The sequence below is a fragment of the Pinus tabuliformis genome, chromosome 8, assembly GCF_031772625.1.
Source record: "Pinus tabuliformis cultivar Carrire ecotype Pingquan chromosome 8, CPIR1, whole genome shotgun sequence".
Lineage (NCBI taxonomy): Eukaryota > Viridiplantae > Streptophyta > Pinopsida > Pinales > Pinaceae > Pinus > Pinus tabuliformis.
The window spans coordinates 139,913,599-139,985,687 of record NC_142294.1 but is presented as its reverse complement, the minus strand read 5'-3'; positions in this window follow the sequence as shown (position 1 = coordinate 139,985,687).

The window sequence follows — 72,089 nt, the reverse complement described above, 5'->3', positions numbered from 1 at the left end:
ACAAGGGGATGCCTTTGTTGCTGAGGGGTTTCACTCGAGCCTATGGTAGACCCTGTTCAGTGGGAGATCTATGAGATCGATTTTGGTGGCGAAAGAAGATGGCGAGCAGTGGAAAGATAGAGATCGAGAAATTTAATGGTCAGAGTTGTTGACATAGATTGTCATTGATGTCAATGTGGCAATATTCTAGGAGCCAGAGGAAGCCAAGCAGACCTATTGAAGCTACAGGAGAAGCAATATATATATTTCATACATATATGCCTAAGAAGAACCTATCAGGGGAGCAAAACAGAGCTATCGGAGCTCAGGAGGAGCCATATCTAGAGCAAGGTATGCCAAAGAATACACTATCAGGAGCAATATATTCCACAAAAGAGTTAAAGGAGGTGAAAGAGTTAAAAGAGGTTGAAAACACACACGCACGCACACACACACACACACACACACACACATATATGCAATATTACTATCAGAGTTTGGATAGGGTGTATATTTTGGAATACACTATCAGAGGTGGCAAATACATATATATCGGTGATGCCACGAGACAAGGGAAAGACCCCCGGGGCTATTCGACATGTGATTGCGATGATCAGCGATCACAATATCACATCTCTGCGATGCAAAGGAGTAGGGCCAATAACACATGATACTACCGATTGCGATTACACAGGCGGACCCGATGGGTTTTTAAATCCACCTTTATAAATTTTGAGATTCGCACATAAAGGTTTTTTCTATGTATTAGTGGGTTTTAGTGTAAAAACTAAAATAAAGGAAAAGCCCCAAAGCAATAAAGACCAGACCAGAAAGGATTTTTAGAAGCGGCCCTATAGTACTTAAGTTCCGTAAGCAGGATTTCAGGCAGGCCTTAGGTGGTAAATGGTATTGGGCTGGCTCCGCCCGATCCCATACAATGGGCGATGTGTGGCTGGCGGAGGAAAGAGAGAAACTGCTTTCTTCGGGCAGGTAACCTCCGTACTTTTGGGCCACCTGAAAATGAATATCGACCGCTGGATTGAGGATCCCGCAGATTGATGGTGGGCTCGCGATAGCGACCAAAGGCGGACCCGAAGAAGTTATAGATGTGGGTGTAAAGTTCTTTGAAGTCCACCCTTAAGTGTTTTGGTTGGGATTTTCATATATTTCCTGTGTATTTCAGTATTTGTGTTGCCCAGGGTTTCTTAGGCCAAAAAGGTTATAATTGGGGTTTTGATAGTTTAGTGGACCTGAACAAAGATGATTGTGATTGCGATGGTGATGTTGCAGGTGGGACCACCTCATTGGTACTATTCCTCTAATAAAATCTCTCCGTAAAGAATAAAGTCCACTGGATACACATTATTATTAAAAAGGGCCTTTGTTACAGTTTTTTAATGTGCAACAGTCTTCTCCGAGTATTTTTAGTCCTCGCTAATTGAATCAACGTGTCCCTGAAGTGTTGGTGAACATGAAGAGATAGAGGAAGCCGAAAAGCTGGGAAGCCGAAGGACAAGCCAGCACAGAGGAAACTGAAAATCTGAGAAGCCGAAGGACTAGCCAGCACAGAGGAAGCCAAAGTGATGAACAAGAGGGAAGCCAAAGGAGAAGCCAACACAGGGGAAGCTGAAGCGAGCATTGAGGAAGCCGAAGAGCTAGCAGAACACAGAAACCAACATTCAGAGGCATCAAGAACATATAAAATAGGATAAACAAGGAAAGGGTTTGTGTGTGCATATAATCAGAGCAAGAGAAAGCCGAAGTTTAGGCAAAGATAGGAGAAGCAAGAGAACAAGAGTGAAGCATAAGCTCAGTAGGCTTGGGAGTAGAGAACTATAGCAAAACAGTTTATAATAGTTAATCATAAAGGGTTGGAGCCTGCAGGGTTGGAGCCTCAAAACTGAAAGGATTGGAATCCTTGGGAGTTGGTGCTCCTAAGTCTAGGACTATTGCCTTAGCAAAACAAAGTTGGTGCTCTAGAGGTTGGAGCCTAACAAAAGTCCAAATTGGTGCTTGGCAACTAATTGCAACCATTTATATATTGTATCTATTTCATTTCATTGTTTGTGTTAATAAAATAATTTATTCTAGCTATCTATTTTTGTGTTCCATATATAAATGTTTTGGCGATAAAAAGAAAAATTAAAAAAGAAATACTAATTCACCCCCCCTCTCAGTGTTTCCAACAAGAGTTTTGAGTTATGGAAACTCAATATTGAGAATCTGTTGCTGGATAAATATCAGTGGATCATGGTAGATCCAGGTACTAAACCAACGAGAGTGTTCGATAAAAGAATCGAAGAAGTTGGATCGGAAGACAAGGAGAACAATATGATTGTGTGTCTCAGATTCAGTATTGTTGAATGTATCAGGGGAAGCTACAGCTAAGGCTTTGTGGGACAAGTTAGGGACATTGTACCAATCTAAGTCTCTGGAGAATAAATTGTTCCTATAGAAAATTCTATATAACCTGAGGATGAAAGATGGAGACTCGGTGACAGAGCATCTGAACGCATTTAATACTATTGTAAGTCAATTATTATCTGCTGAAATTAAAATTTCAGATGAAGATAAGTGCATCAGTTTGTTTTGTTCTCTACCAGATTCGTGGGATAGTCTGGTTATTGTAATAGGTATCAATGTAATTGCCTTGCAATTTGATGAAACAGTCTCATCCTTGTTGATGAAGGAGATGAGATAGAAAAATATGGAGAGCCAGAATGGTGATGCCTTGTCTATAAGAGGACGGTCCCAGAACAGAAACAAAAATAAGTCATCGAGTGGGAGATCTAAATCTAGAGGGAGATCTAAATCTCTAGGAAAACTTGTAAAGATGGTGTGCTAGAAATGCGAAAAGGAAGGGCACTACAAAAGGGACTGTAAATCTAAAGCTCTTGACAAAGGAAAGGGATTTGATGATGCTCCTTCTGCAGAGGTGAAAACCACCTCAGATGAAGGTGGGGATGTGTACTTGGCTTCTTCAAGTACACATGGAGATCATGAGGCATGGTTGATTGACTCAGGTGCATCCTTTCACTTCACTCCACATAGAGAGTGGTTCTGCGCGTATGAGAAATATGATGGTGGTGATGTCTTCTTGGGGGATGACAGGAAGGCTAGAATCGTTGGTCATGGAAAAGCAAAGTTGAAGTTGCAAGGTGGAAGGGTTAGAACAATTCTAGGTGTTCTGCATATTCCTGCATTAGCTAGAAATCTGATTTTTGTAAGAAAGCTAGATGATGCAAGTGTAAAAAAAGTGTTCGAGAAGGATACCTACAAGATGGTTCAGGGAGAATTAGTATTGATGTTGGGAGTTCGAATTGTAATTTTGTACAAGCTATAAGGTAGTACTGTTGTTGATGGGTGCAACAGTTCTGTGGTTCCTGAAAGTGGAGCAAAAAATCTAGTGGTCTCTGGAGATAAGACCACGTTGTGGCATCAAAGGCTTAGAAATATTAGAGAGAAGGGCCTTCGAATACATCATGGTAAAGGTATGCTAGAAGGTATGAGTAATAGCTCTCTGGATTTTGATTTCTGTGAAAATTGTGTATATGGGAAGCAGAATCGGGTGAGTTTCCCCTCTGGTGGTAAGAGGGTGAAATAGATATTAGAGCTTGTGGACAGTGATGTGTTTGGACCTGTGAAGGTTCCATCACTGGGTAAGTCTGTGTACTATGTATCATTTATAGATGAGTTCTCAAGGAATACATGGATATATTTCCTTAAGAAGAAATCTGACATCTTTGACAGGTTTAAAGAATTTAAGGCTTTGGTAGAAAACCAGATAGAGAAGAAGATAAAGGTGTTGAGGACAGATAATGGTGGAGAGTTTTGCAGTAAGGAATTTGAAGAATTATGTAAGAAGTGTGGTATAACACGATAGAATACTACTCCATACACACCTGAGAAAAATGGAGTTGCAGAAAGAATGAACAAGACGTTGATGGAAAGGGCAAGAAGCATGCTCAGTGGTGCCAAGTTAGGACATGAATTCTGGGCAGAGGCGGTGGAGAGAGCATGTTACCTGGTCAGCAGATCACCTTCATCAGCATTGCAAGATACGACTCCACAAGAGGTATGGACAGGAAAGAAACCCTCTCTTTCACATCTGAGGGTATTTGGATGTGATGCATATGTACATGTTCCAAAGGAGAAAATAACCAAGTTGGATAGTAAATCTGAAAAGTGCATCTTTATTGGGTATAAGGATGGTTTAAATGCTTATAAGCTTTGGAACCCAGTAACACGGAAGGTTATGTATAGTCAAGATGTGGTGTTCAGAGAGGTGAAAGACATTATTGAACATGAAGTCCAACCAAAGGAACCTGAGAAGATAGAGTTTGAGCTTAAGAAGGAAGAATCAGACTCTACAGTAGATGAGGAATCAGAAGACGAAGAGCCACAAACTCTGGGTGTGAGAAGATTAGTTCGAGAAAGAAGGTAGGTAGAAAGGTATAGTCCATCTATTTTCTGTTCAAATTTTGCTGTATCTGTTACTGATGATGATCCCAGACCTGTGAAGGAAGTAGTAGATTTAGAGGATCGAAAACTATGGAAAGAGGCCATGGTTGATGAAATGGCATCTTTGCACAAAAATGAGGCTTGGGATTTGGTGGAGTCGCCAGCTGGAAGGAAACCCATTAGCAGCAAATGGGTGTTCAAGAAGAATACAAATGCAGAAGGAAAGGTGGAGAAATACGAATCTCAGTTGGTAGCAAAAGGTTATTCCCAGGTGCTAGGAATTGATATTGGTGATATTTTTTCTCCTAGGTAGCTTCTATTAGATTACTTTTATCTATTGTTGTTGCTTTTGATTTTGAGGTAGAATAGATGGATGTGAAGAAAATATTTCTTCATGGGGATCTGGAAGAGGAGATCAACATGAAACAACCTGAAGGTTTTGTGGTGAAGGGTAAGAAAGAAATGGTATGCAAGTTAAATAAGTCTCTATATGGGTTAAAATAGTCACCAAGGATGCGATATCAGAAATTTGATACATTTATACGGGAACTTGGCTTCACCAGAAGCAAAGCAGATCACTGTGTATTTTAAATTAATTGACGACCATGTTATTTATTTGGTCTTGTATGTGGATGATATGTTGCTGGTTGGAAATGACAAAGAAATTATCTAGGATTTGAAGACCTAATTGCCCTCCAAATTTGACATGAAAGATCTTGGTGCTGCAAACTATATTTTGGGCATGGAAATTAAAAGAGACTGGGAAGAGAGGAAGCTCTGGTTAAACTAGAGGAAGTATGTTGAGACAATACTGCAGAAGTTTAATATGCGGGATAATAAACTGGTGAAGGTTCCTATTCCTGTAGGTGTGAGGTTATCTGTTGAACAGTGTCCCAAGACACAAGAAGAGGAAGAGGACATGTCCTGTGTTCCATATGCAAGTGCAATCATTAGATGGATGTATGCAATGGTTTGTACTAGACCAGACATTGCACATGTAGTGGGAGTATTGAGCAGGTTTATGTCAAAACCAGGGAAGGAGCACTGGACAACAGTGAAGCAGGTTTTTAGGTATTTGTATTGCACTAGTGATTATGGTTTGTGCTACCAAGGAAGACCAAGATTGGACAGAGTGTTGGATATTCATGGCTTTGTTGATGTAGACTAGGTAGGAGATCAAGATAAGAGAAGATCTACAAGTGGGTATGTTTTTAACCTATTTGGAGGTGCAGTCAGTTGGATGAGTAAGAAACAATTTGTAGTGGCACTATCAACTACAGAGGCAGAATACATGGCAGCCACTCATGTAAGAAAGGAATCAGTTTGGTTGCAAAGATTGTGTTCAAGTACGGGGTTAGTACAGGGAGCTATAAGGATAGACTCTGATAGCCAAAGTACAATTTTCTTGGCAAAGAACACTGCATATCATTCAAAGACAAAGAACATTGATGTTCAGTATCACTTTGTGAGGGATATGATAGAAGACAAAAAGGTGTTGTTGGTAAAGGTGGACACTTTGAAGAATATTGTAGATGCATTAAAAAAATCAGTGAGCTTTGAGAAGTTCTCTTGGTGTAGAGAAACAATGGGTGTTGAAGGGATGGATAAATGACTAAGCTCTCTTGTGCCCCCCTGTGTTATAGACATTTTTGTGCCTCGCAGCATGGAGCATGAAATGTCAATAATTACAGGGATCCTCAGTCCCTAAACATGTTGTTCTTACCCCTAGAAGAACAAGGTCAGCAAACCACAGCACTTTCTATCAGTTCTCCACCTGAAAACACTCAAAAACAGGCTATTTTTGGATCATGTCAGTTGCTCCACTGAGCAACTACGCTGAATGTCAACTGCTCCTCCTTGTACCTACGCTGAAAGTCAAAACCAATGAAGGCTACCTGCGCTGGGCGAGATTGGCCAAGTGGCACAGTCATTCTGCAAGGTGTCAACTGCCCAGGAAGCTTCCAAACTGACACTTGGTTCAAGGAATTCGCCCTGTGATGAGTAAGAGGTACTTGATCTCCATGTGTAAGCAAGGATCTCCAAGTGGACTTAAGAACTGAAGATTAACTGAAGAGGGAAAGGACACAAGGCAGCTTTATGTCAGTCTCAAGCTGACTCATCCTTTCTTCTTCTATCCTATATATAGAGCTCTTCTATGAGGTCTAAGGAGGCTGGAATTTTGTGCAAAGCAAGGAAGTGCTGTTGGTTTACAGTTAGAGTTATTGGGTGATTGCTTTTATAGAGGGGAAGAGGAGATTTCTTGCTGCTGGGGAGGTGCTGCTGGATTGGAGCCATTGATGGTTGTAACCTTCTCAGAACCCTTTTACTTCTATCAATAAAGCTTTGAATGTTCTCCTATATACTTGTATTGCATTGATGTATTGTATTTACTTGTATATCTGATTCACTCTAATCCATGCATCAGTTATGAGTACATGTTTCTTGTAGTTTCCCTCTCTTGTTTGTGCAGGATCTTTGTGTAGCTGGGCTGGCAAGAGAACAAGGAGCTGGAAGCAAGGGACGAAGAGAGAAGACAAGATCGACAAAAGCGAAGGATATCGGTTGGTCAATCTTTTCTTCCTTCTCTGTACTTTCATAAAGGAAAATATCAAAGCTTTACTTTCAGTTGTTGCTAAGGAACTATCACCCTTAGAGTAGGGATAGGGTCATTCCGAGTCGGATACTTTTCCCCACAACAAACTGGCGACTCCGCTGGGGAGCCTAGTATCTTGTTGGTGTTTGTAGTATCTTTGCTATTCATTTCTTGAAGAAAAGAGTACCAAATCGAAAAGCTTTTGACTATATCAAAAGCGAAGTAGAGGGGCTGCTACTCTTGCTCATTTTCTGAGCAGATTCATGATTTGAAGAGCTGATCTACAAAAGACTCTTGTGCTCTTTGTGATAGATTTTCATCCTCTTGATCATCCCTTAGCTTGTACTTGACCTATAGCTTTTTATTTCAGCAAAAACAGTGAATTTTTGAGCTTTTTATGACCCGAAAATCCTTGTAAACGCAACTCTCGTGTCTCAGTGCAGGCTGTCCAAAGGTAGTCTACATTTCAGCGCAGGTACTCCCTTCGGGAACTGCGTTGAGAGTCAGTTTGACAGACTAGAGCCTGCGCTGGACCAGTTAGCCAATGTCTTGCTGAGGTTTCCTACTGAGTCTTAGCCCTGTTTTCACTGTTATTTTGCTGCTGATTGCTTGTCATTTGTACTTGCTGTAAACCAACTTTCCTTGACATTATTCCGCCTCAGTTGTGTGATGAAACTGTGATCGTTCTTTCAGTATTTCTTGTTTCGGTTACAGTTTCCCATTGTGAAAAGCGAACCAGTATAGCTGTGGCCTCTTAGATCCTGAACTGTAAAAGTGTCTTTGTGATCTTAAGAGCTAGTTTTGTTACTGTTCATGGTTGTTTGAGTTTGTTTGTTTTTCATTTTGTGGTTTGAATCTATACATTTCCAGTGTCTAAACAAGTCAATCTTAAGGTGTCTTTTGATTTTGGACAAGCTTGTTCACTTCCGCTTGAAATTAGATTCAAAGTTACACAACAGTTTCCTTTTTGTCTTACATCAACATTAAGGATAAAGAAAAGAAATATCTGCATTGTGCATGTGCATTATTGACAGTTTGCATGTTGATTTAGGAAAAAGTGCATTTAGTGTGTGTTCTATGATCTGTGTGAAAAGTTGATGTCTTTCTTTTCCCTCAGTAGATTAAGGTTTTCAAAGTTGAAAGATTGAAAAGTTTTGCTTCTCATCTTAGATTGCATTTAGGAAGTTGTATATATACATCTCGTGGTGATCCTTAAAGGCAAACTGCTAAGCAAGATCAACATTAAAATAAATCCAATTTACATAACAACGCTTTGTAACATAACGCAAACATCTAGAGGTCTAGGTAGAGACGTGTTCCGGCGTCGTTAAACATAGTGACTGTTGATCTCTACGAAGGTGGGTGATTCCTCCTGAGAGTCGGTGGCACTAATACGGACTTGTGCTCCCACGTACCGTCGCGTATATATTGGGAGACCCCTATAGGCAATTATCCTTTATCCATAGGAAGCCGTGTCGACTGCCCTACTGATCGCGATGCAGTGAACACAGCATTCACGAAGATCGACCACCCGTACCGTAAAACGTATTCTGTGGTTTCGCGAAAGGTTTGGCACACCCTCTGCCTAGATCTCCAGAGCAGTTTCTTTTGGCCTTTTTCAAACTCTATAACTGAAAAAGTCCAACCGAGCATTTGTCACTTCGGGCTCGTTAAAACATCGAAGGCGACTAGAGTCATCTTTTGCTTTTTCTCGACTCTTAAAACATGAAAAAGCAAGTTTGTGTCTGAAAGCGTCGTTAATAAAATTTAAGCGGAACAAAATCACCTGTTATTCCCACGTTGATCTTTCAGTTGAAAAGTATGGAGCCCACCAACCAAGGAGGCAACCTTGGCGGAAGTCCAAATCCCTTCTCCTCTTGGGGAGATGTTGGTGCGCCTCATATGGCAACATTGTCACTTCCAGGATTGACAATCGACCTCCCTGTATGGCTCTTTTCAACTAATGTAGTCCAGATCGCCACTAATCCTGAGCAGTCGAATCAACAGTCAGAACAGTCTAGAACTACCCACCAGCCTTCCACTTCTTACAATACTTCCTCTGATCCTTCATCTTCGCAAGGTAGAGTTGGCAAAAGTCAGCTTCCCAAGGAGAAGAAGGAAAGGAAGAAGAAAGAGAAGAAGAAGAAGGAGCCTAAGGCGACTGGGGGCAAGCAAAAGACATCTGACGAAAACCCACCCACTGCACAGACCGGGCCTAAATCGCCATGTGTCATATGTAGAGGAGACCATTTCCACAGAGATTGTCCCTGTATTCCCCGGATACTAAGGGACTGGTCCCCTCGTCTGCACAATTCGGGGGCATCAACCTCTGACAATCAGGTTGATGGCTTTCCGTCAACCAGCGAAAGTGAAGGATCAAGACAAAAAGGGGGAGTAAGATTCCCCTGTAAGTTGTGTGAACGCTGTCATGCCATCCACCGTTGTCCCTTCTTAGACAAAGCGAAGAGAGTTTTGGAAGATCGTCCGGTTTCACCGGTAAAACTTCCTCCTGGATACAAAAAACTCGTGCCAAGTCCTTCGTTGATTGAAAATACAGCTGGCCCGCTCAAGTGGTCGGCTGAAGCGTCAGTCACTGAAAATGAACCTACTGAATCCAGATCGGACGAAAGTCCAAAGGTCGATACGGCAGTTGACCCGGTTCTACCTTCAGAAGTTTCATCTTCAAATGACACCGTCGCCGAAGAGTCATCTTCATGCGACACCCTCACTGAAGAGAATAAGGATGACACCATCCAGGTTCTTTTCATCAGCACCGACTCTGATGAGCATCAGGGCAATGCGCCCATTCCTTTATCGCAGGAAGGAACATCATCAGGGTCATATCCGGCCGTATATTCGGTCCCACCACCAAGCAACCTGGTTGTATCCTTTGATTGGAATCAACTAGGCAGACCTCGGTTACCAGCCAGTGTACCATTCAGAATCGTTGTCCAGATCTATAGAATGATCATGGCTGGTACTATCATTGATGAAGGGGCGTCTGTGAGTATCCTTTCCTCTGTTGCTTGGAAAGCACTGGGTTCCCCGGCGCTTTTACCTGAGTTAAGAAATCTCTCAGGTTTTGATAAAGGAACCAGTCGACCATTAGGAATCCTCCCCAATGTGCCTGTTACATTGAAAGGGAAGACCGTCAATTTGAACGTGATGGTCGTCCAAGGACCCTTGGATTATAACCTACTCCTTGGACGTGACTATATTTATTGCATGGGAGCGATAGTCTCCTCACTCTTTAGAGTAATGTGTTTTCCACACGAAGGAAGGATGGTCAAGCTCATAGACCAACTTTCATTTCCGGGATCTCGCATCGTAAATAGTCAAATACCATTCCTAAATGGTCTGTTCACACAAGATTCGCCTCCGCCCCCAGTCCTCCTTCCCGATGAGTGCGAGTGATTCGGAAAGAAAGACTGGAACCCAGGGGGCATGCACCCTGGTCTGCTCCGGGCAGAAGAAACCCTGGGTATAAGGTAGAGTTTCCGCAGAAGAATATGACTAGTCCGTACCCCGTCCGTGGATGGAAGAGGGGTTGTTCTGGAATAGTATTCTTTTGTTAAAGTTATGTGTTTGGCTAAAGAGTCATTCACCTTTGTCTAAAGAGGTGGGCACTGCCCAAGTAGGAATTCCCTTATTGCGACAAGCAGTAACCATCTTTGGGGAAAAGCAAGCCTCACCCATTAAAACAAATGTTTTGAAGGATAAGTAGGGGCAGCCTCCAAAGAAAGAGATTCTATTGTTGGGATATAGGGTAACCATATTTGAGTAACCCAATGATAGACATCGCCGAAGAAAGAGATTGATTTGCGGCAGCAAATAGAACCCTCTTCGGATAATAAGAAAGAGGCAAGCCTCCCTCAATAATACCAATGTTTTGTCTTTGAGTAGTGTTCTTCTCTTGTCACAAATAGCTGTTCGTTAAAAGGTGGGCCGACGGGAAGACTGAGTACCGCATAAGACCCCTTAGAATAACGAGAAGACTAGTATCGTTAACATTAGATTAGCAAGATGACAAGTAGCTGTGAACACCCAAAGAAAAGCAGAGGTGGGGGAGAGGAGGGGCAACCTCGAAATCCTACCCTATACCTGGGGGCATGCGAACCTTCTGGAGTGCAAGCTAGGGGCGGTTATTTATCTGGTTTTAAGATTAACCGTTTTCCGAACTTACACAAAGGAAGGATGAGTTGGAGCATAGCTGTGGTAAGGCGCAAGCTCTATAAAAAATGGATCCTTAGAGGAGGCATTCTTATTTTATGACTGGTATATCGAGCAGTTTTAGCACATAGTTCATGCTCGTCAAAAAATAAACGCAAGATCCGAGCAGTTTTAGCGCATAGTTCATGCTCGTTAAAAAATAAACATAAGTTTATGAGCAGGCTTTCCTTTAGAGTTCAAGCTCATTCAGAAAAAATGAACCGGTAAATACCTTTTTGAGATCGTAAATTCATCAGCCATAAAAGCCTTGGTCGTGTTTGTGCACCGTCACCTCCACCGTCATTTGGCCGATCATTCACTTCCATTTGTGTGTTTACCCATTTTGAGGAACATCTGTGAAGAGTGATTTCACCTAGCCATCCTTGTGACACTGCCGTGATTGGAGAATTCCAACCTGTACCTGGAATCTGCTGCTATCCCTGTTCATCACTCGTTCCTCAAAAGACGAGTCCTCTTTGAGCTCTTTTCAGACTCGTAAAATATGAAAAGTTTGCCGAGTTTTGGCCTTCCAGCTCGTTAAAGGGACCGGAAGAGCTATCCCTCATTTAGACTTTAATCTTTTTGGACCTGAGGGATTATTACACAAAAAGATCGAGCGCTTGTCTTGTTCGGCTCGTTAAAAGTACCGAACACCCATCCCTTCTGTATTGTTTTATACTTTTTCGGACTTAAGGGATTAGATGACGAAAAAGGAATTATGGAGTTAACTTTTTGTACCTTTTCAGACTCTCTAAAAATGAAAAGGACCGAGTTTTCCTTGTTGTTAGACTCGTTAAAATGATTAAATAGCGACAAACTTGTCTTTAGACGAGAACGAGTTTCCCTATCACTAAGCTCGTTAAATCATAGCGATGGGCTTGCCCGAAGGGCAGGTTATAGAACAAGCATATGTTATCCTCCTCAAGCTTGACAAAAATAAAGAGGTACTGGTCAGAAATGACTGGGGAAAAATTGGGAGAACATCGAAGCTTAATGGTAGCAAGTCGCTCTTGAACATGACACTTTTCTTCCGTACCACATCGGGTTGGGTTGTTTCATTCACCGGTCTCATCACCATGGTCTTCGCCAAACCATCCACATTTTGGGGTAATGCTACCGATCCATCGCATCAGTGTCGTTATATGTTCAAGAGAGGTCATTCTGAAAGTGTCAACCGTTTCCCATCCACTGCCATACATTATCCTTCATCCATTCATGATCGCCACCCTGAATCATATGTCACAGTTTGTTTTCACCTCCACTAAAATCATCAGCTCCGTTCCGTGTCATTGATGTGGGATTCATTTAGGCCCTCCTTTGACGGATCGCTTCTTGTCGACTTCAGCTCATTATCCAAGAAGTTGATCTAGGAACAACCCCATCAGTACTTTGAAACTTGCATGCCTCAATGGCAAGTTTCTCACTTCTGGCGACAGGTATACATCAATGACCTTCGACCAGAAGATTTTGCGTGGCGTTCGACGCCAAGTCCTTTATTCACGCCACGTGAATTGTACTGCAGTACCTTGAGGGTCATTATCATTATCGGTGATTCCTCTCGCGCTTGTTAACGGTTTTCATCATTGATCGGTAATCAAGTGATGTCTTTCCATGTTCGACTTCAGTGAAATTCTCACATGGATTGACTTGTACTTAGAGTGAAGATCGAACGAGTTTGAAGACCCGGATCTAGTTTCATCCATCCGGGCTGCGATACATATTCAGGAAATATAAAAGCATTTGTCATGTACATCATTGCAGCAGATGATCATCCTACTCAAAGGATGATAATTTCAGCAGAAAATTATCAGTCTACCATCAGACGATCGTCTGTTCTATGTACCAAAATGTATTTATAAAGCTGAGCATGGGAATGCCCGCCTCAGCTAGATCATGAAAACAGAATGAAAAAATAATGTATTGTATTGTATTGTATTACAGGGCACCTCTCAGCACTTGAATGAACTTCGGACCCTCTGGATAAAGCATTTCACCCGATAAACGGCCTCATACTTTAGGGGGCAACTGTTATAGACATTTTTGTGCCTCGCAGCATGGAGCATGAAATGTCAATAATTACAGGGATCCTCAGTCCCTAAACATGTTGTTCTTACCCCTAGAAGAACAAGGTCAGCAAACCACAGCACTTTCTATCAGTTCTCCACCTGAAAACACTCAAAAACAGGCTATTTTTGGATCATGTCAGCTGCTCCACTGAGCAACTGCGCTGAATGTCAACTGCTCCTCCTTGTACCTGCGCTGAAAGTCAAAACCAATGAAGGCTACTGTTTAGTCAATTTAGTGTTATCTAAATTGCTAGTATTTATTGTCAACCCGGGGCTCGTAAGCTGATGAAGTGAAGGTGTACTATATGTACTTAAGTATCCTCTTAGAGTTTTTCTTATCGTTGGGGGTGTTGTTGCGGTTTAATTATGTTCCTACATGGAATGAGAATTTATAAACAAGTGAGTGATGGTGTGTGTGTAGAGTGAATTCTAAATGAGTGGAAGTGTGTGTTGAGTGATCTCTAACTATTTGCTTGAAAGGAAATGCTTGGAATGAATAAATGAAATTGAAATGACTTGAAATAAACTTGAAAGCAAATGACCACTACCAATGGCACTAGACACCGTTCAAGTTGCTGCTAATAAAAGGAAAAGAAAATCACTTTTAAAACCCAAGAATAAAGATTATCTCTCTCTATCTCGATGCCTCAAAGCACATGTACTGTGTAAAGCACGGAAAGAAAGTAGCTTAAGTGGAATTATAAAAGTGAGAAAAATATGCTTGAAAGACTAATGATAATAATTTGCTATTTCTAATTCTCTACTTCAGCCATATGTACTATGGAAAGCATGATTAGAAAGTAGTGAGGAAATAGTCTAGGAAGCACTTTAAAATCAAAAACTTCTACTTTAAAGACTAGTGGTAATGATTTACTCTTTCTAACTCAATACTTCAAAGCACATGTACTGTGTAAAGTACGGAAAGAAAGTAGCTTAAGAACAGTCCAAAAAGCACCCAAACAAGCTGCAAGTTAGTGATATTTTGATCTTAAAAGATAGTAGTTTATGATGAAGATCATTCATGTATGTTAATAGCTCTTTGAGAAATAAGATTAAAAACTAACTATAAAGACAAAGGCAGCACTTGAATTGTCAACTTCAAATACCATTAGCTGTAAAGCAAACACAACACATATAAAAATAAATCCCGGGCTAAACGAAACCTGCAAAGAAATAACACTGATCAGCTGAAAATAAAGGAAAACAAGTAAATAAAACTATACATGCTTAAGGAAACAAATGAGAAAATAATGGAATGCTGCACATGAAATACTTTACAAAGGCTGAGATGAGCAGGGGCCCTCTGTTCATTCAGCCACAAGAGAACTCAAAGATCTGGAAACTTCAAAACAGTGCTATATTGATTTCTCCATTTGCAAAAAGTTTACAAAACAGAGTGCTGGAATAGCACTAGAAAAAAGAGTTCTCAAACACTTCTAAATTCAACACGAGTGCAGCAAAATACAACTAATCAAAAGTTCTTTGAGCGTACGCAGACGCATCAATTTATAGGAGCTTCTAAGTTATCCTACGCGTACAACTAGTTAACAGAAAAACAATAAAACAGTATGCGTATTAATGGTCCTTGGACACATCACGGTTGCGTGGACGAGTTCAGTGGTTCTTGTCGACATGGATAATAAATCCCCTGTTGGATTGCGTCCTCTGCCACCCGTAGATCATAGACAGATCACCATTTAAGGTGCCGTGACCAAACAGCTCTCAAACACCGTTTAAACCACCTTGAGTTGACCGTGGCTAAACCAGCTTTGACCATGGGTGAAAGTGACGTGGATGGCTGGAACAAAGGGACAGGAACCTCGAGCACACTGATACCTGAGTGCCCATGTGGCCCATCTAGCAAACCGACACGTGGATCATAGTATTTAACAAAAAGGCTGCAGGATCTTCAGATAGCTGCGGGATCATCAGATAGCTGCGGGATTCCTGCAAGTAAGTCAAAAACTAAACAAATAGTCATCCATTAGCAAAACTTGCTTGATCATGCTTATTGACACTGAATGTAATGATCTGAGAGGTTTTATGGTGAAAATGAGGCAAAAGTGAAGGAAAGATAAGGAAAAGTGGAGGAAAATGGTAGACAAATAGGTGTAAAATAGAGGTTCTACATACCCCCACTCCGAGGGTATTGCATGTCCTCATGCAATGAAAACACAATTCAGTCCATCTGCTGGGATGCCTCAGCTAGGACATCCAACCTCCTTCTCTTCCTTTGTGTAGAAACATTAACCTTTGGCCTCTTGAACATGCATCTGAATTTCAAATTAATTAAGGCTCTGTTCAGCCTTCTGCATCTCTTCTTGAGTCTGTTATGTTTCTTCTGCCACATGCTCATGTGAAGATAGGTATTATCTTGGATTGCCTTGGCAATATCAGCTTGCTGCTTCATTTCTTCATTTCTCTGTTTAATGTGACGGTTCAGCACTTCCAGTTCATAGATTTCTTGTCTAAGTAAATCTATTTGCTGCTCATGAGGTATGACATTACTTGGGCCAGCAGTGTTTTGCTCTAATGTCTCATAATAGTTGTACACCTCTTGTTGAATTGGGTCAACAATTGGTGACTTCCTTGGACTATATTCATGTTCAATTTCAGTTTCAAACTCCGGCTGAAATGGACTGTCTTCTCTTGGAGGAGTAGCTGCCTCACGTGATGATGGACTATCCTCAAGGTCTGCTTGTGTAGCACCCTTCTCAGGTGTGCTAAGATCAACGAAGAGTGTCCTCGTGGCTTTCCTTTTATTCTGCAATCTACTACTCCTTCTTACAGTGGCAGCACTATGTGTTTCTTTTTGTGCCTTTTCCTTTGGTTTTTGAGCTTTTACTTTCTCAGAGAGGGCAGTTTTCTCATGGAGTTTAGTTATCCTCTGTGCTAAAGGCTGGTTATCTCTTTCTTCACCACTAGAATGCTCTGGGGTCTGGTCAGTTTCTCGGATTATGGATTTCCCCTTATCTTGTTTTTGTTTCTTTTTGTCCTCTCTTTTCTTTTTGGCAGCTTCCTTAGCAAGTTCAGCGAGGGTTTCCGAGATGACCTCTTGAGCACTGTCTTCAGTGGGTTCAATCTCAGGTTCAGGATGATGGACTTCTATTTCTTCTACAGTTTGTCCTTCTAAGACATCAGTCTCAGAGATACTTTCCCTTCTCTTCCTTCTGCTCTTTCTAGGTATAGAAGACTCTCCAGGCTCTGCAAAATGATTCCTTACAAGGAATTTTTCCCATGTGTCTTGTTTTTCTTTTAACTGTTCTTCTATCAATAACTTTACAAGACCATGGTGACAGAGGTAAGCTTCTACATTTCGTGGATTTCGTTGAGCCATGGAACACATTTTCCTAAGGCTTTGAAATAGGAAATAAGGAAGGTTTATATCATGTTCTCCTTGAAACTGCAGCATAATTTTACCATGATAGACATACAACACTCCAAATCTCCCTTCACAGGTGAAAAACTTTTGTACTAATAACAATAGAATTTTCCATTCTTCTTTAACATGGGAAATTGGATGCCTTTGGTAAAAACACTTGTGTCCATACCTGGGTTTTTAAAAATCCGCTTCCATTGTTGATCCTGGACTGCCCGGTTTTTGAACCAACGTTCACCGGTTTGTGGAAGAGAGGTAGCCCTTGCTATGCTTCCTTCGCTGACTGTAACTGTTAAATCTCCCACCTTTGCCTGGCTGTCCTTATCCGTAAACGATCTTGCAAAGGCTTTGGTTACTTCTTTATGGTAGCCCTTAAACTTTCTGATACATTGTAACCAATTGGCTTTTTGTAGTGCCTCCTCAACCTGTGGATATGCCTCCAAGAATTTCGAACCTTCCGGTTCAGCCCTCAGAAGCTTTCCCATCGACTCTTCAGCTTTGTTTAAACACAAATTTGATGGTGACCTTACACAGTAACTCCGTAACTTCACACAGTAACTTCTCGGTCTCTGTTCAGACTCTGTGGAACAGAGGGTATACGGTGCATAAACAGTCTCAGACACGGGAATTCACGGCTTGAATTTAGAGTTAAGCGGTGGAATTAGCGTGGACACAGTAAAAACAGTGACTAACAGTCGTAATACGACTGTATTACAGGTTTACGGCTATACGGCAGAGGGAAAACAAAGGATGGTTTATGGAGGTAATCGTAGTGAGTGAAAACGAAACAAGGGAGATAATGGCGAGGAATAGGGTGTTATGAACATAGAGGGTTTTGAAATGACGAACGGAACGGCTACATTCTCCAATTTCGGATGTGGAGTGACACATGGCTGCGGAACGAGAGCTGAGAGACGTAATGCGGTAGGTTACGTCATTAGGGTATAGGACCTTAATGACCGAAACAGCCATATGTAATTTCAAAAATCGTGGTTATTATGAGCTGGTAGACGTGGAGGATTCAGAGATTTGTAGTCGCATGGGAAAAAGAAAATGGGTAATCATTACGTTTAGTGGCCAACAAAACATAACCCAGAAAGTTCGCATAATGAAACAACCATAGGTTTAGAGTTTTGAACATACCTCGGATCACATTTGATTTGGCTTCTGATGATTTACTAACCTTTTGTTAACTTTATTGCTAGCACATGATCTTTTCTCCTTGTCTTTGATGATTTTGAACTGTAAATATTTTCTTCAGACAAACTGTGTTTCTTGTGCAGGTACATAAGGCTGCAGGAAAGCTAATCGGCTGCAGGATTGTCAAATGGCTGCAGAAACTGTAATGAAGTCTTCTAGCTGCATAAAATACTTTAGTTGCCTAAAAAAACTTTATTAATGAAGTGAAATGGAATGAATGAATGAATGAATGAATGAATGAGTGAAAAGCAGTGAGGTGAAGTGAAGATGGTAAGATGAAAGAAAATGGTGAGATGAAATAAATGAAATGGAAATGAAAGAAAGAGAGAGATTTTTTTGGAAAACATGAGGTGTCAGGTGACCCTGATTTTCACCTTATGTTTTCTGCATGAGACTGCCAATCAGAGATTGGTTTTCAGGTTCATACATTTATTTTTTTTTTTTTTTTTTTTTTTTATTGAAATTGAAATTGAAAGAAACAGAGATTAGGCTGATGGAGGAGAAGAATTCTTCTCCACCAGCCTCATTTCAGAATCGCCTTGGAATAACTTAACAAACTCCTCTCTTGAGAGTGGCTTGTGATAGACTTTTAACGGTGGCCATTCACAATAAAGGGAGTTTGAAGTTCATCAATAGTCTTCACTCTAACTGCTCCATTGTTAAAGACTTCATCAATCTCATATGGCCCAAGCCAATGAGTTTGAAATTTTCCTTTGAAGTCTTTAATTTTGAATCAAACAAGAGTGCCCAATCACCCTTTTGAAACTTCTTTTCTTTGATATGTCGATCATGCCATTTGCTTCTTTGGTGCTGAACTAGATCGGTTCTTAGAATTGCATCTTGTCTCATTTCATCTAGTTCATTTAACTGGTCCATTCTGTGCTTCTGGGCTTCTGTTAAGCTCATCCCCAATTGAACTGCTGTCTTGAAGGTCTTGATTTGGAACTCAATGGGGAACAGGACTTCCTTCCCATAAACAAGTTCATAGGGAGAATGTCCTGTAGTGTTCCTCCATGTAGTTCTATAGGCCCATAAGGCTTCAGGAAGCCTTTCTGCCCAATCTCTTCTATGAAGATGAACAGTCTTTGTGATGATGCTTTCAAGAACTTTATTTGTAGATTCTACTTGACCATTCGCTTGCGGATGGTATGGAGTAGATGTTCTATGCTTAATCTTATATTCCTCCATCAGCTTTTCCACCATCCTTGATGTAAACTGGCTTCCCTGATCTGTTACAATTTCTCTTGGGACACCAAAACGAGTGAAAATATCCTTGAAAAGAAATTGAACAACTGAATTTTCAGTAGCAGAAGTTAATGCTATAGCTTCTACCCACTTGGTAACATAATCAGTACAAACCAGTATATATCTATTTTGCTTGGATGGCGGATTAATTGGTCCAACAAAATCTAGAGCCCATTTCTCGAAAGGTTCGATGCATACCTGTGGCTGTAGTGGCATTTCATTTGAAAGAGTTGGTCTCCCAGTTCTCTGACAACTGTCACACCTTTTAACATATTGCTTTGCATCCTTAAAGAGAGAAGGCCAATAATATCCTGATGAAAGGATTTTATAGGCAGTCCTCTTATCAGAAAAATGTCCGCCACAAGGTTCGTCATGACATGCTTTAAGGATGTCAGGCATCTCATCCTCTCGTACACATCTTCTGATCATCAAATCTGGCCCTGTTCTGAACAATTCATTAGAAATCCAAGAATAAAGTGAACTATCCTGAATGATTTTCCTTTTCTCATTAGGAAATAAATGTAAAGGTAATTTTCCAGTAACTAAATAATTAGCAATATCAGCATACCAAGGAGTCTTGGTAGTTACTGCAAACAAATACTCATCTGGAAATTTGTCCTCTACCGGAGAGTCCTCATTAGTGTTTTGGATTCTGGACAAGAAGTCAGCTACTGTGTTCTGCTTACCTGGTCGATCTAACACAGTTATGTTGAATTCTTGTAAAAGCAAAAGCCATCTTGTAACTCTACCATTAGTGACTGGTTTGTTCATGAGGTATCTAATGGCAGAGTGATCAGTGTGGACAAAGGTTTCATAGCCGGTTATATAGTGTCTAAACTTGTTTATAGCATGAACAACGGCTAGAAACTCCTTTTCAGTAACAGTATAATTTAACTCAGTAGGAGTCAAATTCTTACTCGTGTAATAAATGGCATAAGGGATCAAATCCTTTTGTCCCAAAACAGCTCCTAAAGCTGTATCTGAAGCATCAGTAGAAATGTGGAAAGGGAGTTTCCAATTTGGACCCCTTAAAATGGGTGCTTCAGATATTCTAGACTTTAAAGCTTCAAAGGCAGATTGACATTCAGGATCCCACTTAAATTCACAATCTTTGGTAAGTAATTTGAAAAGAGGGGATGCTATCTTCGTGAAGTTTTCAATAAATCTTCTGTAATAACCAGTAAACCCAAGAAAACTTCTAACATCTCTTTGGCAATTTGGAACAGGTAACTTAGAGATGACTTCTACTTTAGATCTATCAACTTTGATTCCATCTCCTGAAATATGATGTCCTAAAACAATCCCTTCAGTAAACATCATAAAACACTTTTCATGACTTAAAGAAAGATTTGTTTCCTTACATCTTACCAGTACTTTTTCCAAATTTGCCAAAGCTTCTTCAAATGTATTACCATAGACTGTGAAATCGTCCATGTAAACCTCTACACAATCATGAATCAGATCTGAGAAATTCCTAGTACAGCCCTTTGAAATGTGGCTGGTGCATTGCATAAACCAAAAGGGAGTACTCGATAGGCAAAAGTCCCCCAAGGACAAGTAAAGGTGGTTTTGTCTTGATCTTCAGGTGCTACCTGAATCTGATTGTAACCACTAAAACCATCCAAGAATGAGAAATACTTTTTACCTGCTAAAGTGTCTAATACCTGATCAATAAAAGGTAGAGGAAAATGATCCTTTAAGGTTGCCTTGTTCAATTCTCGATAGTCAATGCAAACTCTCCATTTACCATTCTTTTTGGGCACTATAACCAAGGGAGAAACCCATTGGCTATCTGAAATGGGGTAAATGAAGTTTACCTTGAGCAATTTCTGAAGTTCTTCTTTCACAATTTTCCTAAGATTTGGATTCATCCGTCTTTGTGGCTGCCTAATAGGTCTGCTGTTTTCTTCAATGTAAATATGATGAATACAAGTCTTAGGGTCGATTCCTTTCATGTCGGTATATTCCCATGCAAAGGCAGTGGAATGTTTTTGCAACAGTTTAGTTAATTCTTCTTGTTGTAGTCTTTCCAAGTTTTTGTTAATGTTTAATGTTTTTCCTGGAAAGATTTCAACTGTAGAACTACCAAACTCTTCCATTGAGAAGAGAGACATTTGTCTAGAGGAGAGATATTCAATATCTGCATCTAACTGGAATTGTGAAGAGTCATATTCTAAAGGTGCCTCAAAATTTTCTAATGTATTTAGAATTTGACTGTCCTCACTGATTTCAGAGATGGTTAGAACAGGTTGAAGAGTTTCCTCATCATTAATCCACTCATCTTCTCCTATTTCTGTTATTGCCTTTGCGGGAGGATACAAGTTGAATTTCTTGGTAGAATTACCATCTGATATATACATGTCTCCCGACCTACAACTTATGAAAGCATCAGCTGTGGCCAGCCAAGGTCTTCCTAAAATAAGAGGATGTCCTCCTAGATTGTTCTTGGGAGTTAAAATCATAAAATCAACTGGATACTCCCAAGAGTCTAGTGAGACTGGAATGTCTTCCAATACACCATCAGGTTTAATGATTGATCTGTCTGCAAGTTGCAGCAAAGTAGGTGTAAAGAGAAGATTAGGAAGTTTTAACTGATCCATGGTCTGTCTACTCATAATGTTGATAGCGGCTCCTAAGTCAATCAAAGTATTTGGGATTTCAACCCCATTAATATGAGTTTTAACAATAGGGCTACCGGGATCTACATATTTTTGCATGGTAATTTTACCCATCATAATGTCTGCAATTTTTCCAACTAGATGTATCCTTTTTGTGTCTCTGGTTCTTTTTATTGTTTTTTTCAAACTCATCTCCTTTATTGTCTTTGCTAGAATGGGAATCTCTTAATGGCTGTTAACAAGGGGATCTTGATACAGACATTTTTCAATTCATCTAGAAAGCTATAGTCAGGCAACCAAATCTGCTTCTCCACTCCTTTATCAATTTGCAATCTTTCAGGAAAAGGAGGAATAGCTGAAGATGTAGGTTGCTCTACTAAGGGAGTTGATTCTTTTTCTTTTTCTTTAATGCTTGGGTTTTGAAGGGATACTTCAGAACCTTTATTGGCTTTGAGAGATTCTTCCTCAGAAATGCTTGGTTGTTGAGTACTTGTAGAAGGTTGGTCTAAGATTCTACCTGATCTGAGTTGGACCTCATTGAGAGGGACAACCATATAGGTAGGGAATGGTTGACCTTCCATAAGTGGTTGACCTTCCATCACATAAGCATTTTGAGGATTCCTATTATTGGGGTTTGGTTGAGGTTGAGAGGGAAGTTGATTTGGCCTCTGCTGAGATTGTAACAAGAGTTGAGAATTTTGATTTTGTGGAGGAGGTTGTTGTTGAGGGAATGGTAATGACAATTGTTGACCTTGATTTGGAAGTTGGGGAGCTTGCTGATTCTGAAAGGATTGAGGATATTGATAGAATTGGGCAAATCTCCCATAAGGATTTTGCATTTGCATGCTTTGCAACCATGCTTGGAAAGGATTTTGTGGTTGTGACCAAGGTTGTTGCCAAGGATTCCAATTTGGTGGGGGCTGGAAATTCATAGAGTTGTTAAACCCTTGATTTTGCTGCCCCTGCCAAGGTTTCCTTGCAACAAAACAAAGAGATTCAAGCGTACTTGGATCTTCTTGAAAGACTGCTTTGAGGCCAGGGATTGAAGGACATTCCTTGGTCTCATGGGTTTCTGAGCAAATTACACAGGTTTCCACAACTTGTGCTTCCAAGGGACATTCCCTTAAAGCATGCTTCTTTCTACACTTCGGGCAAAAAATGGTCATAGCCTCGGCTTCTGCCTTTTGTTTATTCTGAATCTTAAGGGTATCAATTTGTTCACTAAGACTCCCTAAGATGTCAGTTTTAAATTCATCTAGCATATTACCGATTTCAGCCCTACTCACTGATCCTGTTGCAGATTTATTTGCCCTAAGGAGAGAAGGATCTCTAGGCCCTTTTTGAGTTTTTGATTTGCCTCTTGAGAGATGGGTACATAGTTCTGCTATATCACTGAGAGGAAGTTGAGAAATATCCCCTTTCCCCATCATGTTTAAGATATCTATCCACTCATCCCTAATGGCTTTTAATAAGAGGGCTTTTAAGGTCTCTTCATCCAAGGTGCTCATTTTTGCTCTTTTTAAATTATATTGAAATCTCTCAAGTAAATCTTCTAAGCTCTCATCTTCTTTTTGCATCATTTTAAAAACCTCATCCTTATGATTAGTAGGCATACAATAGTCCAAATACCTATCCAAAAAGGTTTGTTTCATTTCATCCCAGGTCCTAATGGACTGAGTAAGTAACCCATGAACCATTTCAAAGCTTGATCCTTTAATGTTGATGGGAACAGTTTGAGTTTCTGAGTATCATCCAGATAGTCATAAGTTCGACACACAACTTCAAATTCAAACAAGAATGTTTCAGGGTCCTCAGTTCTTAATCCATGAAAATTTGGGAGAACAGATGGTGATATGTTTTTCATGGTGGCTCGGGAGTCCTCATCAACAATGGGAAACCCAAATGTGTTATCCCCATCTCTATTTCCTCCAATGGGACCTCTACCTCCTCCATTGTTATTGTTATTTCCTCCTCCTCCTCTACCTCTACCTCCTCCTTCTTCTTCTGCCATGATGATTCTCCTAGGGATTTCAAAATCTTCTGGTTCTTCTACAAAGGGTGAATGAGAAGAGATTTCTCCTTCCTCTTCAGGTGAGTCTATTTCCTCAATTACAATTGGTTGTCTGGTAGGAGAAAGAGAAGAGTCTCTTCCTAGTTCAAACTCAATAGAAGGTATAGGAGAGTCAACTCTTGGTTCTTGAATTTCAGGACTAGGAGTTTCGGTTGGAGATAAGGGAGGTATCTCTTGTCTATCTCTTGAAGCAGATGGACTTGTAAAAATTGAACTTCGAGCTCTAGCTAAAAACCTTCCCTAGAATCTCTAGCTCTATGCATGTCATTTTTATTTTATCCTCAAGTCAAGTTAAATAGTTCTTTTTCTGATCTTCCAGTTCACTCTAGGTGCAAGAAGAGAGCATACTCAAGAAACTATTAGATTAATAACTTTCTCCTTTCTGATCCTCCAGATCACTTCAAAGTGCAAGAGGAGAGCATACTTAGATAGGTTATTAACTTCTTTTCTTGAAGTTGTTTTTTTTTTTTTTTATATATTTTTTTTCTTCTAAGAATATGGCTACTTAATTTCACTTCCCCGGCAACGGCGCCAAAATGTTTAGTCAATTTAGTGTTATCTAAATTGCTAGTATTTATTGTCAACCCGGGCTCGTAAGCTGATGAAGTGAAGGTGTACTATATGTACTTAAGTATCCTCTTAGAGTTTTTCTTATCGTTGGGGGTGTTGTTGCGGTTTAATTATGTTCCTAGATGGAATGAGAATTTATAAACAAGTGAGTGATGGTGTGTGTGTAGAGTGAATTCTAAATGAGTGGAAGTGTGTGTTGAGTGATCTCTAACTATTTGCTTGAAAGGAAATGCTTGGAATGAATAAATGAAATTGAAATGACTTGAAATAAACTTGAAAGCAAATGACCACTACCAATGGCACTAGACACCGTTCAAGTTGCTGCTAATAAAAGAAAAGAGAATCACTTTTAAAACCCAAGAATAAAGATTATCTCTCTCTAACTCGATGCCTCAAAGCACATGTACTGTGTAAAGCACGGAAAGAAAGTAGCTTAAGTGGAATTATAAAAGTGAGAAAAATATGCTTGAAAGACTAATGATAATAATTTGCTATTTCTAATTCTCTACTTCAGCCATATGTACTATGGAAAGCATGATTAGAAAGTAGTGAGGAAATAGTCTAGGAAGCACTTTAAAATCAAAAACTTCTACTTTAAAGACTAGTGGTAATGATTTACTCTTTCTAACTCAATACTTCAAAGCACATGTACTGTGTAAAGTACGGAAAGAAAGTAGCTTAAGAACAGTCCAAAAAGCACCCAAACAAGCTGCAAGTTAGTGATATTTTGATCTTAAAAGATAGTAGTTTATGATGAAGATCATTCATGTATGTTAACAGCTCTTTGAGAAATAAGATTAAAAACTAACTATAAAGACAAAGGCAGCACTTGAATTGTCAACTTCAAATACCATTAGCTGTAAAGCAAACACAAACATATAAAATAAATCCCGGGCTAAAAGAAACCTGCAAAGAAATAACACTGATCAGCTGAAAATAAAGGAAAACAAGTAAATAAAACTATACATGCTTAAGGAAACAAATGAGAAAATAATGAAATGCTGCACATGAAATACTTTACAAAGGCTGAGATGAGCAGGGGCCCTCTGTTCATTCAGCCACAAGAGAACTCAAAGATCTGGAAACTTCAAAACAGTGCTATATTGATTTCTCCATTTGCAAAAAGTTTACAAAACAGAGTGCTGGAATAGCACTAGAAAACAGAGTTCACAAACGCTTCTAAATTCAACACGAGTGCAGCAAAATACAACTAATCAAAAGTTCTTTGAGCGTACGCAGACGCATCAATTTATAGGAGCTTCTAAGTTATCCTACGCGTACAACTAGTTAACAGAAAAACAATAAAACAGTATGCGTATTAATGGTCCTTGGACACATCACGGTTGCGTGGACGAGTTCAGTGGTTCTTGTCGACATGGATAATAAATCCCCTGTTGGATTGCGTCCTCTGCCACCCGTAGATCATAGACAGATCACCATTTAAGGTGCCGTGACCAAACAGCTCTCAAACACCGTTTAAACCACCTTGAGTTGACCGTGGCTAAACCAGCTTTGACCATGGGTGAAAGTGACGTGGATGGCTGGAACAAAGGGACAGGAACCTCGAGCACACTGATACCTGAGTGCCCATGTGGCCCATCTAGCAAACCGACACGTGGATCATAGTATTTAACAAAAAGGCTGCAGGATCTTCAGATAGCTGCGGGATCATCAGATAGCTGCGGGATTCCTGCAAGTAAGTCAAAAACTAAACAAATAGTCATCCATTAGCAAAACTTGCTTGATCATGCTTATTGACACTGAATGTAATGATCTGAGAGGTTTTATGGTGAAAATGAGGCAAAAGTGAAGGAAAGATAAGGAAAAGTGGAGGAAAATGGTAGACAAATAGGTGTAAAATAGAGGTTCTACAGCTACCTGCGCTGGGCGAGATTGGCCAAGTGGCACAGTCATTCTGCAAGGTGTCAACTGCCCAGGAAGCTTCCAAACTGACACTTGGTTCAAGGAATTCGCCCTGCGATGAGTAAGAGGTACTTGATCTCCATGTGTAAGCAAGGATCTCCAAGTGGACTTAAGAACTGAAGATTAACTGAAGAGGGAAAGGACACAAGGCAGCTTTATGTCAGTCTCAAGCTGACTCATCCTTTCTTCTTCTATCCTATATATAGAGCTCTTCTATGAGGTCTAAGGAGGCTGGAATTTTGTGCAAAGCAAGGAAGTGCTGTTGGTTTACAGTTAGAGTTATTGGGTGATTGCTTTTATAGAGGGGAAGAGGAGATTTCTTGCTGCTGGGGAGGTGCTGCTGGATTGGAGCCATTGATGGTTGTAACCTTCTCAAAACCCTTTTACTTCTATCAATAAAGCTTTGAATGTTCTCCTATATTCTTGTATTGCATTGATGTATTGTATTTACTTGTATATCTGATTCACTCTAATCCATGCATCAGTTATGAGTACATGTTTCTTGTAGTTTCCCTCTCTTGTTTGTGCAGGATCTTTGTGTAGCTGGGCCGGCAAGAGAACAAGGAGCTGGAAGCAAGGGACGAAGAGAGAAGACAAGATCGACAAAAGCGAAGGATATCGGTTGGTCAATCTTTTCTTCCTTCTCTGTACTTTCATAAAGGAAAATATCAAAGCTTTACTTTCAGTTGTTGCTAAGGAACTATCACCCTTAGAGTAGGGATAGGGTCATTCCGAGTCGGATACTTTTCCCCACAACACCCTGTGGAAAGAAAACAACAAGTGGGAGAATGTTGGGTTGTGTTATATTCTTTCCACGACTAGCCCACGTAGTTAACCGGGGGTTTAGAGGGGGGGTGAAGCGCCCCCTTCGTTGTGCCGATTGCGTATTGGGGTGGTCATAGAGGGTTTGATGGGTGCAGGTAACCCCCCTCTATGGGGTCTAGGGAAAATTTTGTTTTTTGGACCCTATATTAGGTTTGGCGGACCTACCTATGGTTTTGTGCATGATTTTTGCACATGGTTTTGGATGTGATGGTTTTAGGTCTATGTATTAGATGCTTTGGCATGTATAAATATGTATTGTAACATTGAAAGGAATATAATGAAAAATCAGGCTGGTAGTCCCGGTTTTTGGATCTAGGGGAAAATCTCTGTGTATATGTGTTTTATGTGTTATGCTCTTGGTATTGTTTATTTTCTGTGTTTTAGAATTCGTATGCAGGTAATTTCTGTACGGGGTTAAAACCTACAATTACTTGCAATATATACATGTATGCATGCTAATGATAGTCTGGGACACCCTTAAATCCCTACCATACATCCTCTCTATCTTAAGCTTCTAAAGGCCCTCACCGTAATTGACATTACATATACATAACATATGTGAAAAATTCCATCCATCCTGAGATTATAAGACCCTATTATAACCTTGGCAATACATACACATATATGTAACTTTGTTATCCTTCCCGAGCTTATAAAAATTAGAACAACTTTCACACAACACACACACACAAATATATTTTTCTCACTTGAGCTTACAAATAAACACTAACCTGATATACAATTCATTTTAATGTAGACATCGATATAACTAACATAGATTTATCTATCTCTTTCACTCATGCCATCTATAACAAATTCAAGGTAATATTAACAAATAAACACATATAATGCTCAAGACTGGGAAAACTCATGAGATTCACACTCATAAGAAACTACAAAGATCAACCATTCCCCAGATAATGCACATAAATCAATGTTTCACATTTACACAAGACAACAACATCCCTTAAAATTTTCATAAGCATTGTTACAACACATTAAATAGAGACATAATATATACATTCACAAGAACACAAGTGAATAATTGTATTGTAATGTGGTTTGAAAACTAAGATTGAGACTTCAACTCTCCACCCAACCTTAGTTTGGCCTAAATTACTTTTTTTCTTGCAATGAGTCATCCCCAAGATAGATTCCAAAGCTTGAGGAGGATCTCTTAAAGGATTAAATCCAATACCGTTAGTTGAAACAAGGTCTCCAAAGGCCAAATTTCCTTTAAACCAGCTAAGTAGGAGTCAAACATAGTGAATAGGGAACTATAACACTATTATGCAAAGTGGCTTTGATATCAGTTAGCATCATCAAAAATATTTTTCATGAGCATAAATATTCATAGTTTAACTTGAAGATAAGAGTTCTGTTAAATAATGGGAAGGTTCATCAACTGGACAAGCTGTTGTAGTAGCATAAAGACCACATCTCGAGGTGGTTCCACAGTGAGAGTAAGCACCAACATAGTCAACCTTGGTGGCTCATCAACCCCACAAGTACCAGAGTGTCCCTCTCCTAACAAATAGGTTAATTATTCCCCAATATTCCCAATGGGTTCATTAACCCTTAAGTAAGCCACTCTCTATGTGTGCACCAGTCCTAAAGTAAGCCACTACTCTGAATATTTTCTCAGCTAGCTAGCCCTCTTGGCTTTCTTGAACTACATTGCTATTAGAGTGAACTATGTCTCTCTTTGCATCTATATTCTCTCCTCTCTGCTCTCTTCTTCAAAAAATCTCCCTCTTCTCATTGTATCCTCTCCTTTTGTTCTATTCAGCCATTTATTTTGCTGGTCGCCTCTTATGCTACCACATGTAGCACTTCTCCTCCCCCCTATGTCGCTGCTACAACACCCTCCAAAATTTTGCCTATATTCAAACTTTGGAGCCTCATTTAACCATGTGAGCTATTATTTCTAGTAATGATAGACATTACATGCTTGTTGGCTAATTTTCCAAGTCCCTTTGTGAAGAAAATCCAAGTGTCATGTTTTGGTCAGGGAAGTGTTGCACTTTGTGAAAGAGAGATATAACATATATTTAAGAGGAAATTTTGGTACTAATGGGCCCTATCTATCATAGAGACATGCATTAGACTCATTCCCAAAGTTTTGTGTCCTATTTTGTTGTTGTCATCACTTATGTCACAAAGTGTATCCTAAGTGTCACACTTACAAGTAAGTGTCGTTTTAATGGCTACATGTTGATTTTAGGTGTTAAGTGTTTCATTGTTGTGTGGTTGATCATTTACAAGTGTGTGATCATGTTCAAGTTATTTACAGTTTCATCTCTACCTCACTGATCAAACACTTAGTCAATTTCTGAAGTGACCCCTGTCTGACCAACCAGCTTTCAACATGCATCCCTGAACTGTGCATTGCGTAGTCTCATGACTTTGTTAACTTCCCTTGCCTCTTGAAATTGTGCACTACACAGTCACTTCCTCCAAGGACCACACACTACACAGTCATAGTGCCTAGTTTCTACCTCCTTCCCCTCAAAACTATGCAATATTATCTCTCATCCATCCTTCCACTGGGAACTGCATAGTCTTAGTCAGCAAGAATACCACATTATCTCTTTTACCTATGCAACTGTGAAATCCTGTGGCTCAATATTCTTTGAATTGCGCACTGTGCAATAGCAATGAGCAAGCCTAACTTGTTGTGTCATTGTCTCCCTAAACTACGCAGTTATGTCTCCCAGTCCCTCAACTACTACGCAATGCATAGTCGTAGTGATTAGAATCCCATCACTACCGTTTGGAATTGTGCATTTCACAATGCTCGAGCCTCCTCCTCAGTCATGTGCTCAGTCTCAGATCCAATCAGTCAATTGCATGAAGAAGTTAGGCTCGAATATTTCTCGACTTATGTCATCTTATCATGAGTGAATTTTATCTGTAAGTATTATATCTTCACATGACAAGATGATTCTCAAGGAGGATTCCAAGGAGATCATGCAAGAAGACACTTGTGAACCTGGAGAGACAAAAGAATAACAAGCAAGAAGACTCATTAGAGGAAATTTCATCCTAAAAGTGACCTCCTAAGGAAACATAAAGAAATTAATAAAAAATGCTACATAAACAATTTTTTAATATTACTTTACTTGTATATATGTTCCACAATATTTATTAGCATGAGATTTAATAAAAAAAATTAATATATTATCTCCAATTTTTTACATTTTTCGAAATCCCTCAATATATATATATAATTCATATTTAACTATCTATATTTATATTTTATATTTAACTATTTTTTTTATGTTTTTTCTAGGCATGATTATTAATGTGAAATGGGCCCACATTTTTTATTTATATATTTTCACTAATATCAATATTTACATTGCATTAATAAATTTTTGGATATTATAATTCATATGGGTAAGGTAGGTAAATAACATCAATAAAATATTTCATGAATACCCAAATTAGTAAAAAAATATTTCACTAATACCCAAATTAATAATAAAATATTTCACGGATACCCAAATTAAACAATTTAAAACTATTAAGGACATGTGCCTCTTTTTAAATTTAAAGAATTTTGATTGGTTTACATATTATGACATGGAAATTGCGTGAAAATTTAATGGGCACTCTTAGGCTGAAATTTCCTCTAATATGAAGGGATACTATATTACGACAAAAGATTGAAGATCAAGATCACAAGGAACTCTCACTATCATTCAAACTCTTGGAGGATGAAGATGAGACACATGTGAGACTTATTCTGAAGATGTAAATATGGAAGAAATGAGTACTCTACAATGAAGTCCATGTCATTAGTGCCAAGTCATGGCTTGTCCAAGTGTCACATCAAGGGTTATGTGTGCTATTATATTTTCCACATCATTATGGATGTAATTATGTAATTTTCAAAAAAATGAGAAATTTAAAGAATTGGAAGTCCAAAGGTCACTCATAGAATATGAAAAGTCATGTGGAATTCCAAAGGTCTCAAAAGAGTTTCGAAAAGACACATGGAAGTCCAAGAGTTATGAGGGGAGCTTGCGAGTCACAAGGGAGGTGGAGAGAGTCACAAGGGAGGTGGAGAGTCATCTTGTTATATATAAAATTCCATAGCTCAAGTAAATGAATTTTCACCTTGGGTTCTCAAGCTAGCCATAGGGGAGAGTATTAGGCTTTTGAGGAGCAAGTAGTTGCTTAACATTCCACTGTTGGAACTATTAGCTCTGTTACTGATCTCGACATTTAAAGGTTAAAATGCATGCTTGATCGGGTTTTCTATAATAAAACAGGAGTTGTAGTGGCGACCCTGCCTCTTTCCCCTTCACTTTGCTCATGTTCTCATAACTCCCCCCACCTTCGTTTCCTCCTTCCCCTTGAATCCTCATTCTCCTTTAAAGCCCTTTATCCCTGTTTTCCTCCCAAAACCCCGTGAAAATCCTTTTATACGGTCAAACCCTTCACCATTCAATTTCAAAGCCTATACAATTATATTGACATAACCATGCGCATATAATAAAAATTATAACCCGCTGAGCCATCACCTGTCACATCATTCAACAAACGTGCATGATTAACCTAGGCCATCTGATCCTTTTCCTTGTGATACAACGATAGACGCTCCTCTCGCCACTGGAACCTGCGCACGTGATAGCCCACGGGGAAAGTGGTTTCCCCATCGTCCCATCCGCCACGTGGTGCTATTTTACTCTATCGCTCCTCCGCATATGAAAACCACCCACCTCCCATGAGCGGTGTGGGGAGACTACTTACCCCTCATCCCGTACGACTCCTGCCCATTAATTTCCCCGCAGCTTCCATGCCCGTCCACCGTCCGATTGTCCATCTCGCGATCTGACAGTCCGCGATCTCCCTGCTCCTCTACCTTTCATAAGCCATCCTTCACCGTTTGATTACATGATCCAACGGCCCACACTCTTCCATCCTCATATGTCTTCTGATAGCCACTCCAAGTTGAACTCCGCCATCCGTCTGAGCCATCCAATGGCTAGTGTTCATTCTCAGCTCCTCATTCGTTTTCAATGCAATTTTTGTGTTTTTGGCAGTCATGTGCACCCGAAGGAGAAAGGCCCCCATGATTCAATACTCTGCGTATTAAATCCTCAGCTTCCACATTCAAAGAATAGCATGGCCAAGGATGAGAAGGACAGCCTTGAGCAGATAAACACGACATTTCACCTATTCATGAAGTATAATAGAGCAGTAGAAAGATCATTTTGTCCATTAAAACAATCAAACTGTATCAAAGACCATATTTGATAGTAAATGTGGTTGGTGGTCAGTTATGACCCCTCCATGCATAGGTTAGCAGAGATTTTTGTATTCAACCTCCATATATAACCACAAGGAAGATGTAAGGAGGGTTGATGGATGTTATTCTAATGTAAGGTTCAACTTCTGGAGACTGTAACTACTGTGATACCTGCAGCATTTAGTCTTCATTTTTAGCTAATGCAAGCTTCTTTTGTTGTTAATTGCTCACTTTCACTTATTATTTGTTCCAGGCTGTGTCTGTTATACATTTTTCATGTGCTCTTGATGTTTAGCATTAGAGGGGCTGTCATCCCACCTCTGTGTTAGAATCTAGTATGTATCATTGAAGGTGTATGTAGATTTCTGTTGTTTTAATGCCAGAGAGTTGTCATCCTATCTGTGCATTAGGAAATAGATTTGTAGACATTTTAACTGGTTGTAGCTGGCCATCACAGGGTCCTGTGCATCTGCTGGTGTGATCAATATTATCCATCATCACATTTTCCTCAAATTGTGAGTAATTGGTGGTCTAAAGCCTTGTAGTCTGGGAGTGTTCACCCATGTCTGGGGTTAAGCATAGTAGAAGTGGTTATCTGGCTTGAATATGCATCATTTCCTTAATTCATCCACCATTTTCCAACATTTTCGTTGAGTTTGTAATGTTCCCGAGCATCTCTGAGATACAACCTAGGAGAGTTTCTTGGGGTGATAACATTAATTGGTGTCGTTGTCGGGGAAAGAAGAATTGAAGCTCATCTTCCCTGGGAAAATGACACAGTTCCAAGCTTTGATGATAGACAAGGTTTGGGCACATAATCTGGTTGTAATCATCTATCTGGCGACTCCACTGGAGGAAGACCAAACTTTGGTGACTCCACATTGAATTTTTGGCTTAGTTTGTGAGACATACTCGAAGAAATCCTCAGAAATCACTAGGTGAATCAGTGCCTGACCCTGAGAGGACTGTCAAATTGAGGAAAGCATCACAGAAAGGGGCATCAGGATCAAGCCTAAGAAATCTCATTCATCTCTGAAAGATACAGTTATCGCTGAAGATATATAGTTTCAAAATTTAGAGCCCATCTCTGTTATTAAGGAAATTCCTTCAGAGATCAATACAGCCCCTTGTGCAGTTAGTTCCCCTTTAAATCTCAGTCCAAGGAAAGCTTCCCATTCAGTCCAAAACATCCCTTTGTCTTTGCCATCCATCACATTAGTTCCTACCATTCAAGTTTCCAGTATTCTTCCACATATCCCAATCACGGCAGGCCAACAAGCACCCACAAAGATAGAAAGAATTGTTGCTGCTAGATATGGACCTTTAGTCCTGCCTGTTCCTTTAAATCCTATGACGGTGGGAGAATATCAGAAATATATGCCTAAGTTCACTGGAATAGAGGGAGTAACAGCAAAAGAACACCTAGAAGCTTTTTACAATTATGCTAATAGTTTAGATATAAGTGAAAACGATGTGTGGATGAGAGTTTTTGTCCAAAGCCTTGATGGAGAGGCCAGGAAGTAGTTCAAAGAATTACCCCAGAGATCTATAATAGATATTGAAGCTTTGGATGATGCATTTTTGAAGCACTAGGGAGATAAAAAGACTTGATGTATTACCATACTGAGTTTGGTAACCTGAAGAGGGAAAATGGGGAATCATTGCCTAAGTTTAATAAAAGATTCAATCATATGTATAGTAAGATACCAGCTGAGGTAAAGCCTACCCCCACCTCTGCAAAACTCACTTATGCCAATGCTTTTGACTCCAATTTTTGTCTGTTATTGAGAGAAAGAAGATGTGCTACTCTGGCAGACATGTAGGATGTAGCCCTAGAAGTAGAGTCCAATATCATGGCTGCAGAAAAGCTTAAAAGTCAAGATGACAGAAGGAGACAGAGAGGTCAGGCTTCTACTTCCTCTGCATCATCTTCAAAACCTAAATTAGGTAAAATGACCAAGATGATAGAGTCATTGGCTGCTGAAATTTCTAAGCTAAAGGTTGAGCAAAATTCAAAAAAACAAGGCAACAAAACACATTTTCTCCAAGAAATCCTATTCCATTCAAAAGAGAAAATGATCAGCTACAAATAATTCAAAAGGGAAAAGAACCAAATGAAGAACAGAAAGTTAAATCTCATTTTCAAAATGTATTCATGGAGAAGCAACAATTTGAAGATGAGGATGAACTTCACTGCATGGAAGATAAAGGTAGTGCTGCGTTTTTGACATTGGCTGCTTATGAAGAATCTTTGTTGCAGGACCAAATAAGTCAAGAATGGGACAGGGGAGCTGTCTTACAAACTGGGGAACAACAGAGATATAATTTGAGGTCCAATGCAAAGAATGTCAAAGAAAATCATGCCCAAAGAGCTGCTGTCCAAACAGAGTCACAAAATATCAGGCAGAGAAGACCAGCAATTGATCCAGTCATTCTCAAAGCTCCAGTTCAAGAGGTAAAAGGTTCTGATAAGTTACCTTCTTCTTTCAGATTTGAGTCAGAAGTTCAAAAATTGAAAATATCTGTGCCTCTGGTAGATTTGGTGAAGAATGAAGTATTTAGAAAGCCTATCCTTGAAGCCCTTGAGCTAGAAACCACACAAACCTCCACTGACTTTGTCAATTTGCAAGATGACAAGCCTGCCATTGAGCTTAGTCCTATGATTGAACCTACTGATAATAATTCTCCATCTTTTTATGTCTCCTTGACCATTCATGATAAAATCCTCCACAACTTCTTGCTAGACACAGGGGCCAGCCACAACTTGATGCCTAATGCTGTCATGGAAGAGTTAGGCCTTGATATCACTAGACCCTATCATTATTTATTCTCTTTTGATTCAAGGAAAGTGAAATGCCTAGGGTTAATCAAAGACCTGGCCATTACCTTAACTCAGCTGCCCATGAAGAGTATGACGATGGATATTGTAGTAGCAGATGTCCCTCCCAAGTTTGGCATGCTGCTGTCTAGAGGGTGGATTAAGAGACTAGGTGGGACATTACAGAATGATCTATCTTATGCCACTGTCCCAGTTTTTGGAGGAGAAAGTAGGAGATTGTACAGAGAAGCACAATTGGCATACATCATTAGTGATGAGAAGAATCCTACAAATCATCCCATATATGCAGTGGACACTGATTTTGGAGCGTGTATTCTCCAAATAGAAGAATCTCAAAAGGCCTCAATGCAGATCAGGAAACCAATTATTCAGGCCGAAGAAGAGAAAGGAAGTCAGGTTTGGGAGATGTTCTTTGATGGAGCGTGTTCCAAGGAGACTGCAGGAGCAGGGGTGGTGGTGATATCTCCAGAACAAAAAAGCACACAATTGTATTTTAAGCTGGCTTTTCAAGTCAACAACAATATAGCAGAATATGAAGCTCTGCTATTGGGCCTTAATGCAGCAAAAGATAGAGGAATCAAGAACATAAAGGTGTTTGGAGATGTTGATTTGATCATTCAGCAAGTAAATAAAACATTTCAAGCAAAGCACCCAAGGCTGAAAGCATACAGAGATGAGGTATGGAGAATCAGAGATTCTTTTAATTATTTCTATATTTCATATATTCCTAGAGCCCAAAATTAGCTTGCTGATTCCCTTGCTGTGTCTGCTAGTTTGTCTATCCCTCCTATGCCTCCCAGACTAGTTTATGAGGTTCAAATGAAATATAGACCATACTTGCTTGACAATGTCCACCATTGGAAAGTTTTTGATGATGATGATGGGTTAAATAGGTTTCTGCAAGTCATTGATGAGTTTTCCGTAATGCAAATTGACCAAGATAATGAAGCTTTGGAAGAAAACCCCCAGTCCCGGCTTAGAAATAAAATTGGTAAAGATAGCATAGTCTAGCTTCCCAGCAATCATATTCCTAAGGGTTTAATTCCTCTTGAAAGACTGTTTGACCAGAATGATGTGCCTTACAAAGCTTCCCAAAAAGAAGACTAGTTTGCAGTTTGTAAGCATGATATAGGAAGTCCAGGTTAGCCTAGATACATAAATCTATCCACTCATCTGTCTGCTGATAAAAGTGCCGAATACTGCAAATTAATGAAGCAATTTGCTGATGTGTTTGCCTGGGAGTATAGTGATCTGAAGAAGTATGATAAGAACATAATCCAACATAAAATCCCTCTGGAGAAAGACACTATTCCTTTCAAACAGAAGTTGAGACCAATAAATCCTATGCTTCTTCCTCTGATTGAAAAAGAAATTAAAAAATTGTTGGCTGCCAAGATCATAGTTCCTCTTAGATATTCAAAATGGGTAGCTAACTTGGTGGTGGTGAGGAAGAAAAGTGGAGAAATCAGTCTGTGTGTTGATTTCATAAACTTAAACAAATGATCTAAGAAAGACAATTATCCCTTACCCAAGATGGAGCACTTGTTGCAGAAGGTCTCGGGAGCCAAAGTAATGTCTTTCTTGGATGGTTTTTCAAGCTTTTATCAGATTTCTGTGCATCCAGATGACCAATAGAAGACTGCATTTACCACTCCTTGGGGAACTTTTCTGTATGCCAAGATGCCTTTTGGATTGATGAATGCTGGAGCTACCTTTCAGAGAGCTATGGATATAGCATTTGTGGGAGAGAAGGATAAATTTGTCCTTATCTACCTTGATGACATAGCAGTTTACTCCAGCAGCCATCAAAATCATTTGCAACATTTAAAAAAAAAAAATCTTGAAGTGCAGAAGGTTTAGGATTTCAGTCAATCCTAAAAAGTCACAATTTGCTTTAGAAGAAGGCCAGCTGTCAGGACATGTTGTTTTTGCTGTAGGTGTTCAAATTGATTCAGAAAGAGTCAAAGCCATACAGGCTTTGTCTCTCCCGACATCAAAGAAATATATTCAGTCCTTTCGAGGCAAAATTAACTTTGTAAGGAGGATTATCCCGAATTTTGCTGAATATGTGAAGCATATTACCTCCATGTTAAAGAAAGGATCAGAGGTCAGGTGGATTGATGCAGCAAGAAAATCATTTGAGTTTATTAAAAAGGCTATCATGGAGGCTCCCACATTAATAAGTCCAGATCACAGCAAGGACTTCCATGTATTCTCATTTTCCTCTGAAGACACTATTGCAGCAGTTTTATTGCAGGCAGATGAAGAAGGTTTAGAACATCCAGTAGCATATTTCAGCAAAAACTTGAGGGATGCTGAACTGAGGTATGATATTATTGAAAAACAAGCATATGCTCTTATCAAATCCTTGAAAGCTTTCAAATTTTATATCTTGCATTCCAATATAATTGCATATGTACCCTCTGCTGCAATAAAAGATGTCTTGACATAACCTGATGTTGATGGAAGAAGGGCTAAATGGATTGCAAAGATGATAGAATTTAATATGCAACTGAAGCCCACCAAACTTGTCAGAGGTCAGGGTCTTGCGAGATTGTTGGCTGAGGAAAATTGCAGATCATTGGATATTGATTTCCTATGTGCAATTGCAAAAAATGATCAAACAAGAGAAAGGGAAGCAGCTGAACCAGAGAAAGAGCAGTCAGTGGCTGAGAATTAGCTTCAGGTGATTGGTATTCTGCAATAGTTAATTTCTTGCTGAAGCTAGAAATCCCTTCAGAACCTACTCAAAGTCAAGCTAGGACTGTAAAGCTTAGGGTAGAAAAATATTGTATTTATGAAAATCTGCTCTGCTGGAGGGATCCATCTGGTGTGCTTTTAAGGTGTCTGGACAAAGAACAGTCAATAGAAGTCATGCAACAATTTCATTCCAGCATGTGTGGAGGGCACCATTATTGGAAGGCTACAACCCATAAAATTCTCAGAGCTGGGTACTATTGGCCCATTTTATTTTCTGATGTATTTTATCTTGTTAAATCTTGTGACAGGTGCCAAATATTTGAAGGAAAACAATAGTTGAAGTCCCTGCCCCTAAAACCAATTCATGCAAAAGGACCTTTTCAACAGTGGGGCTTGGATTTCATTGGAGAAATCAATCCACATTCCAGTGGCCAACACAGATGGATATTAGTAGCCACTGATTATTTCACTAAGTGGATTGAAGCAATCCCTACAAGGAAGGCTAATCATAATGTGGTCATGAAGTTTTTGACAGAGAATATCTTCAGCAGATTTGGTTGTCCACATAAATTAGCCACAGATAATGCAACAACCTTCAGGGAAAAAGAGTTGGTGGAAATGTGTGACTCAATGGGTATTAAACTTGTTCATTCCACCTCATGTTATCCTCAAGGAAATGGTCTGGCAGAATCCTCTAATAAAAGCCTGATAAGGATAATTAAGAAGCTGTTAGAGGACAATAAGAAGAATTGGGATTCCAAGCTCAAGTATGCATTGTGAGCTGACAGAGTGACCATTAAGAAATCCATAGGGAATTCTCCTCTCAAGCTCGTATATGGCACTGATGCTATATTCCCAATTCAGCTTACTCTCCCTATGGCAAAATTCCTTCAAGAAGAGCAGGATGAAGAAGAAGACATGGAAAAGAGGATCACTGATTAGCAGAGGTACATCAGATTAGATAACAGCTAGTAGAAAAGGCTGCAGCACATTAGAAGAAGATCAAGGAAGCCTTTGATAAGAAGGAAAAAATAAATAATTTTTAGGTTGGAGACTTGGTTTTGAAGTGGGATGCATTAAAAGAAAAGAAAGGCAATCATGGGAAATTTGATGCTTTCTAGATAGGGCCTTTCATCATTTCACAAGTTCAAGGGAACAACACCTTCATAATGAAAATTATGGGAGGAGAAGCAGTTTTTCATGGCCCAGTTAATGGGCGCTTTCTAAAAAATTATGTTGTTTAAGGTCTACGGCCTTAAAACTTGTAAATATTGTGTTTTTATCAGTTTTTGTGCAGGCAAAGTAGACTCCATGCCCAATGGAACACTAGGAATTTTGGCTAATTTGTTCTCATCAGGAAGGCATTGATCTACAAGTTCTTGAGACCTCACAGGGAGGATGTCATCCCCGGAAGGAGCCAGTGTTAGCTCTGCTACTGATCTCGACATTTAAAGGTCAAAATGCATGCTTGATCAGGTTTTCTATGATAAAATAGGAGTTGCAGTGGCAAGCTTACCTCTTTCCCCTTCACTCTACTCATGTTCTCATAACTCCCTGCACCTCCATTTCATCCTTCCCCTTGAATCCTCCTTATTCTCCTTTAAACCCCTTTATCTCTATTTTCCTCCCAAAACCTTGCGAAAGTCCTTTTATACGGTCAAACCCTTCACCATTCAATTTCAAAGCCTATACAATTATATTGACATAACCGTGTGCATATAATAACAATTATAACCTGTCGGGCCATCACCTGTCACATCATTCAACAAATGTGCGCGATTAACCTGGGCCATCCGATCCTTCACCTTGCGATCCAACGATAGATGCTCCTCTCGCCATTGGAACCTGCGCACATGATAGTTCGTGGGGAAAGTGGTTTCCCCACTGTCCCATTCTCCATGTAGCGCTATTTTACTCGATTGCTCCTCCGCATACAAAAACCACCCACCTCCAGTGAGCGATGCGGGGAAACCGCTTACCCCTCATCCCGTATGACTCCGGCCCATTAATTTCCCCACAACTTCCATGCCCTTCCACCGTCCGATCGTCCATCTCGCGATCCGACGGTCCACGATCTCCCTGCTCCTCTACCTTCCATAAGCCGTCCTCCACCATTCGATTACATGATCCAGCGGCCCACACTCTTCCATTCACATATGTCTTCTGATAACCACTCCAATTTGATCTCCGTCATCCATCTGAGCCATCCAATGGCTAGCATTCGTTCTCAGCTCCTCATTCATTTTCAATGCAATTTTCGTGTTTTTGGCAGTCCTGTGCACCCGAAGGAGAAAGGAGCCCATGATTCAATACTTGGCGTATTAAATCTTCAGCTACCACATTCAAAGAAAAACATGGCGAAGGACGAGAAGGACAGCCTTGAGCAGATAAACACGACATTTCACCTGTTCGTGAAGTACAGCAGAGCAACAGAAAGATCATTTTGTCCATTAAAACAATCAAACTGTATCAAAGACAATATCTGATAGTAAATGTGTTTGGTGGTCAGTTATGACCCCTCCACGCATAGGTTAGCAGAGATTTTTGTATTCAATCTCCATATATACCCACAAGGAAGATGTAAGGAGGGTTAATGGATGTTATTTTGATGTTATTCTGGAGACTGTAACTACTGTGATACCTGTAGCGTTTGGTCTTCATTTTCAACTAATGCAAGTTTCTTTTGCTGTTAATTGCTCACTTTCACTTCTTCTTTGTTCCAAGTTGTGTTTGTTATACATTTTTCATGTGCTCTTGATGTTTAGCATTAGAGGGGTTGTCATCCCACCTTTGTGTTAGAATCTAGTATGTATCATTGAAGGTGTATGCAAATTTTTGTTGTTTTAATGCCAGAGAGTTGTCATCCTGTCTGTGCATTAGGAAATAGATTTGCAGACCTTTTAACTGGTTGCAGCTGGCCATCGTAGGGTCCTGTGCATCTACTGGAGTGATCAGTATTCTCCATCATCACATTTTCCTCAAACTGTGAGTAATTGGTGGTCTAAAGCCTTGTAGTCTGGGGGTGTTCACCCATGTCTGGGGTTAAGCATAGTAGAAGTGGTTATCTGGCTTGAATATGCATCATTTCCTTAATTCATCCACCATTTTCCAACATTTTCGTTGAGTTTGTAATGTTCCTGAGCATATCTGAGATACAACCTAGGAGAGTTTCTTGGGGTGATAACGGGAACAAGTGTTGTCTCATTGTAATGATTTATCTTGGAACTTTCATTAAATAATTTTAAGTTGTTGGAGTTGGCACTCTTTTCATGCATATGCCATGAATGATTGTGAGACTATTCTTTCATTGTTTGTGGTATATGTTTAAGTAAACACATACCAATGAAAATGAACTATTTCATTGGCTTTAGTATGCATCACTGAATCATGTGTCTTATGTTTTCATGGTCGTTATTTCTGTGTGAACAATTTTGCAAGATTACTAATGATTCTTTCATATTATGTGTGTGTCTATTAGTATGTTACTAATACATTTCTCTTAAAGGCTCACTTTGTTTTATGTTTTGTGAATGAGCCATTATACACTTCATAATTGAATAGATCACAAAACTAACTTACTTATCTTGAAAGTACATGTGTTCTCTTATGTCATTTATTGCAGCCAAGGAAAATATATAAGATAATGGAAACCAACCATACCTTTTGGTTGGGGATCCTACTCCTAATGGTGTGAGGTATAATTGGGACTTCACATTGGGGAGACCACCTTACCGTTGGCGGAATCTAGCACTATCAGTAGTTATGGTGCTAGAAGGTGGGAAGTTGTTTTATGGATGACAATTCAAGAAATTCACATAAAGAAGCTTTTGTGCAAGGACACATTCATCCGAGTCCAATTCTAAAACATATATCCAACAAAGGAGAGTCCTCCCAGCAAGGTCTAGAGCTTTCATATGAAGTCACTTATTATCAACTTTGGACACTTTGAACTATTACTCGGTAGTTTACTAGAGCTATTGGATTGCTTCCTATATCATATCTTATTTCTCTTAAACCAAAAAAGAAAGAGACAACCCACCACTGTGTGTTTGTTTCATCAGTGGAAGAGTTGGTCAATGCAACCCTTAATGATTTAGTTGATTCTTTTGAAGGAATACATTAGTAAGGGGACCTTCCACCACATATTAGGGAAAATTGAGAGGGAGACAGGGAAGATTTTCACTTTTTTGACGAGGACCAACCGAGGGAATAAGATGAACCAAATAATCACAATAATTTGAATAGTGAAGGAGAGGAGTATTATGAATTAGAAAGTGAAGAGGATGAGAAGAGCGAAGACATGGCCTATGACCAATTGGATTGGAGGGCCTAAGGGCCCCTTGCTCTTCTGGGAAATCTTCATTACTTACCAAAGCACCTAGAAACTCTTCTTACAAAGTATGATCCTAATAAGAAAGTGAAGGTTGGGGATCACATTGATGACTTATACTTACATATACAAATGTTAGAGGTATGTTTTGATGTTGTTTATTTTATATTATTATTGTACACTCTAGAAGGTAGATCATTAGTTTGGTGTCATAGCCTTCCACATAATTCAATCCACAACTGGAGGGAGTTTAATTAATTATTCTTAGAGAAGTTTGTTGTCGATAAAATTCCAACCATGTTACTAAAATGACTCAAAAACTTTCATGTATTTTGAATAAATTCCCCACTAGTCTTCAACCGCATCATTCTGTTATTAAAGCTTAATGATATTGTTTCCTTGCCTACTTACATTTCTATTTTTGTCAAACACTCTACAAAGGATATTTTGGCTCTTAAATTTGCAGAAGAAATCACCACTGAGAAAATATTAAGGTCTATTGGGCTTATTGCTGATAAGGAAGATTAAAAAGACTACAAATACACTTTTTAAAAGTCTCGAGCCTCTTTTGCCAAATATAAAAAGAAATATCCTTTTGGGATGGAAAACGTGACTAAATACTTGATGTTTTTAACCAACAAAGTATCAAAACTCAAAATGAAGTCAAGTGAGGCTTCTAATAATAGTAAGTATTTTAAGCCATTTCTTAAGAATGACTTCAATCAATTGGCTAAGTCTGCACAAAGATCCAATGTTGTGTTCAATATGGAGAATCTGGGCATGGAAAACTACTATACCTTTAATCAAGAGGTTAATTTAGAGAAAACATGCCCTCAATGGAAACATGAAATGAATTCTTTGGTTACAAATGTTATAGAAAGTTTGACAACATAAGAGAATTTTGAGCAGACATAAGAGATTGAATAACTTTTCTTGAAGGATGAAAAATCAAATACAGGTGATTGAATCTTCACTTTTGATCTCATATTCAAAAATGATTGACAAGGTGTTGGTGATCCCCCAGTGGGTGATTCTCCTCCTCAAAAACCTACTAAGCAATATAACTTGAGGATCAAAGGACCTATGCCTAAGAAAGATGTGAGAAAACAAATCTTAAGAAAGATCTTACCTCCTAGTAATCTTGATCAATGTACTTAGAACAAATTTAGGAGTACAAAATAACAACCAAGCCTCTTGGAATGTTTTTGTCCTTGAGATGTAATACTTTAGTGTCAGCTGAGTGGATGTTTGGATCATAAAAGTTGTATGCATAATCAATATTAGAATTCTAAAATTATCCCTATAATTGTAGAAAATTGTTTATTTGCTTATCATCACCAAACATTTTCCAAAACCTCATATTATCTGGGATAGTTGGGCGATGTTTGACATGGATGGAGTACTTATGATTAGGATGAATAGGGATCTTCACCATACTTACTGTCGTGGCGAGTGAGTTAGCTATGACATTCTGAGTTCTAGGAATAAGAGATAAAGTACATTATGAAAAAGTCTTGAGAATATCAAGTACAACATTGTGATAAGCTCTCATTCTTGGGTGCTTGGCCTGGTATTCCCGTTTGACTTTCTTGATCACTAATTCAGAGTCACCATAAATAGAAATCTTTTTTGCTCCCAACTTTTTCAAAATTTTGAGACCAGCAATCAATGCCTCATACTCTGCCTCATTGTTTGAACATTCAAAAGCCAACTTGTAAGAGCTCATTCTCACATTTTGAGGAATTTTATTTGACTTATTTAGTGGACCATGTATCTAGACGCCAATTCCTACTCCTTCTATTCCTGATGCACCATTGAACTCCATGGTCCAAAGACCATTTTCTTCATCCGGATAAAGGATTTCTGAAGATTGAATATTTTGACTTTTAGGATTTTGAACAACTATCTCAAAACTTTCTATTTTTTGCACTATTCTTTGAATCTCCTCAATAGCATTTGTAGGTTGCCTATATTCTTCACCAACCTGTTTACCTTCTGTTGTAAAAGTTTCATGTATGTTGCCCATTACCTTGGGAACTTTTGAAATTTCCACTAGCTAACTTTCATCATCAACAAAATTCATATCACTAAACAGAATGAAAGAGTCAAGATTAGTATGAACAACATGTATAGGATGATTGACTGGCTTCTCCTTACTGCTGATCATAAATTTCATCTTATTTTCTCTATAAATTTTCTGGAGCTGTCCAAAAATAGGGAGAGTGGCGTATGAAAAGTCAAGTTGTAGAGTAACCTTTAATTTTTCTCCCCAAGACCTTGAAAGCAACATGCCAAACCAAGGAGGAATATCGGAAACTACGACATCCATGAGTACATTTTTGGCCGGGATTTGGTCCAAGGACACTACCAAGTATTTAATAGGGCCAAGACATTTTACTCTTCCAGAATTAAAGGAATAAATATCATGGTAAGGTCGGGTGATGCTCAGTCCCATTTTATCCATGATGGCTTTAGGCATCAGATTATGGGAGGCTCCAGAATCTAGCATAGTATTACGAATTTTAAAATCATGAAGTTTAAGACTTAGATAAAAAGGAGGAATTTCACTATCTTCAAGAGCTCCTTCTAAGGCTGGACCAAAAAGGATTGTTGGGTCATCATGAGCCACATTAAATGTATCAGACATCTAGTCAACCTTAAGCATCTTTGCAATCTAAAATTTATATTTGTCATTCCTTACCAATTCAGTGAGGGGAATGGAGATTTTCAATTTATAAATTTCATTCTCCAAACCAAAAAGATTAGACTACTTTTCTACCTCTTTTGAAGCGATGTCCTTCCTTTCTGTTTGGCCTTTAGCTTGAGGTTCCTTCCTTTGAATTTCATTTTGTAGTTCTTTATCTTTCCTCACATTGCTAGTGGAGGCTTCATTTGTTCTATCCTGATTTAGTATGACAATGTCCTTGTCTTTATTCTCACCTACAGGAGTGGTTTCTTTGCTTAGTGCGTCCTTTTGTATATTTTGTCTTTTCTAAGTTAGAGTGATAGGTACATTTATATTCCTCAAATTGTACTACTTTTGGATATGACTGAGGGCATTCTGATATCCTCTTTGGTACTCTTCAGCCTAAACAACCCATAAATCTTCGCTTGCAAACAAAAATTGCTGATCACTTGTGTTGTGGGGAAAAATTCCTATGCAGGACGATCCTATCCACCTAAGGTGTGACAGTGCCTTAGCAACAAACAGAGACAGCTATTCCAGTATTCTTCCTTTATGAATTAAGAATGAAGAGAGATAGATGGACTAACCAGTGTCTTCCGTTTGTCCCTCGATCCGGTTTCTCTTCTCTTGGAGAGTTCCCAGCTACTTGCCTTCTCGCTCGCCCAACTTCAAGAGGTTTCGGCAAGATCACAAGAAGAGAACACTACACAAGACATGGATTCATATTCATAACTAGTTCAGGATTAGAAATAAACTAAACATACTAATGCAATCATACATCAAAGATACATTAGTACATAGGAGAAACCAAGATAGCTTTATTGATGAATAACAAGGTTCAGGAAGAGATACAACCCAGAGGACTCCAATCTAGCATCTCCTTCCCAGCAAATGGAATTCCTATCTTCACCCCCTTCAAAGCATTAAGCACCCAATGATTCCAATCTCAAACCAACAGCAATTCTTTGCAATAACAAAATTCCACCCTCTAGATCTCATGGAGGAGAGATCCATATATAGATGTTTGGAGAGAGGATGAGTCAGCTTGAGATCTGACTAGTGTCCTCTCCCTCTGTCAGTTCTTGATTCCACTTGGAGGTTCTTGCTTCCACTTGGAGATTTGGAACCTCTTACTCATCACCAGTCGAATTCATTGAGGCAAGTGTCATTTTGGAAGCTTCCTGGGTTTTGACACCTTGAGAAATGAACTTGCCACATGTCAACTCTCGCTCAGCGCTGGTAGCCAGTGTTGTCTTTGACATTCAGCGCAGGTAGCCAGTGTTGGCTTTGACATTCAGCGCAAACAGCTAGTGGAGCCACTGAAATGATCTTGAATTGACTTGTTTTTGAGCAGTTTCTGGTGGAGAACTTCTGTGAATTGCTGTGGTTTGTTAGCCTTGTTCCTCTAGGGGTAGGAACAACATGTTTAGGGACTTTGGATCCCTTAGATTATGGACATTTCATGCTTAATGCTGTAAGGCACAAAAATGTCTATAACAGTTGCCCCCTAAAGTATGAGGCTGTTTATCGGGTGAAATGCTTTATCAGGGGGATCCGAAGTTCATCCAATGCTGGGAGGAGACCTATAATAAGATACAATACAATACATTATTTTTCATACTGCTTTCATGATCTAGTTGAGGCGGGCATTCCCATGCTCAGCTTTATAAATTCAATTTTCTGTACATAGAACAGACAATCGTCTGATGGTAGACTGATAATTTTGATGAAATTATCATCCTTTTGAGTAGGATGATTATCTGCTACAATGATGTACATGTCAATGTCTTTATTTTTCCTGAATATATATCGCAGCCCGGATGGATGAAACTAGATCCGGGGTCTTCAAACTCGTTCGATCTTCACTCTAAGTACAAGTCGATCCATGTGAGAATTGTTCTGATGTCGAACATGGAAAGACATCGCTTGATTACCGGTCAATGAGGTAAACCGTTAACAAGCGCGAGAGGAATCACCGATAATGATAATGACCCTCAAGGTACTGCAGTACAATTCACGTGGTGTGAATAAAGGACTTGGCGTCGAACACCACGCAAAATCTTTCGGTCGAAGGTAATTGATGTATACCTGTCGCCGGAAGTGAGAAACTTGCCATTGAGGCATGCAAGCTTCAAAGTACTGAAGGGGTTGTTCCTAGATCAACTTCTCGGATAATGAGCTGATGTCAACAAGAAGCGATCCATCAAAGGAGGGCCTTAATGAATCCCACATCAATGACATGGAACGGAGCTAATGATTTTGATGGAGGTGAAAACGATCTGTGACATATGATTCAGGGTGGCGGTCATGAAAGGATGAAGGATAATGTACGGCAGTGGATGGGACACGGTTGACTTTTCTGAACGACTTCTCTTGAACATATGGCGACACTGATGCGATGGATTGGTAGCATTACCCCAAATATGGATGGTATGGCGAGACCATGGATGTGACCAGTGAATGAAACAACCCAACCCGATTGTGGTACGGAGGAAAAGTGTCATGTTCAAGAGCGACTTGCTACCATCAAAGTTTTCTTGAGTTTCTCCCAATTTTTCCCCAGTCATTGCTGACCAGTACCTCTTTATTTTTGTCAAGCTTGAGGAGGATAACATATGCTTGTTCTATAACCTGCCCTTCGGGCAAGCCCATCACTGTGTTTTAACGAGCCTAGTGATAGTGAAACTCGTTCTCATCTAAAGACAAGTTTGTCGCTATTTAATGATTTTAACGAGTCTAACGACAAAGATAACTCAGTTTTTTTAATTTTTAGAGAGTCTGAAAAGATACATAAAGTTAACTCCAAAAGTCCTTTTTCGTCATCTAATCCCTTAAGTCCGAAAAAGTATAAAACAATACATAAGGGATGAGTTTTCGATAGTTTTAACGAGCCGAACAAAACAAGCGCTCGATCTTTTTGTGCAATAATCCCTCAGGTCCAAAAAGATTAAAATCTAGAGGAGGGATAGCACTTCCTGTCCCTTTAACGAGCTGGAAGGCCAAGGACTCGGCAATCTTTTCATATTTTACGAGTCAGATGAAAAGAGCTTAAAGAAGACTCGTCTTTTGAGGAACGAGTGATAAAATGGGTTAGCAGCTGATTCCAAGTACAGGTTGGAATTTTCCAATCACGGCAGTGTCACAAGGATGGCTAGGTGAAATCACTCTTCGCAGCTGTTCCTCAAAATGGGTAAACAATCATATGGAGGTGAACGATCGGCCAAATGAAAAGTGGAGGTGACGGTGCAAACACGACCAAGGCTTTAATCGCTGATAAGGTTACATTCACAGTGGTTATTTACCGAGTAGGTTCATTTTTTATTTTAAAATGAGCTTAAACGCTGGTGGAAACACTTGCTCATTGCTTATGTTTATTTTTTAACGAGCATGAAGTCCGCGTTAAAACTGCTCGGATCTTGCGTTTATTTTTTAACGAGCATGAACTGTGTGCTAAAACTGCTCGATTACCCAGTCATATGATAAGAGTGTTTCATCAAGATTCTATTTTTTATGGAGCTTCATCTCATTAAGCTTTGCTCCGTATCCTTTCGTTATGCAAGTTCGGAAACGACTAATCCTACGAGTTTAAAGGGTTAGACCTACAGGTTTAAAGGGAGGACCTACACATTTAAAAAATAAATAGCTGCCCCTTGCTTGCACTCCAAAAGGTTTGCATGCCCCCAGGCATAAAGTACGATTTCAAGGTTACCTCTACTTCATTTCCGTCAAAACATTCGTTTCACCGAGAGAGGCCTACCTCTTTCAGGTTACCCAAAGATTGTCTCGTTAATCTTTCAAACAAAACACTTCCTCGGAAATGTCTACCGAAGTAGACAAAGGTGAGCGACGTAGCCCGCCAACTCACATAACTTTGACAAAAGAATCTTATTCTAGAATAACCCTCTTCCTAGACGGACGGGGTACAGACTAGTCATATTCTCCCGCGGAAACCTACTCTATACCCAAAGTTTTCCTGCCGAAGCAGACCAAGACGCATGCCCCCTAGGTTCCAGTCATATCCTCCCGGATTACTCGCGCTCATCAGGAGGACGGACCGTGGTTTGAGACACTTCTTGTGTGAATAGACCATTTAGGGATGGTATATGACTATTTGCGATGCGTGATCCGGGAAATGAAAGTTGGTCCATGAGCTTGACCACTCTTCCTTCATGTGGAAAACACATTACTCTAAAGAGTGAGGAGACGATGGCTCTCATGCAATATATATAGTCTCGTCCAAGGAGTAGGTTATAATCCAAGGGTCCTTGGACGACCATCACGTTCATTTGAACGGTCTTCCCTTTCAATGTTACGGGCACATTGGGGAGGATCCCTAAAGGTCGACTGGTTCCTTTATCAAAGCCTGATAGATTTCTCATTTCAGGCAAAAGCGCTGGCGAACCAAGCGCTTTCCAAGCAATAGAGGAAAGGATACTCACAGATGCCCCCTCATCAATGATAGTGCCAGCCATTACCATTTTGTATATTTGAACGATAATTCTGAATGGTATGCTTGCTGGCAATCGGGGTCTGCCTAGTTGGTTCCAGTCGAACGAGACAACTAGGTTGCTTGGTGGTGGGACTGAATAGACGGCTGGGTATGACTCTGACGAAGTTCCTTCCTACGATAAAGGAATGGGCAAATTGCCCCCTTGTTCGTCGGAGTCTGTGTTGATGAAGAGAATTTGGACGGTGTCGTCTTCATTCTCCTTTGTGATGGTATCATTCGAAGATAGAGCCTCTGAAGGCAAAACCGGGTCAACTGCCGCCTCAACCTTTTGACTTTCGTCAGGTATGGATTCAGACGGTTCATCTTCAATGATAGGTGCTTCGGCTGACCACCTGGGTGGGCCAGCCGGGTTCTCAACTAGTGAAGGACTTGGCAGGAGTTTTTGATATCCAGGAGGAAGTTGCACTGGTAAAACCGGGCGATCTTCCAAAACTCTTTTAGCCTCGTCTAAGAAGGGACAACAGTGGATGGCATGGTCACCTTCACACAGTTTGCAGGGAAATCTAGCTTTCCCTCTCTGTCCTGTGGCTTCACTTTCACTAGTTGACGGTGAGCAGTCAACATGGCTATCAGAGGTTGACGCTACCGAATTGTGCAAATGGGGAGACCAGTCCCTTAGTATCCGAGGGATGCAGGGACAATCTCTGTGGAAGTGGTCTCCCTTGCATATGACACATGGCGATTTAGGCCTAATCAGTGCTGTGTGTGGATTTTTGTCAGACGACACTTGTTTGCCCCCAGTCGTTTTTGGCTCCTTCTTCTTCTTCTCTTTCTTCTTCTTTTCCTTCTTCTCCTTAGGAACTTGGTTTTTTGTTTTACCAGTTCCGTCAAGCGAAGAGGAAGGAGGAGAGGAAGAATTAGATGAAGTGGAAGGCTGGTGGGCAACTCTGGTCTGATCTAACTGTTGACTCGACTGTTCAGGAATAGTGGTGTTCTGAACGACATTGGTTGAAAAGAGCCAGACCGACAGGCCAATTGTCAGTCCTGGAAGCGACAATGTGGCCATATGGGGCGCACCAACATCTCCCCAAGAGGAGAAGGGACTAGGATTTCCACCAAGGGGAATTCCTTGGTTGGTGTGCTCCATTTTTTCAACCTAAAGATCAATGCAGGAATAGGGGTGATTGTTCCGTTTAAAATAAATTTTTAACGACGCTTAGACACAACTTGCTTTTTCAGTTTTAAAGAGTCGAGAAAAAGCTAAAGATGACTCTAGTCTCCTTCGATGTTTTAATGAGCCTGAAGTGACAAATGCTCGGATGGAATTTTTCCATTATAGAGTCTGAAAAATGCCAAAAGGAACTGCTCTGGAGTTCTAGGCAGAGGGTGTGCCAAACTTTTCGCAAAACCACAGAATACTTTTTAGGGTACGGGCAGTTGATCTTCCTGAATGCTGTGTTCAGTGCATTGCGATCAGTAGGGCGGCTGACACGGCTTCCTAAGGATAAAGGTTTTATGCCTATAGGGGTCTCCCAATATATACGCGACGGTACGTGGGAGCACAATCCGTACTGGCGCTATCGTCCCTCAGGAGGAATCACCCACCATCCACGAGATCGACAGTCACCAGGCTTTACGACGCCGGAACACGTCTCTAGCCTAGACCTCTATGTTGTGCGTTATGTTGTAAAGCGTTGTTAAGTTCATTCAATTTATTTTAGGTTGATCTTTTTAGAAGTTTGCCTTTTGAGGTTCACCACGAGATGTATGATACAATTCCTAAATGCAGTCTAAAGATGATAAGCACGCTTTATATCTTTTCAACTTTGAAAATCCTAGCTACTAAGGGAAAAGAAAGGCACCATCTTTTCTCAAAGAGCAATCAGCACACTCTAATGCACTTTCCCTAAATCAAACAGGCAAACTATCAAGATGCAAATGCACAATGGAGGTGTTTGTTTTCTGCTTTCTTAGTATTGATGCCTACAAAGAAAGCTTTTTGCACAACTTTGAATTTGCTTTTAAATGACAAATACAAACAAGTTTGCTTTTTTTGAAATCAGAGAGGTTAGAAGAGATTACAACACTTAACGATTTTCGAAATGAAAACTTGTTTCGACACTTTAAAAGAGACAAACTCAAACCAATAAGCAAAAGCAAATGCATAATCAACTGTAAACAGCCAATGAACTCTCTCCTAAGATCACAATCAACAGATCTGAATAAAGGGCTACAGGATGATTATTTCACTCATGCAAAGGAAAACTGCGAATGATGCCACAAACAAATAAAAACACTCACAGTCTTGTTGTACAAAAGGAGGTGGAATCTAAGTAGAGAAAAGGAGTTATCAGACTGGTACCTATGCTGGTTACAGGCTGCAAAAATCAGAGATCAAAACAAGGCAAAACAGAGCAGAGAACCCCAGCTGCACAAGGCCAAACTGGTTCAGCGCAACCTCAACACAGGGGTTTTGACATTCAGTGCAGGTAGCCTTCACGGGACCTGCGTTGAAATGCAGAATCCCTTCACAGGGTCTGCGCTGAAGGAGAAACTCTCGTTTCTCACTGGGTTCTGGGTCACAGATTGCTATTTAATCTACTGTTTCAGGCCAAATAAAATCAACAAGCAAGGTACAATCAAAGGGATGCTTTGAGGGAGTACTAAGATCTATCACAAAGGATCATCAAATCATTTGTGAATCCATTGTTCAGATCATAGACAAGTCCAGTGATTGGATCAAAGCAGCAACTGTCTACTTTGCATCTGAGAATAGCAGATGCAGTTCGATTGTTGCTGTCGAGTCTATGAAACAAACAATGATAGAAACACAAATAAAATGACTAAACAAATCTCCCCAGCGGAGTCGCCAATTTGTTGTGGGGAAAAATGCCTATGCAAGACGATCCTATCCACTTAAGGTGTGACAGTGCCTTAGCAACAAATGGAGACAGCTATTCCAGTATTCTTCCTTTATGAATTAAGAATGAAGAGAGATAGATGGACTAACCAGTGTCTTCCGTTTGTCCCTCGATCCGGTTTCTCTTCTCTTGGAGAGTTCCCAGCTACTTGCCTTCTCGCTCGCCCAGCTTCAAGAGGTTTCTGCAAGATCACAAGAAGAGAACACTACACAAGACATGGATTTATATTCATAACTAGTTCAGGATTAGAAATAAACTAAACATACTAATGCAATCATACATCAAAGATACATCAGTACATAGGAGAAACCAAGATAGCTTTATTGATGAATAACAAGGTTCAGGAAGAGATACAACCCAGAGGGCTCCAATCCAGCATCTCCTTCCCAGCAAATGGAATTCCTATCTTCACCCCCTTCAAAGCATTAAGCACCCAATGATTCCAATCTCAAACCAACAGCAATTCTTTGCAATAACAAAATTCCACCCTCTAGATCTCATGGAGGAGAGATCCATATATAGATGTTTGGAGAGAGGATGAGTCAGCTTGAGATCTGACTAGTGTCCTCTCCCTCTGTCGGTTCTTGATTCCACTTGGAGGTTCTTGCTTCCACTTGGAGATTTGGAACCTCTTACTCATCACCAGTCGAATTCCTTGAGGCAAGTGTCATTTTGGAAGCTTCCTGGGTTTTGACACCTTGAGAAATGAACTTGCCACATGTCAACTCTCGCTCAGTGTAGGTAGCCAGTGTTGTCTTTGACATTCAGCGCAGGTAGCCAGTGTTGGCTTTGACATTCAGCGCAAACAGCTAGTGGAGCCACTGAAATGATCTTGAATTGACTTGTTTTTGAGCAGTTTCTGGTGGAGAACTTCTGTGAATTGCTGTGGTTTGTTAGCCTTGTTCCTCTAGGGGTAGGAACAACATTTTTAGGGACTTTGGATCCCTTAGATTATGGACATTTCATGCTTAATGCTGTAAGGCACAAAAATGTCTATAACAACTTGGTATGAGAGATTCTTTGGAAAACTGATATTCCTCTATTAGGAAAGTAGGCAGTTCATCTTCTTGAAAGAAGTGATTTGCTTCTACAATTTCTTCTTCATATTCTTCCTGACCTTCAATGTAATTTTGTTGGAATGGAGCTCTTACTTGACCTTGAGGATCTTGGTTTCGCTGCTCTTTCTGTCAATTTTTGAACTGTTGTTGTTGTTGTCCATGAAAGTTAGGATTCCTCACTGGAGGTTCAGCTTGTTGATCAATTATGGATATTCTATCCATCATCCTCTCCATAGTTTTTATTAGATTGTCAAGCTTTTCATCAAAAGATGATGCATTCTCTTCTTTGAATACAACTTTCTTCTCTGCCCTCTCTGGCTTTGATTTTGACTTCTTAATGAGAAAATTGGCTTAGACACTGATTGCATTTTGTTGCATCTCTTCAAGAGTAGTGGGGTCTCTTTCTCTGAGCTGGTAGGCGATGTTTGGATCGAAAGCATCAGGATAATGAATAAGAGCCAAACCAGGAGGAGGCTTCATATCATCAAGTATAGAATTGTACACTATATTAACTCTTGTTGTGAATACTTTAACTATTTCATTTGGGTTCCTTTTCATTGAATTATACTAAGCCAATATCTGTAATGGATTTTTCTTCTCTTACCAACGAGCTAAGAATAATTCAATCAATCTTTGAGAACTGTTAATATAATTAGCAACCATGCTTCGAAACCATTTATTAACATCTCCTGAGAAATTTTTGGCTATAATCCTCATCTTGGCGTTTTCCTCATCAATTTCTTCTAAATCAATGAAATCTATTAACTTGTCGACATGTTGTTGAGCTGTAATTTTTGCACTTCCATCAAACAAAGGGAGTCTTTGACCATAATTCTAAGGCAAAGGAGCAAGTTGAGTAGGAAGTAAAAGAGGCACAAATCTCGCCATGACTGCTGGAGATAATGAAGGTGCTACAATGGATTCTATAAGTAAGGGTGGTGATGTTGATGAGGATGATGGAACTACTAAAATTGGTTGTGGAGGAAAAGATCGAATGAATGGGGGAGGTAGGAAAGATGATGAAACTGAAAATTTGGGAGATGTAGTAGATGTGCTTGGAGGTGAAACAAAAGATGAATCTCTGGCCAGGTATTCAAGTTGATATTGAACAAAAGCTTTTTTAGTACACCTAGAGTTCGTCAACAAGGCTTTGAAGCTTATCAAAATTTAACCACAGATCATGGTCAGTCTTAGCAAACAAACATTCTAAAGAGATAGAATGAGTTTCAATATTTAAAGGTTCTAAAGAGTGCGTTTCAAACTTTAAAGGTTCTAATGCTATCTCAGAGACATAGGAATTAGACTTGGACCTTGTATGTGATAATTATATCTGCTCTTCAAAAGGAATTTGCTCAAAGGTGAATAGATTTTAGGTGGAGAAGTTGTTATTTTAATTTTATGAGCTGCACTTTTAGTGATGGGTAATCTAAGTTTTTTGAGTAGTCTTTCTGGATCTTCAACAATAAAGGGTGGATTTGGGTCAGGGTTTGACCTGGTATGCCTTTTGGAAGCCAAAATGTATACACCCTAAAATGATGAGATTTATGAATTCAGCCTATCTTTGAATACTGGAAACTAAGAAGTACAGAACTAGTTCTTTGAAAGCTCTTAGATATTCCCTAGGAATGATTTAACAGTCATTCCCCAGCAAGGAAGCCAAAAATGTTAGTCCTTACAATATCCTAGGCTGAAAAGGAAATCGAGAAGGGTCACCTCAAACCACTTCAGCTCAGTAGCTATCCCTACTGATCATGAGAGGGATCTCTCTAAGTCTCTTATCAATGATATGACTTTAAAGCAAATGAATTTTAGGCTAGATATGCGTATTTGTTTCTTGTTTATGAAAATTTGGTTTTTAGGATTTGCTGAACTTAGGGTTTGAGCCACAAGTAGGTCTTGGCTGTGAAAGTGCAGGAGAAAACATAAGAAGGAGCTAGATATCAGAAGCCATGGTGTAATTTGAGTATTTGTTAGTGTAGTATAGAGGATATAGTGTGGAAGAAACTAATGAGCATAAATAAACATGATTTCATTAGCTTAGGAAGACAAAACACATAACTATGAAAACCAGATAACAGATCTTGAAAAATAAGAATTATGAGTATTTTATCACAAGGCATTCATAGAAAGAAGAGATATAATGTAGATAAAGATGTTTAGACCATGAGAAAACAAAACGAATGAAGTACAAGCACCAGGAACTGACTAGGCTACATTTCCTTCAAAATAGCTGCAACCTGTCTCTATATTAGCTGAAAAGATGATTACATGCAAGTCTCCTTAGAAAAAGGTTCAATCCTCTTCTTATGAAGTGAAATGATACATATAGACTCTCCTAGACCACTTTCCCACCTTCGGGAGTCGAATTCCTTGGTGGAGGAATTGACTCCAAGATTCTCTCAACCAACAGGTGAGAGTGAGAAGCTAAAACTCAAACATTTCATGAAGAGTATGTTTAGGAGTTTGCTTCTTTTATGAGGACTAATAAACATAAAAAAACTACCTATGATGTACATTTATTCATGCCTACGTCACCTAGCATCGTAAATAGTTCCATTACATAGAGAATCTTGACTTTGACTAAGTCAAACTAGAAACTAGAAATTTACACAATGAACTTTACAATTTGAAAAACAGAAAAGTGTAGAAGCACAGTGCTGACTTTGAGATGATGTTTAAGTTCCTTCCTAGGGTCAAAATTCAAATATGAGAGAACGGTCAACTAGCACTACAACTCTAGTTTCCTGAATAGTTTGAATTTCTGAATTTGGATCATGCGAAGATCTTCACGAATCCATTCTCCCAAGGTCACTCCAGAAGCGTACGCACCAATCAAAAAATGGTCTAGAATGCTATTTTTTTGCCACTTTTTTGTATTTTATCCAAAATTAAGCCACCTCTGCAAAATCTGAGCAAATGGGTTTTTAGAGGATGGCAAGAGATTTCCCAAAATGTAGACCTTTCCTCAAATGGAGGCTTGAGGAAAAATTGTAGCACCTTCTGGAGTCGCTGAATTTCTGAACTTAGACCAAAATTATCAAAAAGCTCAAAATGCTCAAAATTAGCTCAAAGTGGAGGGAAGGTGTAAAAATATGTTTTTTATAGCTTCATGGATGCTTCAGCAAGCATCTCCAAGTTTCCCTCATCCTTTTGGTCTTTTTTGGCCACCTTGAGCTTGTTTTCAAGTTGCTTTACCTTGACATTGGTGATCATGTTTTGAGCCTGGTAGTGGTGCACCATGTGTCTGAGCAGCTGATTGTCTCTTCTTACCTTTTGAAGGAGCTTCTCCAAATTTTCATTCACCATATTGAGCCAATATTCCTTATCTTGGTGAACCTCTAGGGCAATCCTATAATTTAGGTCAAGGTCCTCATTTAGCAAAATTTGTTCTTGCTCCACTAGCAAATCTTTCTTGAGGCCTCTTATTCTTGGTATTTTCCTTTTTCCTCTCCCCTTTGTTGCTTTGGGCTCGCTTGATTTCATGATCTCCTTACCTTTCCAGCTTTCTACATTAACTTGGCTTTTTCATTTTCTAAGATCAACTCCTTTGCTTTGAGTTGACTATTTTCCTGTCCAAGGAATGATATAACATACCTTTTCATTTCCAAATTGATTGTTATCTCCTTGATTTGGTAGTCATTATCCCTGATAGCCTGTCTCATGTTTTTGGTCTGATCCTTAGTCTCTGGATCAATTAGTTCAAACTCATTCTCAATTGTGTCTTTATCCTTTGCTGTCGATTCCTGTTTTTGTTGATGAAGAAGGCTTGGCCCCTTTCTCTCTATGAGAAGAAAACATAAGCCTATGCCCCTTCTTATACACTTTAGTCACGTCAGGTTTGGATAGTTGAGTCTTCTCCATTGTTTTTCTAGATTACCCCATCTCTGTTTGTTGTTTGGGCACACTAGGAGACTAAGATGGTGCATTCTTCTCATGCCATTTCAAGGCTGCTTCCAAAAAGGCTTCCCAAGCCATACCTTTCTTTGCCAGTTGGTGAAGGACAATGGTTTTGATGAGACTGTGATGGAACAAGCTTGGGGAGTGCTCTTTGTCCTTTAATTGTATTTTTTTTGGACATTTAAAAATTCTCCTAAATAGATAATTACACATGTTGAGTGGCTTTTGAGAGGTTAAATGCTTTAGGAGACGAATATGATAGGCATACAACCTGGAGAATCTACCTCCACAAGTGAAGAACCTCATGAAAATTTCCATCAAAGGGGCATATTTCTCCAATAAATATTTGAAAGGCATGAGGTGAGTATGTGTATCTCTGTATGGCATATTCAAGAAAGGCTTGTAGTATTCAAGATCTAGGCTCATTCCTTTTGAACCAATATTCTCCATTGTCCAGTAACCTAGTTGAAATTGAGATAGAGGCCATTGAAAAACTGAACTCAACACCAGTAATGACAACAGTTTCTCCTTTCAGTTGAGTTGCCACCCAATCTGTTAGTTGCTCATGAAATCCCACCTCACTCACCCTTTTGTAAAATTCCAAGCGGTGGACATCCTCGAAGCATTGTTTGATGAAAGGATAGGAGTTTATTGTGTTGCAGTCTGATGGTTCATATCTAAGGATCTTCCCACCTTTATGTCATCTCTTTCTTCCTGGGTAAGATTCTGCCTCCATGATGACACAAAGCCCTAGTAGTAGGAAACAAAAATAAGATGTGAGGTGTGAATGAAAATGAAGTGATATGAAGGTGATTTTTTGAAAAAATGATGGGAGGGGTCTTGGGAAAGGTTATAGGACTTTGAAAACTGATGAAAATGAGTCGAGAGATAGTGGAAAGATGATTTTCTTGCAGGTGGAAACAAGAGGGTTTATGATGAAATTTGCTGAGAAACCTCTAGGAATGAGCTAGGGTTTTGCCTTTTAAGTGTTTAAACTTTGTTTTGAGGTGGGTAAAATGGTTAAAATGGCTCATTAAACATGTATGCAGGTGTAGGATATCATTTTACATGTTTTAGAAATCAAAAATAATGATGGCCACTTTCACCCTAACATTTCCCATGCAAATTTTTCTACAAACCATAACTTGAAGAATCATTGACATGAGATGAAATTGGAAAATCAAAAGATGGAGGATGATAATGTACTTACTAGTTCCTTAGCTTAGAAGTTAGTAAAATCAAGCTTGCAAAAGAAAAAACGAAGTTTAGGATATTTTTGAAGGATTTCATGGCACTCTATCCTGTGCGCAGCGCAGTTCTTCTAAGCACAACGCCGGTCTCCTAAGCAGAGCGTCTACAATTTTTTGCTAATTTCTCCTAGGAAAATGACTTTTTTACATTTTTGGATGATGTGTCTTGATAACAAAGAGTGAATATGATGTGAATTAAATATTTTTGGGGCTTTTGAGTTTATATAGGGAAAATTTCTTCACTTTTTCAAAAAGAAATGGGACCCACCCTCCTTTAGAAACTGATTTTTACTTTATGAAAACAGAGTTACCTTTACCATTTTAAACCTGATATGTCCTTTACTTTCCTGAGTGTTGGAGCTTATTTTTCTAGAAATTTTGGAACATGACAGTATGAGGAATGTGTGAAAAATCAAGATCAACTCCCCAAAAGTTGCTTTGTTATGTTTTACTCACTATTGGTGTTATTCATGAAAATGATGGACCTTGGAAACCCTAGCGACCTAATGGAATGATGATGATGACTGAACCATTTTTATTGTGACACCTTCAAAAATTGTGATAGGTGACCAACATGAGTGAATTTCCAAATAATGACTTCATCTTTAGACTGACCAAACAATGATCAAATTCGTTGTGTAAACCTAGTAACAGAAATTTTTTATTTTGAAATTCTGGAAAAACATTGTAAAAGCATATTTGATCGAGGTGACAGGATAACAATACTGACACTAACATTGGCTCCAAATGGGTATGGAAGCTCCTTTGAGGTGTCAAGAATGCCATATACCAAGTAGCCTTATTCATTGAGCAATGGAGTCAACATGCATAAAAACTAACTTTTGACTTAAGACTTACTGACCTTTTGACATGACAGAAAAACTGAATAAAAAATGAAAACAATGTTGACTTAAAGAGCCTTATGGCCTTCACTTTGGGCTTCAAAATCCTATGAAAGCTATCTAAAATGCTGGAAGTAAAATACACACCAGTATGTATAATGATGATGAATTTTTCAGGATTTTTTAGACAGAGTAGTGCTTGAGAAGCCTACCATTGGTCGCCCCTCCTTAATAATCTCTTCCATCCATTTCTTCCAACAAGAAAGCATTCTTTCCTCTGAAGGTAGAAATTTTGTAGGGCCCCTTCCATAAGTTTTTAAATTTACCTTGTTTTCCTTTGTCCTCATTTCTAGCATCCCACCGAAGAACCACATCTCCCAGATTGAAATTGTCTTCCTTGGTTTTGCGGTCATAAATATTTTTAATCTTTTCCCGGAGTTTGGATGTGTTTTGAAAAACTTCTTATCTTGTCTGTTGTAAATGAATCATCTGATTTATCCTCCTTTGTATGTCATTAATTTCACTATCCAATTACTGTAGAAGTTTCATTACTGTGAGAGCAAGTGATGAAGGAAATACTGTATCAACTCCATATACCAATTGAAAAGGAGACATAACTATTGATTTTTTGGTGCTGACCTTGTCCGCCCACAAGGCATTGATGAGTTGTTTATGCCAATTCTTCTTGTTTACCTCCAGGACCTTTTTGATGATGTTAACCAAAGATTTATTTGAAGATTCGGTAAGACCATTCCCTTGTGGATGATAAGCAATAGAATGTCCTAGCACAATATGATCTTTGGTATAGAAGTCCACCATTCTTTTTTATTCGAAATCAGCAACATTGTCTGTAATTATTTTTTGTGGGTAGCCAAATCTAGACCAAATATTAGACTCCGGGAATTGAATGATGACAGAATCAGTAGCTTGCCTGGTTGGGATAGCTTCAATACACTGTGTAAAGTAGTCGGTGGCTATTAATATCCATTTATGTTGTGTTGAAGATGAAGGATGAATTTTGCCAATGAAATCAAGACCCCATTGCTAGAAAGGAGCTGAAATCAAAATGGGTTGTAGTGGTAATGGCAAAAGTTTCCTCTTTCCTTGAAACATTTGGCATTCATGGCAACTCATGATTGTTTTGTATGCATCAGAAAAGAGGGTGGGCCAATAGAAGCCATCTCTTAAGATCTTGTTTGTTGTAGTTTTCCAAAAGTAATGACTGCCATAATCTCCTTTATGAAAATACTTCATTATATCTTTAGCTTCATTTCCTACCAAACAATTTAGCAGCACACCTCCAGGATCTTTCCAAAATAAAGCACCATCTAGAATACAATATTTTGAAGCTTTGAGTTTCAGTGATCTAGTTTTACCTTTGGGGAATTTCAGAGGGGGATTCAAGCGCTGCAATACATAGAAAATGTCAGAATACCAAGTTGAGGACATGAACATATCAGACACCTATAGGAAAGGGTCGTCTTGTTCTTGTTCTTCTGACAGTGCAACAATCAAATTGATATCTAGTACGTGTAGATTTGATTCGGCCATGAGTTTGTCTAACCCTTGTCCTTTGATGAGCTTTGTAGGCTTTATCTCCAAGTCATACTCTAGCATGGCTGCAATCCACTTTCCTCTTCTGCCTTTAGGATCTATCTGCACAAGAATTTCTTTTATTGTTGTAGTAGGGACATAAGCAATGGTATGAGAATGTAGAATATAAACTTGGAAATACTTGAGGGCTTTTACCAACGCCAATGCCTTCTTCTCAATGATATTTTATCTCAGTGTTGCATCTCTTATAGTATGACTGAAGAATGCTATAGGCTGCTCATTTTTCTGATCTTTTTCTACATTAGGACTACCACTAACGTATGCTCAAAAGCAAAAGAGAAGATGATGGAATCTGAAGTATAATCTGGGCTAATCAAAATAGGAGTAGTAGATAGTGCAAAATTTACAGCACGAAATGATTTCTTAGCCTCCAAATAGCACTTTACCTCACTGTACTTCTTCAACATTTTTTTCATTTCTTTCAAGTGCTCAGCTAGATTAGGAATAAATCTTCTCAAAAAATAAATTTTCCCATTGAATGACTGAATCTATTTCTTGTTCCTAGGGAAGTCTAGTTGGTGAATGGCCTCCACTCTTGCAGGATCAATGTGGATGCCATATTTAGAGATGATGTGTCCTAGTAGCTTACCTTATTCCATGTCGAACAAGATTTTCTTTGGTTTAAGTGAGATGCCAAATTTTCTACATTTCTGAAAAAAAATCCTTAAGTGATGCAATTGATTTTCATTAGATTTTGAAAATACTGTAAGATCATATAGATAGATAACCATAAATACATATTTTTCATTTGAAAATGCTATGTCCATAGCCCGTTGAAAAGTAGCTCCTGCATTCTTCAACCCAAAAGGCAACTTGGCATAAATTAATGTACCCCTTGGTGTCGTGAAGGTTGCCTTGAGTTGATCATCCTTGTGCACCAGAATTTGATTGTATCCAAAGTATCCATATAACAGTGACATCCTAGAGGATCCAACCACCCTTCGTAGTAAGTTATCCATCTTCGGTAAGGGACAATTATCTTTCAAGGACACCTTATTGAGATTTTTGAAATCAATACATAAATGAATTTCCCCGGTCTTCTTTCTCACTGGTAAAAGATTAGACATCCATCCAGAAAACTGAATGGGGACTATTATTCTAGAATTATAAATTTTATTTACCTCTTTTTCAATTGATGGCAACAACTTGGGATTGATTCTCCTCAATTTCTGGTGAAATGGCTTCTAATCGGGCTTGATAGGAATGGTGTGCTAAATGATACTTTTGTCATAAACTTTCAAATATGAGTAGTCCCAAGCAAATGCATAAGAAAATTCCTTCATTAAAGGCATATACTGACCCTTTGTTTTAGGAGATAAGGACTTTGATAACTTGACCATTTTAGGATTTTTAGCTGTGCCAAGTTTACATCTTCAACTCCATTTTTTGTAGGAACCAGGGTGGGATTCTTGGCGAAATCATCTTTGTCAAATAACTCTTCCAAAGACACCAAGCCTCTTGGAATGTTGTTTTCCTTGAGTTGTAATACTTTAGTGTCAGCTGAGTGGATGTTTGGATCATCAAAGTTGTATGCATCATCAATATGAGAATTCTGAAATTCTCCCTCCAATTGCAGAAAACTGTTTATTTTCTTATCATCACCAAACACTTGCCAAAACCTCATATTATCTGGGACAGCTGGGTGATGTTTGACATGGATGGAGTACTTATGATTAGGATGAATAGGGATCTTCACCATACTTGCTGCAGTGGTGAGTGAGTCAGCTATGACATTCTGAGTTCTAGGAATAAGAGATAAAGTATATTTTGAAAAAGTCTTGAGAATATCAAGTACAACATTGTGATAAGCTCTCATTCTTGGGTGCTTGGCCTGGTATTCCCCTTTGACTTGCTTGATCACTAATTCGGAGTCGCCATAAACAGAAATCTTTTTTTCTCCCAACTTTTTCAAAATTTTGAGACCAGCAATCAATGCCTCATACTCTGCCTCATTGTTTGAACATTCAAAAGCCAACTTGTAAGAGCTCATTCTCACCTTTCAAGGGATTTTATTTGATTGCATTAATGGAACATGTATCCAAACACCAATTCCTGCTCCTTCTCTTCCCAATGCACCATCAAACTCCATGGTCCAAAGACCATTTTCTTCATTCGGAAAAAGGATTTCTGAAGACTAAATTTTTTTATTTTTAGGATTTTGAACAACTATCCCAAAACCTTTTGTTTTTTGCACTATTCCTTGAATTTCCTCAAAATGATTTGAAAGCTGCCTATATTTTTCACTAACCTCTTTACCTTTTGTTGTAATAGTTTCATGTATGCTACTTATTACCTTAAGAACTTCTGAAATTTCCACTAGATGACTTTTATCATCAACAAAATTCATATCACTAAACAGAATGAAAGAGTCAAGATCAGAATGAAAAACATGTATAGGATGATTGGCTGGCTTCTCCTTATTGTTGATCATAAATTTCATCTTCTTTTCTCTATAAAGTTTTTGGAGCTATCCAAAAATAGGGATAGTGGCATATGAAAAGTCAAGCTGTAGAGTGCCCTTTAATTTTTCTCCCCATGACCTTGAAAGAAACATGCCAAACCTAGGAGGAATATCGACAACTACGACATCCATGAGTACATTTTTGGTTAGGATTTGGTCCAAGGACACTACCAAGTCTTTAATAAGGCCAAGGCATTTCACTCTTTCATAATCAAAGGAATAAAGATCATGGTAAGGTCAGGTGATGCTCAGTCCTAGTTTATCCATGATGGCTTTAGGCATCAGATTATGGGAGGCGCTAGAATCTAGCATAGCATTATGAAGGATAAAATCATCAAGTTTAAGACTCAGATAAAAAGGAGGAATTTCACTATCTTCAGGAGATCCTTCTAGGGCTGGACCAAAAAGGATTGCTGGCTCACCATGAGCCACATTAACTGTATCAGACATCTAGTCATCCTTATGTTATAGACATTTTTGTGCCTTACAGCTCTAAGCATGAAATGTCCATAAACCAAGGGATCCTAAGTCCCTAAAAGTGTTGTTCCAGCCCCTAAAGGAACAAGGTCAAAAAATTACAGCTTCTCCCAGAAGTTCTCCACCAGAAACTGCTCAGAATCAGTCAAATCAGGATCATTTCAGCTGCTCCATTAGCTAGTTGCGTTGCATAGCACCCAAGTACACTAGCTAGGTGCGTTTCAACGCACCTAAATGCACTACCAGGGTGCGTTGAGTGGGAAATGACAAATGGCAGTGTCATTCTGCGAGGTGGACAGAAAATGGAAGCTTCCAGAATCTTCCCCAATGACACTTGCCTCACTGAGTTCGACCAAGGATGAGTAAGAGGCTCTCAGTCTCCAAGTGGAAGCAAGAACTGATAGAGAGAAGCCACTAGTCATATCATAAGCTGACTCATCCTCTTTGCATACATCTATATATGGATCCCTCATCCCAGAGATCCAGAGGCTGGAATTTTGGACATTGCAGAGAATTGCTGTTGGTTTTGAGATAGAAATCAGAGTATTGGGTGATTCATGCTTTGTTGGAGGTGAAGAGGGGATTCCTTTGCTGGGGGGTTGATGCTGGATCAAGAATCATCGGTTGTAACTCCTCCTGGACCTTCTTGTTATATCAATAAAACTATTTGAGTTTCTCCTACATGCTTGTGTATCAATGATGTTTGTTATATTTGCATGTTTAGCTTAAATCTGATCCTAAGCTATTTATGAATACAAATCCATGTCTTTGTGTAGTTTTCTTCTTCTGTGATCTTGCAGGAACTTGGTGAAGCTGGGCAAGTAAGGGAGCAGGTAGCTGGAAGCTGTCAAAGAGAAGAGAGATTGGATCAAAGGACTAGCGCAAGACACAAGTTGGTTCATCCTATTCCTCTTCGTTTATAGTTCATAAAGAAGAATAGGACTAGCGCAAGACACAGGTTGGTTCATCCTATTCCTCTTCGTTTATAGTTCACAAAGAAGAATACAAAAGTAGTTTTCTTTGTTTTTTTCTAAGGTACTGTCACACCTTAGTGGGATAGGGTCATTCTGAATAGACACTTTTCCCGTTAACAAAATGGTGACTCCACTGGGGAACGTGTCTAGTTAGTTTGTTTGTGTTTCTCTTGTTGTTTGTTTCATAAACACAGAAGTAGCAATCGAACTGCATTTTCCATTATCAAATGCAAAGTAGACATCTGCTACTTCAATCCATTCACTGGATTTGTTTATGATTTGAACAGCTGATTCGTAAATGATCTGATTACCCTTTGCGATAGCTCTTAGACCTCCTTTAAATCCACCCTCTGATTGTGCATTACTGATTGCTTTTACTCGGCCAAAAACCATAGATTAAATTGCAAACCGTGACCCAGAACCCAGATAGAATTCTTGTTTCTGCCCCAACGCAGGCTCTGTGAAGAGATTATGCATTTCAACGTATTTCCCGAGAGGGATACCTGCGCTGCAATCCAGTTTCTCTGTGTAACAGGTGCGCTGATCAGCCTAGCCCTGTGTAGCTGAGGTTCTTTGCTTCATTTTTTCAGTTTTGTTTCTGATTTTGCAGCTTGTGATCAGTGTGTGTCTGTTTAAAAACCCCTTTTCTTTGCCTTAATTCCACCTCCTTTGTACAAAAAGACTGTAGATGTTCTTTGTGTGTTTGTTACATCATTTACAGTTTTCCATTGAAAAAGTAGAATAGTCATACTGTCGTCCTTTGATTTAGATCTGTCGTAAGTGTCGATTTTGATCTTAGGAGAAAGTTTATTTGCTGTTGACAGTCGATTATGCTTTTACTTTTGCCTTTGGTTTGAATTTGTGACTTTCTAGTGTCAAAACGAGTGTTTATTTCAAAATCATATAGTGTCGTAATCATCTCTACCTTTTGATTTCGAAAAGAAGCTTGTTTGTGTTTGTCACTTGAAAGCAAATTCAGATTTGTACATCAACTTTCTTTTTAGGCATCAATATTAAGAAAGTGAAAACAAATACATGCATATGTGCATTTGCATATTGATAGTCTGTTTGGCTTGATTTAGGAAAAGTGCATTTACAGTGTGCTCTTTGCTCTTTGAGAAAAGATTGTGTCTTTCTTTTCCCCTTGTAGCTAGGATTTTCATTGCTGAAAAGAGATAAAAGTTTGCTTATCATCTTTAGATTGCATTTTAGGAATTACATCTACATCTCATGGTGATCCCAAAAGGCAAACTTCTAAGAAAGATCAACTTAAAATAAATTGAATGAATCTAACAACGCTTTGGAACTTAACGCACAACATTTAGAGGTCTAGGCTAGAGACGTATTCCGGCGTCGTAAAGCCTGGTAACTGTTGTCCTCACTGATGGTTGGGTGATTCCTCCACTTTGAGACGATAAGTGCCAGTACAAACTTGTGCTCCCATGTGCCGTCGAGTATATATTGGGAGACCCCTATAGGCTTAAAACCTTTTATCCATAGGAAGCCGTGTCGGCTGCCCTACTGATCACAATGCACCGAACACAACATTCGGGAAGATTGACTGTTGTACTGTAAAAACTATTCTGCAGTTTTGCGATTGGTTTGGTACTCCCTATACCTAGATCTCCAGAGCAGTCCCTTTCATTCCTTTTCAGACTCCTTAACGGAAAAGGTCCATCGGAGCACTTGTCACTTCAGTCTCATTAAAAATCGAAGGAGACTAGAGTCATCTTTTGTTTTTTATCGACTCTTTAAAACTGAAAAAACAAGTTGTGTGAAAGCGTCTAAAAATTTATTTTAAACAGAATATTCATACCCTTTTCCTACGTTGATCTTAGGTTGAGAAAATGGAGTCTACCAACCAAGGAATTCCCCTTGGTGGAAATCCTAGTCCCTTCTCCTCTTGGGGAGATGTTGGTGCACCCCATATGGCCACATTGTCGCTTCCAGGACTGACAATTGGCTTGCCAGTATGGCTCTTCTCAACCAATGTCGTTCAGAATACCACTATTCCTGAACAATCGAATCAGCAATTAGACGAGTCCAGAGTTTCCCACCAACCTTCTACTTCCTCTAATTCTTCCTCTCCTCCTTCCTCTTCGCTTGATGGGGCTGGCAAAGCCAAAAGTCAAGTTCCTAAGGAGAAGAAGGAGAAGAAGAAGAAAGAGAAGAAGAAGAAGGAGCCAAAGGCGAATGGGAGAAAACGAGTGTCGTCTAACGAAAATCCACACACTACACTGACCAGACCTAAATCGCCATGTGTCATTTGCAAAGGGGACCACTTTCACAGAGATTGTCCTTGCATCCCTCGGATACTAAGGGATTGGTCTCCTCGTTTGCACAATCCGGTGTCATCAACCTCTGATGATCATGTTGAAAGCATACCGTCAACTAGCGAAAGTGAAGCCCCAAGACAAAAAGGGAAAGCTAGATTTCCCTGTAAACTGTGCGAAGGCAATCATGCCGTCCACCGTTGTCCCTTTTTAGACGAAGTGAAAAGAGTTTTGGATGATCGTCCGGTTTCACCGTTATGACTTCCTCCTGGATATAAAAAACTCTTGCCGAGTCCATCGCTAGTTGAGAATCCAGCTGGCCCGCTCAAGTGGTCGGCTGAAGCACCTATCATCGAAGACAAACCATCTGAATTCATACCAGACGAAAGTCAAAAGGTCGAGGCGGCAGTTGACCCGGTCTTGCCTTCAGAGGTTTTATCTTCGGATGATACAGTCACTAAAGAGAACAAGGATGACACCGTCCAAATTCTCTTCATCAACACAGACTCCGACGAACATGGGGGAAATCTACCCATTCCCTTACCATAGGAGGGAAGTTCGTCAGAGCCATACCCGGCCGTCTACTCGGTTCCAACTCCAAGCAACCTAGTTGTCTCCTTCGACTGGAATCAACTACGCGGACCCCGTTTACCAGCAAGCATACCATTCCAAATTATCGTTCAAATATATAGAATGGTCATGTCTGGTACCATCATAGATGAGGGGGCTTCTGTGAGTATCCTTTCCTCTATTGCTTGGAAAGCGCTTGGTTCGCCATCGCTTTTGCCTGAGATGAGAAATCTGACAGGCTTTGATAAAGGAACCAGTCGACCTTTAGGGATCCTTCCCAATGTGCCCATAACATTGAGAGGGAAGACAGTTCAAATGAACATAATGGTAGTTCAAGGACCCTTGGATTATAATCTACTCCTTGGATGAGACTATATTTATTGCATGGGAGCCATCGTCTCCTCACTCTTTAGAGTAATGTGTTTTCCGCACGAAGGAAGAGTGGTCAAGCTCATGGACCAGCTTTCATTTCCCGGATCACGCATAGAAAATAGTCATATACCATCCCTAAATGGTCTCTTCACGCAAGAAATGTCTCAATCCCCAGTCCGTCCTCCCGATGAGCGTGAGTAATTCAGAGGTATATGACTGAAACCCAGGGAGCATGCGTCCTGGTCTGCTTCGGCAGGAAAACTTCGGGTATAAGGTAGGTTTCCGCAGGAGAATATGACTAGTCTGTACCCCATCCGTAATTGGAAGAGGGGTTATTCTAGAATAAGATTCTCTTGTCAAAGTTATGTGAGTTGGCGGACGTCGTCACTCACCTTTGTTTATCTCGGTAGACATCACCAAAGAAGTGTTTTGTTTACACCGTAAATAGAACAATCTTTGGGTAGCCTGTAAGAGGTAGTACCCTTCCTGATAAAACGAATGTTTTGTTAGCTCGAATAAAGGGTGACCCTTCCTGATTAAACGAATGTTTTGTCAGCTCGAATAGAGGGAGACCTCGAAACTCTGTTTTATACCTGGGGGCATGCAAACCTTTTGGAGTGCAAGCGATGGGCGACTATTTATTTTTAAAATTTTTAGGATCTCTAACCCTTTAAAATCGTAGGATTAGTCGTCACCTAACTTGCATGAAGAAAGGATGTGGGGAAAAACTCTAAAAATTGCCAATTTTATATGAGACATTCTTATCATATGACTAGATTAATCGAGAAGTTTTAGCACATAGTTTAAGCTCGTTAAAAAATAAACATAAGACATGAGCAAATGTTTCCACCCGCGTTTAAGCTCATTAAAAAATGAACTATTCCCCGGTAAATAACCACAGTGAATGAAGCATTTCAGCCATTAAAGCCTTGGTCGTGTTTGCACCATCACCTCCACTTTTCTATTGGCCAATCATTCACCTCCATTTGATTGTTTACCCATTTTGAGGAATAGCTGCGAAGAGTGATTTCACTAGCCATCCTTGTGACACCGCCGTGATTGGAAAATTCCAACCCTTACCTGGAATCAGCTGCTACCCATTTTATCACTTGTTCCTCAAAAGACGAGTCTTCTTTAAGCTCTTTTCAACTGACTCGTAAAATATGAAAAGATTGCCGAGTTTTGGCCTTCCATCTCGTTAAAGCGGCCGGAAGTGCTATACCTCCTCTAGATTTTAATTTTTTTGGACCTGAGGGATTATTGCACAAAAAGATCGAGCGCTTGTTTTGTTCGGCTCGTTAAAACTATCGAAAATTCATCCCTTCTGTATTGTTTTATACTTTTTCGGACTTAAGGGATTAGATGACGAAAAAGGAATTTTGGAGTTACCTTTACGTACCTTTTCAGACTCTCTAAAAATGAAAAGGACCGAGTTATCTTTATCGTTAAACTCGTTTAAAAGATTAATAACGACAAACTTGTCTTTAGACGAGAACGAGTTTCACTATCGCTAGGCTCGTTAAAACATAGCGATGGGTTTGCCCGAAGGGCAAATTATAGAACAAGCATATTTTATCCTCCTCAAGCTTGACAAAAATAAAGAGGTACTGGTCAGCAATGACTGGGGAAAAATTGGGAAGAAACTCAAAGAATCTTTATTGGTAGCAAGTCGCTCTTGAACATGACACTTCCACTCCGTGCCTGAGTCGGGTTGGGTTGTTTCATTCACCGGTCACATCACCATGGTCACGCCATACCATCCACATTTGGGGTAAATGCTACCAATCCATCACATAAGTGTCGCCGACATGTTCAAGAGAAGTCATCCAAAAAAGTCATCCGTGTCCCATACACTACCATACATTATACTTCATTCTTTCATGACCGCCATCCTGAACCATATATCATCAGATCGTTCTCACCTCCATCAAAATCATTTGCTCCATTCCGTGTCATTGATGTGGGATTCATTAAGGCCCTCCTTTGACGGATCGCTTCTTGTCGACACGAGCTCATTATCCAAGAAGTTGATCTAGGAACACCCCCTTCAATACTTTGAAGCTTGCATGCCTCAATGGCAAGTTTCTCACTTCCAGCGACAGGTATACATCAATGACCTTCGACTGAAAGATTTTGCGTGGTGTTCGATGCCAAGTCCTTAATTCACACCACGTGAATTGCACTGCAGTACCTTGAGGGTCATCATCATTATCGGTGATTCCTCTCGCGCTTGTTAACAGTTTACATCATTGACTGGTAATCAAGCGATGTCTTTCCATGTTTGACTTCAAAACATTTCTCACATGGATCGACTTGTACTTCGAGTGAAGATCGGACGAGATTGAAGACCCCGGATCTAGTTTCATCCATCCAGGCTGTGGTATATATTCAAGAAAATAAAGACATTGAAATGTACAGCACTACAGCACAGATAATCATCCTACCAAAAGGATGATGGTTGTATCAGAATCATCAGTCTACCATTAGACGATTGTCTGTCCTATGTACTTGAAAATGAATTTATAAAGCTGAGCATGGGAATGCCCGCCTCAGCTAGATCATGAAAACAGTATGAAGATAATGTATTGTATTGTATCTTATTACAGGTCTCCTCCCAGCATTGAAAGAACTTCGGATCCTCCTAATAAAGCATTTCACCCGATAAACGGCCTCATACTTTAGGGGGCAACTGTTATAGACATTTTTGTGCCTTACAGCTCTAAGCATGAAATTTCCATAAACCAAGGGATCCTAAGTCCCTAAAAGTGTTGTTCTGGCCCCTAAAGGAACAAGGTCAACAAATTACAGCTTCTCCTAGAAGTTCTCCACCAGAAACTGCTCAGAATCAGTCAAATCAGGATCATTTCAGGTGCTCCACTAGCTAGCTTCATTGCATAGAACCCAAGTACACTAGCTAGGTGCGTTGCAACGCACCTAAATGCACTACCAGGGTGCATTGAGCGGGAAATGACAAATGGCAGTGTCATTCCGCGAGGTGGACAGACAATGGAAGCTTCTAGAATCTTCCCCAATGACACTTGCCTCACTGAGTTCGACCAAGGATGAGTAAGAGGCTCTCAGTCTCCAAGTGGAAGCAAGAACTAACAGAGAGAAGCCACTAGTCAGATCATAAGCTAACTCATCCTCTTTGCATACATCCATATATGGATCCCTCATCCCAGAGATCCAGAGGCTGGAATTTTGGACATTGCAGAGAATTGCTGTTGGTTTTGAGATAGAAATCAGAGTATTGGGTGATTCATGCTTTGTTGGAGGTAAAGAGGGGATTCCTTTGCTGGGGGGTTGATGCTGGATCAGGAATCATCGGTTGTAACTCCTCCTGGACCTTCTTGTTATATCAATAAATCTATTTGAGTTTCTCCTACATGCTTGTGTATCAATGATGTTTGTTATATTTGCATGTTTAGCTTAAATCTGATCCTAAGCTATTTATGAATATAAATCCATGTCTTTGTGTAGTTTTCTTCTTCTGTGATCTTGCAGGAACTTGGTGAAGTTGGGCAAGTAAGGGAGCAGGTAGCTGGAAGCTGTCAAAGAGAAGAGAGATTGGATCAAAGGACTAGCGCAAGACACAGGTTGGTTCATCCTATTCCTCTTCGTTTATAGTTCATAAAGAAGAATAGGACTAGCGCAAGACACATGTTGGTTCATCCTATTCCTCTTCGTTTATAGTTCATAAAGAAGAATACAAAAGTAGTTTTCTCTGTTTTTTTCTAAGGTATTGTCACACCTTAGTGGGATAGGGTCGTTCTGAATAGACACTTTTCCCGTTAACACCTTAAGCGTCTTTGCAATTTCAAATTTATATTTGTCATTCCTTACCAATTCGGTTAGGGGAATGGAGATTTTCAATTTAGAAATTTCATTCTCCAAACCAGAAAGATTAGATTGCTTTTATACCTATTTTGAAGCGATGCCCTTCCTTTATGTTTGGCCTTTAGCTTGAAGTTCCTTCCTT